A 72,089-nucleotide genomic window follows, 5' to 3' on the forward strand; every position below is an offset into this window, starting at 1 on the left:
ATGATTGTGACTAGACCTACCTGGAGTTCATTACCTTTGTAAATTGTGAGTTCATTACCTTTGTACCTAGTTCAGCTATCAAAACTTTGGGGGCCCAGTCCCTGGACCCATTACGTGCCTCTGTAATCTGTAAATACCTTTGTAACTTGTCATAATTGTGACTGGACCTACCTGGAGTTCATTACCTTTGTAAATTGTTAGTTCATTACCTTTGTAAATTGTGAGTTCATTACCTCTGTAACTTGCTCAGCTATCAAAACTTTGAGGCCCAGTCCCTGGACCAATTATGTACCTCTGTAATCTTTTGACTACCGCCCACTGGATGGGTATGGGGTGCATAATAAACATATTAAACTAACTAACTAACGTTAGTAATATAATTTTTTACTTCAGTAAGAGATTAATAAACTGGAGAGTGGAAATGTAAGTAGTTATAGGAGAAAGTTAGTGTGTGTAGTTCCCACCGCTCAAGTCCGGAAACAATGCATACATCTTCACTGACTTTACGACAAACACCACCTGTAAGACATGTCCAACAGTTAGGTATCTTTATTACAGAACGTTTTACCTACACGGTAAGCTCCTTAAGTCGAATACGGAAGAGTGAAGAATTGAGACACTACATACAATAAGTGTCAGGTGCCCGAGACTGTTCAACTGCCTCCCAGCATACATAAGGGGGATTACCAATAGACCCCTGGCAGTCTTCAAGCTGGCACTGGACAAGCAACTAAAGTCGGTACCTGACCAGCCGGGCTGTGGCTCGTACGTTGGTTTGCGTGCAGCCAGCAGTAACATCCTGGTTGATCAGGCTCTGATCCACCAGGAGGCCTGGTCACAGACCGGGCCGCGGGGGCGTTGACCCCCGGAACTCTCTCCAGGTAAACTCCAGGTATGCTGTACTTCCTACAAGAGTGATGGACTCAACACATCGATTCCAGGCTGAGGGACTCATTACCTCAAACTGGAATGGAGACCTGTACTTAGCTCAGCGAGGACGTGTCTAGTGTACTCTCCGTGGACTAAACCAAGATGCCCTCCATCGAGCAACTTTACCAGCAGCTTAAGGAAGAATTGAGGGTAGCGAAGATAGAGATACGGCAGTTGACTGAGGAAAACAAGAGGATTCATAGTAGTCCTCCTGTTGAGTCCTCAGGTCAAGAGAGGAACCTGGACAGTGGCTGGACAGCATGGAACGAAGTTGACGATCAAGAAGACGAATGGAAAGGTAGAAACGATGAAGGAGACTGCTGTGGAAACTTGTGGAAACGTCTAATGTATTCTCCGTGCTACCCAATGAATGTGAGTCGACTACTGGGAACGTCACGACGACCGACACCAAGGAAGGTAAAAAAATGTTGTTGTTGTTGTTGTTTGGAATAGCCATGTTAGATATATGGATAGGGCCTTCTGCTTGAAGGATAGGAGTAGAAAGACAGAGGGTTTGCTTTCCTGGGGCTGGGATGGAGGATATTGTTAGCCGGCTTGACAACATCATGAACGGTAATGGGATCAATCCTATTATCTGCCTCAGTGTTGGAGCCAATGATGCAGGCAAGCGTAGAAGTGAGGATTTAGTTAGAAGGTTCAGGACAGCAATAGACATAATTAGGAAGAAGGGGGGGCACCCAGTTATATGTGGCATTTTGCCAAGAAAGGGTGTTGGAAATGGTTGCCCAGAGCAACTGGTATTAATTGTTGGCTAGACAAACACTGTAAGGATAATGCAATACCATTCATCGACAACTGGGACCATTTCTGTGGCCTAAATGACATGTATGCCAGGGATGGGGTTCACTTATCCAGGGCAGGTGTGGGTTTTCTTGCTAGCTCAGTTGAGGGGGTTGTTAGAACTTCAAACTAGGATTAGTTAGAGGTATGGGTTTAGAAATGATAAATAATGAGTATGGATATATTGACTTAAGCTTTGATATTATGAATCTTAATAACAGTCATGGAGTAATGCTGGGTAATGATAATTTCAGAAATTGTGTAAAAGCAAAGATAAATAGGAAAAATGTGCAGAAGAAAAAACATATGATGGTATTTTATGCTAACAGTCGAAGTGCAAGAAATAAGATTAATGAAAAACGTTTGGTAGCATGTGCTGGGAACTTTGATGTCATTGCATTAACTGAAACGTGGTATGATTTAAAGAGTCGGGATATGATTAATCGGTGTAATATTAAAGGTTTAAAGTTGTTCCATGTGGATAGATGTAATGGAAAGGGGGAGGAGTTGCATTATATATTAGAGAAAATATTAATTGTTGCATAAAAACAGGTATAAAAATAGATGGAATAGTAACAGAATCTGTTTGGGTAGAGTTTGTAGGTCAATAAAAATTAATTCTAGGTGTAATATACCGACCTCCTGGCTTGGATCACGATAGAGGGAGATTTCTTTGGGACGAAATTGTTAGGGCTTCTAGACACAATAACACAGTGATAGTTTAATATGTTTATTATGCACCCCATACCCATCCTGTGGGCGGTAGTCACCCCATACCCATCCTGTGGGCGGTAGTCACCCCATACCCATCCTGTGGGCGGTAGTCAAAAGATTACAGAGGTACATAATTGGTCCAGGGACTGGACTCCAAAGTTTTGATAGCTGAGCAAGTTACAGATGCAATGAACTCACAATTTACAAAGGTAATGAACTCACAATTTACAAAGGTAATGAACTCCAGGTAAGTCTGGTCACAATCATGACAAGTTACAAAGGTATTTACAGTACTCGCTCCCATCTTGTTCCTCATCCTCATATCCGACATAGACAAGGATGTCAGCCACAGCACCGTGTCTTCCTTTGCAGATGACACCCGAATCTGCATGACAGTGTCTTCCATTGCAGACACTGCAAAGCTCCAGGCGGACATCAACCAAATCTTTCAGTGGGCTGCAGAAAACAATATGAAGTTCAACGATGAGAAATTTCAATTGCTCAGATATGGTAAACACAAGGAAATTAAATCTTCATCAGAGTACAAAACAAATTCTGGCCACAAAATAGAGCGTAACACCAACGTCAAAGACCTGGGAGTGATCATGTCGGAGGATCTCACCTTCAAGGACTATAACATTGTATCAATCGCATGAGCAATTCACACTTCCACACCCGGTCACAACTGTAATGAGTTATTGGTGCAAATATTGATTGTCGAGTCACACACGCACACACACACACACACACACACACACACACACACACACACACACACACACACACACACACACACACACACACACACACACTCACACACACACTCACACTCGCACTCACTCGCACTCACTCGCACTCACTCACACACTCACACACTCACACACACACACACAAACACGCACAGTGATAGTAGAGGATTTTAACTTTAGTCAAATTGACTGGAATTCTTTTACCGGTAATCTGGAGTCCAGTTATTTTATGGAAACAGTTCAGGACTGTTTTCTGAAGCAGTGTGTAACAGAGCCTACCAGGGGTAATAATTTGCTAGATCTAATCTTGTCAAGTAAGGAAACACTCGTAAATAATCTGGAGATCACTGAAGAGCTTGGAGCAAGTAATCACAAATCCATCACTTTTAGCATTAACTGGGAATACAAGAATAATGATAATACGGTAAAAAAAAAATCCCTGATTTTCGTTCTGCCTATTACAGTGGACTTAGAGAACACCTGTCTAATCTTGATTGGGGTTATCTAGTTAATGATTTTGTTGATGATCATACTTATGATTACAATGGGATCTGCATTTATGATTTTTTTCTTAATAATGTACACTGGCTCAGAGTATATACATTCCCCAGAGAGAAATTAGGTCTAATAATAACGATCCCAAATGGGTTTACAGGAGGCTAAAGCATCTATTAGGGGAGAAAAGGGGAATTTATAGGGAATTTATAGCTTAAAAGAGAAGTAAAAAGGGGGATTAGAAAGGCTAAACGTGACTATGAAATTAGAGTTGCTAATGAATCAAAGACTAATCCAAAGGGGTTCTTTCAAGTGTATAGGACGAAGGTGAAAGAAAAAGTAGGACCTCTGAAAATTGGGAATGGGCAGCTGACGGATAACGAACTGGAAATGTGTTCCTTATTTAATGACTATTTTTTGTCAGTTTTTCACACAGGAAGATGTAAATGAGATTCCAGAAATTAACAATTATTCAATTCCTGATGAATTCAAATTAACTAATATTACTGTCACGAGGGACATGGTTGTCAAACAGATAGACAAACTGAAGCAAAATAAGTCCCCGGGGCCCGACGAGTTGTTTTCCAAGGTATTTAAGGAATGCAAGATGGAACTTAGTCAGCCATTAACGAGTGTGTTTAATGCGTCCATCCTTACTGGTGTTGTGCCAGAGTTGTGGAAGATGGCCAATGTGGTTCCTATATTCAAATCTGGGAATAAGTCCGTTACTTCAAATTACCGTCCAATAAGCCTGACATATACAGTGGGCAGGTTATTAGAATCAATTATCGCTGGCATTATTAGAAGTCACCTTGAAGAGCATAGTTTGATTAATGAATCTCAGCATGGGTTCACGAGAGGTCGTTCCTGCCCGACAAATTTGCTGATGTTATTCAATAGAACATTTGAGGCAGTTGACAGTGATAAAAAAATATGATATTGTTTATTTGAATTTTAGTAAAGCCTTCGATAGATTACCTCACAAGAGACTTAAGAAAAGTGGCAGCTCATGGTATAGGAGGTAAAGTTCTAGCATGAACAGAGCCATGGCTTACCAATAGAAAGCAGATCTGGGGCCAGATCTGGATGGGGATAGTCAGTAGTGGCATTCCACAAGGATTGATGGACTGAACTCAGACTCCAGGCTGAGGGACTGATTATCTCAAACTCCTCCTCTCCTTACACCTTTCTACTTTGTATTTGACTGATGACTGGAATTTGTATTGATAAAGCCACTGGATGGCGAAACGTCTACAATAAAGATACCCAGATGTTGCAAATGTGTCTTAATTTCATCGACTGACAAAGCCTACTATGTAGGCGAAACTTTTCGGAATAAAGATGCCTAACTGTTGCATATATGTCTTAAGAACATAAGAACATAAGAACGAAGGAACACTGCAGAAGGCCTACTGGCCCATGCGAGGCAGGTCCAAGTCTCCTACCGGCTTAAGCCAATGCACCCAACCTAGTCAGGTCAGGTCACATTGACTTAAGGGAGGAACACGGCAACCGACCTGGTAGCACAAGCTATCAGGTCTAACTCACACCCACCCACATCTACTCATGTATTTATCCAACCTATTTTTAAAGCTACACAACGTTCTGGCCTCTATAACGGTACTTGGGAGTTTGTTCCACTCATCCACAACTCTATTACCAAACCAGTACTTTCCTATATCCTTCCTGAATCTGAATTTTTCCAACTTAAAACCATTGCTGCGAGTCCTGTCTAGGCTAGATATTTTCAGCACACTATTTACATCCCCTTTATTTATTCCTGTCTTCCATTTATACACCTCAATCATATCCCCCCTAATTCTACGTCTTTCTAGAGAGTGCAGATTCAGGGCCCTTAGTCTATCCTCATAGGGAAGGTTTCTGATACATGGGATCAACTTTGTCATCCTCCTTTGTACATTTTCCAGAGAATTTATATCCATTCTGTAATACGGTGACCAAAACTGTGCAGCATAATCTAAATGAGGCCTAACCAAGGATGTATAGAGTTGAAGAACAACCTGAGGACTCCTATTATTTATGCTTCTTGATATGAAGCCAAGGATTCTATTAGCTTTATTGCGAACACTTATGCACTGTTGTCTTGGTTTCAGATTACTGCTAACCAGAACTCCTAAATCTTTTTCGCAATCCGTAATATTAAGATCTACATTATTTAGTTTATATGTGGCATGGTTATTGTCCTGTCCAACATTTAGAACTTTGCATTTGTCTATATTAAACTGCATCTGCCACTTCTCCGACCACTGCATCAGTCTATTCAAATCTTCCTGGAGTGCTCGAATGTCCTCGTCAGAATGAATTCGACGGCCTATTTTGGTGTCATCGGCAAACTTGCCCATGTCGCTCTTTATGCCCTCATCTATGTCGTTTATGTAGATTGTGAACAGCAGGGGGCCCAACACTGACCCCTGTGGAACACCGCTCGTGACGCTTCCCCACTCTGATTTCTCCCCATTTATGCAAACTCTCTGCTGCCTATTAGTCAACCATGCCTCTATCCAGGAAAAAATTTCTCCTCCTATTCCATGTGCTTTAATTTTCCTCAATAGTCTCTGATGTGGGACCCTGTCAAAAGCCTTACTGAAGTCCATATACACAATATCATATTCATTACCATGATCTACCTCCTCAAATACCTTAGTGAAAAAAGTTAATAAATTCGTAAGGCAGGAACGCCCCTTTGTAAAACCATGCTGAGATTCGTTGATTAATTTATGCTTTTCAAGGTGGCTACGAACTGCCTCGGCAATTATTGATTCCATAAATTTTCCCACTATGGAGGTTAGGCTTATTGGTCTATAGTTCGAAGCTAAGGACCTGTCACCTGTTTTGAAAATAGGTATCACATTTGCCATTTTCCACTTATCTGGCACCATGCCAGTTTGTAGTGATATGTTGAAAAGATTAGCCAAAGGTGTGCTAAGCTCCTCTTTACATTCCTTTAGAACCCTTGCATACAGTTCATCAGGGCTTGGGGATTTGTTAGGTTTTAATTTATCTATTTGCCTAAGGACCATGTCACTTGTGACCCTAATCGTGCACAGTTTATTATCGTCCTGTTCTACATAATTTATCATTACTGGAATATCGCTGGTATCCTCCTGTGTAAAAACTGAGAGGAAGTATGTGTTAAAAATTCTACACATTTCCTTATCACTGTCAGTGAGCTGACCCGAGGAACTTTTGAGTGGGCCTATCTTGTCCCTGATCTTACTTCTGTATACCTGAAAGAATCCTTTTGGGTTAGTCTTCGATTCTCTTGCAACTTTAACCTCATAATCTCTTTTTGCTTTTCTAATTCCCTTTTTTATTTCTCTCTTTAACTGAATATATCGATTTCTTAATTGCCCCTCTCCTCTTTTGATTTGCCTATATATGCCTCTCTTTTGACCAATCAGATATTTTAATCTATTGTTCATCCATTTAGGATCATTTTTGTTTGATCTGATTTCCCTATTTGGAACATAATTTGACTGAGCAGCTAGAACTATGCCCTGGAAAGCATCATATCGGCAACCATCACCACCTACCTGACCCTTAGTCAGGTCATTCCAGTTCAGCCCACCTAAGTAATTTTTCAGTCCTATGAAATCAGCCAAGCGAAAGTCAGGGACGGAGACTTGATTGCCATTATTAGGGGAATTCCATGATATATTAAAACTGAGTGATTTGTGATCACTTTCCCCAAGCTCATCATTAACCTCAAGATTATTAATTAGTGTTTCCCTACTGGCAAGAACCAAGTCAAGGAGGTTATGTACGAATGGTATATAATACCGACAAGATGAGAGTAAGACACATGTGCAACATCTGGGTATCTTTATTGTAGACGTTTCGCCATCCAGTGGCTTTATCAATACAAATTCCAGGACATAACTTGAAGACAGTAGAACTATGTACAGAAGATGAGGTAATCAGTCCCTCAACCTAGGAGTAGGTGCGAACAGCACCATAGTCGTGGAGATTCTGAAGCAGAAGAAAGAATCCTGGCGCTTATATAGTAACGTCAGGTGAAGCAGACGAGGGCAAATTCACTGGTGGGCGGGATTCCCAAGTGGAAGTAGGTCCTTCCCAAAGAGATGGGTTAGTTGTAGTAGTAGTAGTTGTCGTAGTTGTGAAGGTTATGTACATGTCCTCATCTTCTGTACATAGTTCTACTGTCTTCAAGTTATGTCCTGGAATTTGTATTGATAAAGCCACTGGATGGCGAAACGTCTACAATAAAGATACCCAGATGTTGCACATGTGTCTTACTCTCATCTTGTCGGTATTATATACCATTCGTACACAACTTGTCAGACACTGCAACATCATGGAATCTTAATTCTGAGGACATGTACATAACCTTCACGACTACGACAACTACTACTACAACTAACCCATCTCTTTGGGAAGGACCTACTTCCACTGGGGAATCCCGCCCACCAGTGAATTTGCCCTCGTCTGCTTCACCTGACGTTACTATATAAGCGCCAGGATTCTTTCTTCTGCTTCAGAATCTCCACGACTTTGGTGCTGTTCGCACCTACTCCTAGGTTGAGGGACTGATTACCTCATCTTCTGTACATAGTTCTACTGTCTTCAAGTTATGTCCTGGAATTTGTATTGATAAAGCCACTGGATGGCGAAACGTCTACAATAAAGATACCCAGATGTTGCACATGTGTCTTACTCTCATCAAGGAGGTTATTTCCCCTAGTTGGCTCTGTCACAAACTGTTTTAAAAAACAATCCTGGATCGTATCAAGAAAGTCACCTGACTCTAAATTTCCTGTCAAATTGCTCCAGTCAATCTGTCTGTAGTTGAAATCTCCCATTAGCACAACATTTTCGTATGTAGATGCCTTACGAATTTCGTCCCATAGAAGTTTACTGCACTCCCTATCAAGATTTGGGGCCCTGTAAATCACACCCAAAATTAGTTTTTCTCGGCCCTCGAGAAGCTGTAACCAAACAGATTCAGTGGCTGACGCTTCTAATTTAATATCTTGTCTAACACAACAATTTAAATTGTCTCTGACATACATCGCTACTCCACCACCTTTTCTGTTGACCCTGTCAGTGTGGAATAATTTATAGCCTAACAACCTGTCGGTATTTTATACCTTTATGATATTCATAGTGTAAATTACCTGGGATACCTGGGATACCTGGATTTACTTTTTATTTTCACTGGGGTCCTTGAATTTTAAAACAGTGGAGGATGCAACATAAGAACATAAGAACGAAGGAACACTGCAGAAGGCCTACTGGCCCATGCGAGGCTTAAGCCAATGCACCCAACCTAGTCAGGTCAGGTCACATTGACTTAAGGGAGGAACACGGCAACCGACCTGGTAGCACAAGCTATCAGGTCCAACTCACACCCACCCACATCCACTCATATATTTATCCAACCTATTTTTAAAGCTACACAACGTTCTGGCCTCTATAACTGTACTTGGGAGTTTGTTCCACTCATCCACAACTGTTACCAAACCAGTACTTTCCTATATCCTTCCTGAATCTGAATTTTTCCAACTTAAAACCATTGCTGCGAGTCCTGTCTAGGCTAGATATTTTTAGCACACTATTTACATCCCCTTTATTTATTCCTGTCTTCCATTTATACACCTCAATCATATCCCCCCTAATTCTACGTCTTTCTAGAGAGTGCAGATTCAGGGCCCTTAGTCTATCCTCATAGGGAAGGTTTCTGATACATGGGATCAACTTTGTCATCCTCCTTTGTACATTTTCCAGAGAATTTATATCCATTCTGTAATACGGTGACCAAAACTGCGCAGCATAATCTAAATGAGGCCTAACCAAGGATGTATAGAGTTGAAGAACAACCTGAGGACTCCTATTATTTATGCTTCATGATATGAAGCCAAGGATTCTATTAGCTTTATTGCGAACACTTATGCACTGTTGTCTTGGTTTCAGATTACTGCTAACCAGAACTCCTAAATCTTTTTCGCAATCCGTAATATTAAGATCTACATTATTTAGTTTATATGTGGCATGGTTATTGTCCTGTCCAACATTTAGGACTTTGCATTTATCTATATTAAACTGCATCTGCCACTTCTCCGACCACTGATACAGATACTAATGCCGAAAAAAAATCCCCCCTCCCCAGTACCAACAATACCACCAGTCTGATGACATTCTTCTTTGCAAATATACAGGGTCTAAAGCCAGCAACAAACAACAAAATACCTTTCATCCGTGGACTGCTTGCAGAGGCAAAGACAATGTTCGGGGCTTTCACTGAGGCCCACATAAAGGATCACTTGGACAACGAAATATGGATCCCAGGTTACAACCTATACAGATGTGACAGAGTGAACAGGCAAAAAGGGGAGGGGGTTGGCCTGTACATTGCAGAGTCACTTGTTTGCACAGAACTGCTTAATGCCTCAAATGATGTAGTGGAAGTTTTAGCAGTAAAGGTCGCGAACCAAAACCTAGTCATTGTGGTAGTCTACAAGCCTCCGGATGCAACATCCCAGCAATTCCAGGAACAGCTGTTAAAAATTGACCACTGTCTGGAAAATCTTCCAGCTCCTGCACCCAACATCTTGCTCCTGGGGGATTTCAACTTAAGGCACCTAAAATGGAGGAATATAGCAAATAATATTGTTGCAGTAATAACACCAGGAGGCAGCCCTGATGAAAACTCACTCACACGAGCTTTTAAATCACTGCACAAAATTCAATTTAAACCAGCAAATAATAGAGCCTACTAGACTGGAGAATACACTAGACCTCATCTTCACTAACAATGATGATCTGATAAGAAATGTCACCATATCAAAAACAATATACTCAGATCACAACATAATTGAGGTTCAGACATGTATGCGCGGAGCCCCAGACCGACATAATGAGACTAGTCATGAGGGAGCATTCACCAAATTCAACTTCAATAACAAAAACATAAAGTGGGACCAAGTAAACCAAGTCCTAACCGATATAAGCTGGGAAGATATACTAAGCAACACAGACCCCCAACTTATGCCTAGAACAGATTAACTTGGTGGCACTCGATGTATGCACAAGGCTTATTCCTCTAAGAAAAAGGAGGAGTAGATGTAAAATAGAAAGAGACAGGCACTCCCTTTACAGGCGACGGAAAAGAATAACAGAGCGGCTAAAAGAGGTCAATATATCTGAAATGCGTAGGGAGACACTGGTCAGAGAAATAGCAAACATCGAACTTAAGCTAAAGGAATCTTATAGGAGTCAGGAATCGCGGGAAAAACTAAAAGCCATAAATGAAATCGAAAGAAACCCAAAGTATTTCTTCTCCTATGCCAAATCAAAGTCGAGAACAACGTCCAGTATTGGGCCCCTACTTAAACAAGATGGGTCCTACACAGATGACAGCAAGGAAATGAGTGAGCTACTCAAGTCCCAGTATGACTCAGTTTTTAGCAAGCTGCTAACCAGACTGAGAGTCGAAGATCAAAATGAATTTTTTATGAGAAAGCCACAGAATTTGGTTAACACAAGCCTATCCGATGTTATCCTGACGCCAAATGACTTCGAACAGGCGATAAATGACATGCCCATGCACTCTGCCCCAGGACCAGACTCATGGAACTCCGTGTTCATCAAGAACTGCAAGAAGCCCATATCACGAGCCTTTTCCATCCTATGGAGAGGGAGCATGGACACGGGGGTCGTCCCACATTTACTAAAAACAACAGACATAGCCCCACTCCACAAAGGGGGCAGTAAAGCAACAGCAAAGAACTACAGACCGATAGCACTAACATCCCATATCATAAAAATCTTTGAAAGGGTCCTAAGAAGCAAGATCACCACCCATCTGGAAACCCATCAGTTACACAACCCAGGGCAACATGGGTTTAGAACAGGTCGCTCCTGTCTGTCTCAACTATTGGATCACTACGACAAGGTCCTAGATGCACTAGAAGACAAAAAGAATGCAGATGTAATATATACAGACTTTGCAAAAGCCTTCGACAAATGTGACCATGGCGTAATAGCGCACAAAATGCGTGCTAAAGGAATAACAGGAAAAGTCGGTCGATGGATCTAAAATTTCCTCACTAAAAGAACACAGAGAGTAGTAGTCAACAGAGTAAAGTCCGAGGCAGCTACGGTGAAAAGCTCTGGTCCACAAGGCACAGTACTCGCTCCCATCTTGTTCCTCATCCTCATACCCGAATCTGCATGACAGTATCTTCCATTGCAGACACTGCAAGGCTCCAGGCGGACATCAACCAAATCTTTCAGTGGGCTGCAGAAAACAATATGAAGTTCAACGATGAGAAATTTCAATTACTCAGATATGGTAAACACGAGGAAATTAAATCTTCATCAGAGTACAAAACATAATTGTGGCCACAAAATAGAGCGAAACACCAACGTCAAAGACATGGGAGTGATCATGTCGGAGGATCTCACCTTCAAGGACCATAACATTGTATCAATCGCATCTGCTAGAAAAATGACAGGATGGATAATGAGAACCTTCAAAACTAGGGAGGCCAAGCCCATGATGACACTCTACAGGTCACTTGTTCTATCTAGGCTGGAATATTGCTGCACACTAACAGCACCTTTCAAGGCAGGTGAAATTGCTGACCTAGAAAATGTACAGAGAACCTTCACGGCGCGCATAACGGAGATAAAACACCTCTATTACTGGGAGCGCTTGAGGTTCCTAAACCTGTATTCCCTGGAACGCAGGTGGGAGAGATACATGATTATATACACCTGGAAAATCCTAGAGGGACTAGTACCGAACTTCCACACGAAAATCACTCACTACGAAAGCAAAAGACTTGGCAGACGATGCACCATCCCCCCAATGAAAAGCAGGGGTGTCACTAGCACGTTAAGAGACCATACAATAAGTGTCAGGGGCCCGAGACTGTTCAACTGCCTCCCAGCACACATAACTGGGATTACCAACAGACCCCTGGCAGTCTTCAAGCTGGCACTGGACAAGCACCTAAAGTCAGTTCCGGATCAGCCGGGCTGTGGCTCGTACGTTGGTTTGCGTGCAGCCAGCAGTAACAGCCTGGTTCATCAGGCTCTGATCCACCAGGAGGCCTGGTCACAGACCGGGCCGCGGGGGCGTTGACCCCCGGAACTCTCTCCAGGTAAACTCCAAGTAAACTGCATCAGTCTATTCAAATCTTCCTGGAGTGAAAGTTAAGACACTTGCGCAACATCTGGTTATCTTTATTTTAAACGTTTCGCCATTCAGTGGCTTTATTAATACAAATTCTTGGACATAATTAGAAAACAGAACTATATACAAAAGACGAGGTAATCAGTCCCTCAGCCTTGGAGGTGGTGTTTACAACACCGTGGTTGTAGAGATTCTGAAGCACAGGTACGAACGAACGAACGAAAGTTCAGGTAAGATCCCAAATGGGATGAGCGGGGAAGACGGGACAGACGAAGAACAGTGCTGGAGAGGAGTGTTCTTAGTTGTAGAAATAGAGCCAGGGCTTAACCCAGCAGCTAAGTCGATCGTGGGACAGACATTGAGAACACACATAGCAGGCTCTTCTGTTGCGACTCCGGTGGGTGAGTGGGGAAGTGTGGACAGACGATGAACAGTCGTGAGAGGAAGGTCTTGAGTTGTAGATGAAAGAGCCAGGGCTAAACCCAGCTGCGTGGCACTGCGAGGCAGTGTAGAGAGGGCATGTTGAGGACATAGAGGAGAGAGCAGACTGCAGACAGTGCTCGCCGACTGATATGCTTCAGGCTGAGGTGAAGAGCTGGTTTGGACGTCAGATGTTGGGAAGGGCGTTGTGTGTTTGGCTACACTTCGCTGGTGATGGAGCCACTCTTGAGTCTTTTGAAGTCTCTCTTGGACATGTGGAATAGTTGCATTCTGAGGTTAGAGCAGTTCAGATTCGCCACGAGGTAAGATAGTGCGTTTTCAAAAGGAATTTGGTGAGGTTTGGTGCAGGTGTACTTAACAGCTCCTTTCATTAAGTGGAGCATATCAGCTGCGCTCATTTCGGTTGGGAGGTTGGGGGTGGTGTAGAAGGTTAGAGACCCATTAAAGGCTTGGCTTAGGTAACGGTTGCCTGTGGTTTCTTCTTCGACTACTACTTCGTCGTTGTCCGAGGGTTGTTCATAATGTTCTGGTACTATTTCGTCTTCTGTGACTGTGTTGAGAGGAGGCAGGGAGTGTTGGTCGGTCGTGATTTGTTGGGCTGGTGGTGGGTGGTGAGAGGTGGCAGTAGACGGTGGTGTTGGTTCTGGAGTAGAGTCTTGGTCAGAGATACGAGTAGGACCAGGGGTTGAGGTGAAGTTAACAATATCTGGAATTAGCTTGAGGAGGTCTTGTGATGGTGGCGAGTCTGGAAAGTTGAAGTTTGGCATGTTGTTTAGGCGAAACAGTTCATTGATTGTTGTGTTGAATGAGCCAGGGTTTGCAGCATTAGTAAGGTGTGCATACATCATACAGTATAGCACCTTGGATGGAGCAGCGTCAGGAAGAGCAGAGAGGGACTGGCTGGGTGGAGACGATTGTTGTGTAGCTTGAAGGAGTTCGGTGGTATCTGATTGAATATTTGCAATGGCGGCGTATGTTGGCGATTTAGGGTTGTTCTTCTTGGTTTCTTCAATGATTTTCTTAGACAGGACTTCTTTACGTAGAGGGCATTTTGCTGCAAGGGTGTGGTGAGTACCCTTGCAGTTGAGGCAGGTAGGAGAGGTAGTGGTAGTAGAACATTCCTTGAAGTCATGGCCGTCTTTACCGCAGTTTGTGCAGTACTTTTTCCCTTTCAGAGGACAGTCAGGCGTTGAGTGGTGATAGGAGTAGCAGGTCCAGCATGGCGAGATGTGGGCGAAACGTTCGGGTTCTATGTGACTTGGATGGATATGATAGTAGGAGATAGCTAGGCCGTCAGACAGTGCTCTAGTAGCCATCTCGATGTTGGAGAAGGTTAGCTTGATCATTGTAGAGGCGTTGGGGATTTTGGTGATAAGTTCTATCGACGCCCAGGTATTTTGTTCCTCGATAGAGGTCTTGAGATCCTCAGTCGATAAAGAAGTGACGAGTTTGTCCAGCCGTTTGACGAAAACGGCTGGACAAGGGTAAGGAGACTGGCGCTTATATAGGCGTCGGTGAAGAGAGACGTGTAGCAGACGAGGGCATAGTCACTGGTAGGCGGGATTCTCCAGTGGAAGTAGGTCCTTCCCAAATTGATGAGCTAGTTGTAGAAGTCGTGAAGAAGGTCATGTAGATGTCCTCTGAATCAAGATACCATGATGTTGCAGTGCCTGACAAGTTGTGACTATGCCCTCGTCTGCTACACGTCTCTCTTCACCGACGCCTATATAAGCGCCAGTCTCCTTACCTGTGCTTCAGAATCTCTACAACCACGGTGGAAAATGTACAAAGGAGGATGACAAAGTTGATCCCATGTATCAGAAACCTTCCCTACGAGGATAGACTAAGGGCCCTGAATCTTCACTCTCTAGAAAGACGTAGAATTAGGGGGGATATGATTGAGGTGTATAAATGGAAGACAGGAATAAATAAAGGGGATGTAAATAGTGTGCTGAAAATATCTAGCCTAGACAGGACTCGCAGCAATGGTTTTAAGTTAGAAAAATTCAGATTCAGGAAGGATATAGGAAAGTACTGGTTTGATAATAGAGTTGTGGATGAGTGGAACAAACTCCCAAGTACAGTTATAGAGGCCAGAACGTTGTGTAGCTTTAAAAATAGGTTGGATAAATACATGAGTGGATGTGGGTGGGTGTGAGTTGGACCTGATTGCTTGTGCTACCAGGTCGGTTGCCGTGTTCCTCCCTTAAGTCAATGTGACCTGACCTGTGATGAATGGTTTTGAAAACCGACAAGTTGAAGAATTGAGACACTTATGCAACACATGGGAATCTTTATTGAATCTTCAATAAAGATTCCCATGTGTTGCATAAGTGTCTCAATTCTTCTGACCTGACCTGACTAGGTTGGGTGCATTGGCTTAAGCCGGTAGGAGACTTGGACCTGCCTCGTATGGGCCAGTAGGCCTGCTGCAATGTTCCTTCGTTCTTATGTTCTTATGTTCTTAACTCACACCCACCCACACCCACTTGTGTACTTATCTAACCTTGTTACTTGACTCAAGAAATCGTAATGACACGATTGCAAACAAACCATACCCCCGGCCGGGGTTGAACCCGCGGTCATAGAGTGGCTAGCTGGTCTAGTGGCTAACGTGACGGGCTGGAGTTTTGAGACTTCGTCACGGCCACGCTAGCTGGAGATTCGTCTGTAAAAACTTGCATTTGTGGTCACAGTGGTGCCTGTGCTAACCTTCCTATGGTGTAGAAATATACCTAGTTGGATGAATCTTATTGTGGCTAGCTGGTCTAGTGGCTAACGCGACGGGCTGGAGTTTTGAGACTCTCTGACCGCGGGTTCAATCCCGGCCGGGGGTATGGCTTTACCTTGTTACTATTCAGTGGGATGAACAAACCCCACTAACATGAATGAACAGAGAGTTCGACTTTAAGTGCTGTTTTCTTTGATGTCGTGAGTGCAAAACTCCATCCAGTGTTATGACCATACAGGGGGAATCATTTCCGGTTGCCCGTGGAGTTCCTCAAGAAAGTTGCTTATCACCACCGCTGTTATAACTCATACTGAGAATATTACTAAGCTCATTCCGGTTGGGGCGTCCATGTTGTGATGTCACTGTGTGAATGTCATTGATGTCATTGTGTATGTTATTTATGTTACTCGTTGTGAATGTCACTGATGCTACTCACAGTGAATGACAAGGACGAGTGCAGAGGAATGTCTGTAGTGACCACTAGCACTGCAGCAAGCCTACTGGCCCATGTAAATTAGACACATGCAACATCTGGGTATCTGGAAGAGGAGGAGAATGAGGTAATTAGTCCCTCAACCTTGAGTCGATGTGGTCAGTCCATCAATCTTGAATAGAATACGGCATATGAGCGGAGAAGCAGCTTATAAACCGTATGGCAGGAGAGGTGCAGCAGTCATAGGTGGTGTCACATTTGTTCAATGTGGAGGGAGGGATTACCTCATTCTCCTCCTGTTCTTCAAGTTTCTCCTATGTATGGACTGATGAAGCCACTGTGTGGCGAAACGTTTCCTCAATAAAGATACCCAAGAGTTGCACATGTGTATAATTTAGCAACATGTCGGTTTTTTGAACCATTCATCTACAATCTGGGCATCTTTCATGTAGACGTTTCGCCAACCGGTGGCTTTATCTTTTGTATATACTTCTACGATAGAAATAAATGATATAAAATACCGACACAATGGAAGTAAAAACACATTTCGCCCCCACAGTGGGCGAAAACGTAACACCGTGTGACGTTATATTGTAACACCGTGTAACGCTATGAGTAACACTTCCTGTGACCCATTCATTCTCAAGTCAGCAGGATCTTACATCCTGTAGCTGCAGGCTGCCGGAAGGACTTCCCCCTCCAAGCACGTCCTGCACTACAATGGAGGGACACTCCACATGACCCTTCAAGCAGGTCCTGCACTACAATGGAGGGACACTCCACATGACCCTCCAAGCAGGTCCTGCACTACAATGGAGGGACACTCCACATGACCCTCCAAGCAGGTCCTGCACTACAATGGAGGGACACTCCACATGACCCTCCAAGCAGGTCCTGCACTACAATGGAGGGACACTCCACATGACCCTCCAAGCAGGTCCTGCACTACAATGGAGGGGGACACACTCCAAGCAGGTCCTGCACATCCACATGACCCTCCAAGCAGGTCCTGCACTACAAGGGAGGGACACTCCACATGACCCTCCAAGCAGGTCCTGCACTACAACGGAGGGACACTCCACATGACCCTCCAAGCAGGTCCTGCACTACAACGGAGGGACACTCCACATGACCCTCCAAGCAGGTCCTGCACTACAACGGGGGGACACTCCACATGACCCTCCAAGCAGGTCCTGCAGGAGGGACACTCCACATGACTGCACTACAACGGAGGGACACTCCACATGACCCTCCAAGCAGGTCCTGCACTACAACCCTCCAAGGAGGGACACTCCACATGACCCTCCAAGCAGGTCCTGCACTACAATGGAGGGACACTCCACATGACCCTCCAAGCAGGTCCTGCACTACAACGGAGGGACACTCCACATGACCCTCCAAGCAGGTCCTGCACTACAACGGAGGGACACTCCACATGACCCTCCAAGCAGGTCCTGCACTACAACGAAGGGACACTCCACATGACCCTCCAAGCAGGTCCTGCACTACAACGGAGGGACACTCCACATGACCCTCCAAGCAGGTCCTGCACTACAACGGAGGGACACTCCACATGACCCTCCAAGCAGGTCCTGCACTACAACGGAGGGACACTCCACATGACCCTCCAAGCAGGTCCTGCACTACAACGGAGGGACACTCCACATGACCCTCCAAGCAGGTCCTGCACTACAACGGAGGGACACTCCACATGACCCTCCAAGCAGGTCCTGCACTACAACGGAGGGACACTCCACACGACCCTCCAAGCAGGTCCTGCACTACAACGGAGGGACACTCCACATGACCCTCCAAGCAGGTCCTGCACTACAACGGAGGGACACTCCACATGACCCTCCAAGCAGGTCCTGCACTACAACGGAGGGACACTCCACATGACCCTCCAAGCAGGACCCTCCAAGCAGGTCCTGCACTACAACGGAGGGACACTCCACATGACCCTCCAAGCAGGTCCTGCACTACAACGGAGGGACACTCCACATGACCCTCCAAGCAGGTCCTGCACTACAACGGAGGGACACTCCACATGACCCTCCAAGCAGGTCCTGCACTACAACGGAGGGACACTCCACATGACCCTCCAAGCAGGTCCTGCACTACAACGGAGGGACACTCCACATGACCCTCCAAGCAGGTCCTGCACTACAACGGAGGGACACTCCACATGACCCTCCAAGCAGGTCCTGCACTACAACGGAGGGACACTCCACATGACCCTCCAAGCAGGTCCTGCACTACAACGGAGGGACACTCCACATGACCCTCCAAGCAGGTCCTGCACTACAACGGAGGGACACTCCACATGACCCTCCAAGCAGGTCCTGCACTACAACGGAGGGACACTCCACATGACCCTCCAAGCAGGTCCTGCACTACAACGGAGGGACACTCCACATGACCCTCCAAGCAGGTCCTGCACTACAACGGAGGGACACTCCACACGACCCTCCAAGCAGGTCCTGCACTACAACGGAGGGACACTCCACATGACCCTCCAACACTCCACATGACCCTCCAAGCAGGTCCTGCACTACAACGGAGGGACACTCCACATGACCCTCCAAGCAGGTCCTGCACTACAACGGAGGGACACTCCACATGACCCTCCAAGCAGGTTCTGCACTACAACGGAGGGACACTCCACATGACCCTCCAAGCAGGTCCTGCACTACAACGGAGGGACACTCCACATGACCCTCCAAGCAGGTCCTGCACTACAACGGAGGGACACTCCACATGACCCTCCAAGCAGGTCCTGCACTACAACGGAGGGACACTCCACACGACCCTCCAAGCAGGTCCTGCACTACAACGGAGGGACACTCCACATGACCCTCCAAGCAGGTCCTGCACTACAACGGAGGGACACTCCACATGACCCTCCAAGCAGGTCCTGCACTACAACGGAGGGACACTCCACATGACCCTCCAAGCAGGTCCTGCACTACAACGGAGGGACACTCCACATGACCCTCCAAGCAGGTTCTGCACTACAACGGAGGGACACTCCACATGACCCTCCAAGCAGGTCCTGCACTACAACGGAGGGACACTCCACACGACCCTCCAACACTCTCCACGCCTGCACTACAACGGAGGGACACTCCACATGACTCCACATGCACTGCACTACAACGGAGGGACACTTCACATGACCCTCCAAGCAGGTCCTGCACTACAACGGAGGGACACTCCACATGACCCTCCAAGCAGGTCCTGCACTACAACGGAGGGACACTCCACATGACCCTCCAAGCAGGTCCTGCACTACAACGGAGGGACACTCCACATGACCCTCCAAGCAGGTCCTGCACTACAACGGAGGGACACTCCACATGACCCTCCAAGCAGGTCCTGCACTACAACGGAGGGACACTCCACATGACCCTCCAAGCAGGTCCTGCACTACAACGGAGGGACACTCCACATGACCCTCCAAGCAGGTCCTGCACTACAACGGAGGGACACTCCACATGACCCTCCAAGCAGGTCCTGCACTACAACGGAGGGACACTCCACATGACCCTCCAAGCAGGTCCTGCACTACAACGGAGGGACACTCCACACGACCCTCCAAGCAGGTCCTGCACTACAACGGAGGGACACTCCACATCCAAGCAGGTTCCACTACAACAAGCAGGTCCTGCACTACAACGGAGGGACACTCCACATGACCCTCCAAGCAGGTCCTGCACTACAACGGAGGGACACTCCACATGACCCTCCAAGCAGGTCCTGCACTACAACGGAGGGACACTCCACATGACCCTCCAAGCAGGTCCTGCACTACAACGGAGGGACACTCCACATGACCCTCCAAGCAGGTCCTGCACTACAACGGAGGGACACTCCACATGACCCTCCAAGCAGGTCCTGCACTACAACGGAGGGACACTCCACATGACCCTCCAAGCAGGTCCTGCACTACAACGGAGGGACACTCCACATGACCCTCCAAGCAGGTCCTGCACTACAACGGAGGGACACTCCACATGACCCTCCAAGCAGGTCCTGCACTACAACGGAGGGACACTCCACATGACCCTCCAAGCAGGTCCTGCACTACAACGGAGGGACACTCCACACGATCCTCCAAGCAGGTCCTGCACTACAACGGAGGGACACTCCACATGACCCTCCAAGCAGGTCCTGCACTACAACGGAGGGACACTCCACATGACCCTCCAAGCAGGTCCTGCACTACAACGGAGGGACACTCCACATGACCCTCCAAGCAGGTTCTGCACTACAACGGAGGGACACTCCACATGACCCTCCAAGCAGGTCCTGCACTACAACGGAGGGACACTCCACATGACCCTCCAAGCAGGCTCTGCACTACAACGGAGGGACACTCCACATGACCCTCCAAGCAGGCACTACCGGAGGGACACTCCACACGACCCTCCAAGCAGGTACTACAACGGAGGGACACTCCACATGACCCTCCAAGCAGGTCCTGCACTACAACGGAGGGACACTCCACATGACCCTCCAAGCAGGTCCTGCACTACAACGGAGGGACACTCCACATGACCCTCCAAGCAGGTCCTGCACTACAACGGAGGGACACTCCACATGTCCCTCCAAGCAGGTCCTGCACTACAACGGAGGGACACTCCACATGACCCTCCAAGCAGGTCCTGCACTACAACGGAGGGACACTCCACATGACCCTCCAAACAGGTCCTGCACTACAACGGAGGGACACTCCACATGACCCTCCAAGCAGGTCCTGCACTACAACGGAGGGACACTCCACATGACCCTCCAAGCAGGTCCTCACTCATGACCCTCCAAGCAGGCACAGGCTCTGCACTACGGAGGGACACTCCACATGACCCTCCAAGCAGGTCCTGCACTACAACGGAGGGACACTCCACATGACCCTCCAAGCAGGTCCTGCACAACGGAGGGACACTCCACATGACCCTCCAAGCAGGTCCTGCACTACAACGGAGGGACACTCCACATGACCCTCCAAGCACTACAACGGAGGGACACTCCACATGACCCTCCAAGCAGGTCCTACTCCACACGGACTACAACGGGGGACACTCCACATGACCCTCCAAGCAGGTCCTGCACTACAACGGAGGGACACTCCACACGACCCTCCAAGCAGGTCTGCACTACAACGCACTACATGACCCTCCAAGCAGGTCCTGCACTACAACGGAGGGACACTCCACATGACCCTCCAAGCAGGTCCTGCACTACAACGGAGGGACACTCCACATGACCCTCCAAGCAGGTCCTGCACTACAACGGAGGGACACTCCACAGGAGCCTCCAAGCAGGGGCTGCACTACAACGGAGGGGACACTCCACATGACCCTCCAAGCAGGTCCTGCACTACAACGGAGGGACACTCCACATGACCCTCCAAGCAGGTCCTGCACTACAACGGAGGGACACTCCACATGACCCTCCAAGCAGGTCCTGCACTACAACGGAGGGACACTCCACATGACCCTCCAAGCAGGTTCTGCACTACAACGGAGGGACACTCCACATGACCCTCCAAGCAGGTCCTGCACTACAACGGAGGGACACTCCACATGACCCTCCAAGCAGGTCCTGCACTACAACGGAGGGACACTCCACATGACCCTCCAAGCAGGTCCTGCACTACAACGGAGGGACACTCCACACGACCCTCCAAGCAGGTCCTGCACTACAACGGAGGGACACTCCACACGCAGGTCCTGCACTACAACGCACTCCACATGACCCTCCAAGTCCTGCACTACAACGGAGGGACACTCCACATGACCCTCCAAGCAGGTCCTGCACTACAACGGAGGGACACTCCACATGACCCTCCAAGCAGGTCCTGCACTACAACGGAGGGACACTCCACATGACCCTCCAAGCAGGTTCTGCACTACAACGGACTACAACGGAGACACTCCACATGACCCTCCAAGCACTACAACGGAGGGACACTCCTGCACTACAATGGAGGGACACTCCACATGACCCTCCAAGCAGGTCCTGCACTACAACGGAGGGACACTCCACATGACCCTCCAAGCAGGTCCTGCACTACAACGGAGGGACACTCCACACGACCCTCCAAACAGGTCCTGCACTACAACGGAGGGACACTCTACATGACCCTCCAAGCAGGTCCTGCACTACAACGGAGGGACACTCCACATGACCCTCCAAGCAGGTCCTGCACTACAACGGAGGGACACTCCACATGACCCTCCAAGCAGGTCCTGCACTACAACGGAGGGACACTCCACATGACCCTCCAAGCAGGACCTGCACTACAAGGGAGGGACACTCCACATGACCCTCCAAGCAGGTCCTGCACTAGAACGGAGGGACACTCCACATGACCCTCCAAGCAGGTCCTGCACTACAACGGAGGGACACTCTCCACGACCCTCCAAGCAGGTCCTGCACTACAACGGAGGGACACTCTACATGACCCGCCAAGCAGGTCCTGCACTACAACGGAGGGACACTCCACATGACCCTCCAAGCAGGTCCTGCACTACAACGGAGGGACACTCCACATGACCCTCCAAGCAGGTCCTGCACTACAACGGAGGGACACTCCACATGACCTTCCAAGCAGGACCTGCACTACAAGGGAGGGACACTCCACATGACCCTCCAAGCAGGTCCTGCACTAGAACGGAGGGACACTCCACATGACCCTCCAAGCAGGTCCTGCACTACAACGGAGGGACACTCTCCACGACCCTCCAAGCAGGTCCTGCACTACAACGGAGGGACACTCTCCACGACCCTCCAAGCAGGTCCTGCACTACAACGGAGGGACACTCCACATGACCCTCCAAGCAGGTTCTGCACTACAACGGACGGACACTCCACATGACCCTCCAAGCAGGTCCTGCACTACAACGGAGGGACACTCCACATGACCCTCCAAGCAGGTCCTGCACTACAACGGAGGGACACTCCACATGACCCTCCAAGCAGGTCCTGCACTACAACGGAGGGACACTCCACATGACCCTCCAAGCAGGTCCTGCACTACAACGGAGGGACACTCCACATGACCCTCCAAGCAGGTCCTGCACTACAACGGAGGGACACTCCACATGACCCTCCAAGCAGGTCCTGCACTACAACGGAGGGACACTCCACATGACCCTCCAAGCAGGTTCTGCACTACAACGGAGGGACACTCCACATGACCCTCCAAGCAGGTCCTGCACTACAACGGAGGGACACTCCACATGACCCTCCAAGCAGGTTCTGCACTACAACGGACGGACACTCCACATGACCCTCCAAGCAGGTCCTGCACTACAACGGAGGGACACTCCACATGACCCTCCAAGCAGGCTCTGCACTACAACGAAGGGACACTCCACATGACTCTCCAAGCAGGTCCTGCACTACAACGGAGGGACACTCCACACGACCCTCCAAGCAGGTTCTGCACTACAACGGAGGGACACTCCACATGACCCTCCAAGCAGGTCCTGCACTACAACGGAGTTACACTCCACATGACCCTCCAAGCAGGTCCTGCACTACAACGGAGGGACACTCCACATGACCCTCCAAGCAGGTCCTGCACTACAACGGAGTTACACTCCACAGCGTGCCTCGTTGTGCTCCGGGTTTTTCGTGTTTTCACGGTGGCTCTTACGTGCTAGAACTTTAATTTGTGTCATCAATCCTATACGATACATCCCTCTAGCGCCTGGAACAAATCTTGGGCGGAAAACATTATATACTGAGTCAAAAAAGGAGAATTAGTGTGCACTAGCAGAGTTTACTGCCAGAGGGGAATCATAGGCCTGTCCCGTGTGGAAAAAAATAATAATTGAACTTTTCATGTCAGAGGAAAGAAAGTCTCCCTGATAACATTGAGTATACATAGTGTATAGTGTATACTACAGTGGCTCCCTAGTATATTGATGATAAAGGCTAAAGTGTCATTTGAAAACAGGTAAATTTGTAAATGAAGTGATAAGCCTATAGAGGCAGGTGCCAGAAGTCGCCAGAACTTACCACAGGTCAGCTGTTTTTTAATAATCTTCCTGGCTTGCCAGTGTACTCGCATATAATCTAGTGATACCAGTGATTAGCAGAATACAGTGTTGTAGTAGCAACTAACCAGTATTATAATGGTACTTAGTGGAGTGGAGTGACTTTCATTAGTTTCTTTTTCTTGAAATACGAGACGTTACTGTGAATTTCATATAACCTGTAGTTACCAGCAGTCGCAATATACACAACGAGAAGCAATTATTACTACAGAAAAAGCGTCCTTCCTCCAAAATTTGCACCAGTCAACTATAGTGATAATATAGCATTTATTGTGGTGGAGACGGAAAAAAGAAAAAAAAAAAAAAGAGAAAAGCCAGATACAGCGATTGATAAACAAGGAGGTGACCGTTCGTCATTGTAGGAGCTGCCAGATATCACCGGCTCTTCAACACGCAAGTTATACTTTTGTATCAGTCAAATCACATATTACTCGGGTAGATAATTTCCAGTAGATCCTTCATGTGTTAGCTCAAATCACCGACCAGTATGTTTTAAATAAGTGACCCACTGATCAGAGCAGATCGACTGGCCCGAACCCTTGCCTGGTCCGAACCCTTGACTGGTCCGAACCCGGGACTGGTTTCAAACAGTTTCGTTGGACAATAAAGCAGACTGTAAACGGATGGGGTTGTAGGCGCCCTATAAACACAAACATTAAAAATCAGGAACGTGACGGTAAGCTGTCCAATATACAAAAAGAGTTAGAAACAGAAATACAAATAGCTAGAGCTTCATTTAAGGTTATTAATAGAATTTTCAAGAGGTTGCTAGTAGAATTGCAGTAAATCAACCATTCAAATCATTATGAAGCCCTGTGTAGTCTGTGGTCAGTCAAACAAACGGGCTTCCACATGGATAAATTGTCATTTTTGTGGAAATTGGTGTCACGCCCCTTGTGCAGATATCCCAGAACTAGCTACAAGCAGTATTAAAACAGAGAAGTGTTTTTGGGTATGCTCAAATGAGGAAAATCTGTGGACTAAAATCACAAGGGTATTAAAAGAGGACAACATCAAAGCTGCTTTCATAGAAAACCTGGAAGCTTTCTACAACAGATGGGAACATAAAATGTCTGGGCTGAATGGTACTGCCCTTGATACTGGCCATGTAGTCATAAACTGTAAGGCTGGAGGTGATGTCCTGGTAGTCAGTAAATGTGGGGCTGATAGTGCTGTCCTGGGAGACAGTAATGGTGAAGCTGGAGGTGCTGTCCTGGGAGACAGTAATGGTGAAGCTGGAGGTGCTGTCCTGGGAGACAGTAATGGTGAAGCTGGAGGTGCTGTCCTGGGAGACAGAAATGGTGAAGCTGGAGATACTGTCCTGGGAGACAGAAATGGTGAAGCTGGAGGTGCTGTCCTGGGAGACAGAAATGGTGAAGCTGGAGATACTGTCCTGGGAGACAGTAATGGTGAAGCTGGAGGTGCTGTCCTGGGAGACAGAAATGGTGAAGCTGGAGATACTGTCCTGGGAGACAGAAATGGTGAAGCTGGAGATATTGTCCAGGTAGTCGGGAATTATACGCAGGAAGGAATACATATAAATGACCTCATAGGGGACAGGAGCCATAGTAGGGAAACAAGTGTAGTCAAAGATAAGATAAAACCAATATTGCAAACTAGAAATACCGCAGGAAATAGCAAACAAGAGGACTCCAATAGCAATAGTGAGGATAAATTACCAAAAACAACTGGTGGGAGCTCCATTGTTGGTGCTAGGGAGGATAGAAGTAAGACAGGGAAACATGCACCAACAGGGAATACAGTCACAGAAACCCAAGGCAAGCGGAAACCAAGCCTGTGCACATACTATGCACTTGGTATCTGCTGGCATGGGAAATCTGGAAAAACAGATGGGACATGCAACTATGACCACCCTAGAAAATGCCATGCCCATATGAAAACAGGAAAATGCAAACTCCCTTCCTGTAAGCTTTTTCACCCTGAAATGTGTACCTCTTCAGTACAGGAAAGACTGTGCTATAACTTAAATTGCCAGGCATACCATCTAAAGGGGACAAAAAGATACAAAACATCCAGGCCATGGGAAAACCTGGGTAGCCACAGCCACTCAAGAGGGAGAGGTTTTTTAGTGCCAGGAAGGAAAAAAAACTGGCAGGAAATGGCAGAAATCGTACACCAAATCCAGTCATTCCTGGAGTGGAACCACAGTCGATGGCCTCCACTCCAAACCAACAGATACAGATACTAATGCCGGAAAAAAAATCCCCCCCCAGTACCAACAATACCACCAGTCCGATAACATTCTTCTTTGCAAATATACAGGGTCTAAAGCCAGCTACAAACAACAAAATACCTTTCATCCGTGGACTGCTTGCAGAGGCAAAGGCAATGTTCGCGGCTTTCACTGAGACCCACATAAAGGATCACTTGGACAACGAAGTATGGATCCCAGGTTACAACCTATACAGATGTGACAGAGTGAACAGGCAAAAGGGGGGGGTTGGCCTGTACATTGCAGAGTCACTTGTTTGCACAGAACTGCTTAATGCCTCAAATGACGTAGTGGAAGTTTTAGCAGTAAAGGTCGAGAACCAAAACCTAGTCATTGTGGTAGTCTACAAGCCTCCGGATGCAACATCCCAGCAATTCCAGGAACAGCTGTTAAAAATTGACCACTGTCTGGAAAATCTTCCAGCTCCTGCACCCAACATCTTGCTCCTGGGGGATTTCAACTTAAGGCACCTAAAATGGAGGAATATAGCAAATAATATTGTTGCAGTAATAACACCAGGAGGCAGCTCTGATGAAAACTCACACTCACACGAGCTTTTAAATCTCTGCACAAAATTCAATTTAAACCAGCAAATAATAGAGCCTACAAGACTGGAGAATACACTAGACCTCATCTTCACTAACAATGATGATCTGATAAGAAATGTCACCATATCAAAAACAATATACTCAGATCACAACATAATTGAGGTTCAGACATGTATGCATGGAGCCCCAGACCGACAAAATGAGACTAGTCACGAGGGAGCATTCACCAAATTCAACTTCAATAACAAAAACATAAAGTGGGACCAAGTAAACCAAGTCCTAACCGATATAAGCTGGGAAGATATACTAAGCAACACAGACCCAAACTTATGCCTAGAACAGATTAACTCGGTGGCACTCGATGTATGCACAAGGCTTATTCCTCTAAGAAAAAGGAGGAGTAGATGTAAAATAGAAAGAGACAGGCGCTCCCTTTACAGGCGACGGAAAAGAATAACAGAGCGGCTAAAAGAGGTCAATATATCTGAAATGCGCAGGGAGACACTGGTCAGAGAAATAGCAAGCATCGAACTTAAGCTAAAAGAATCCTTTAGGAGTCAGGAATCGCGGGAAGAACTAAAAGCCATAAATGAAATCGAAAGAAACCCAAAGTATTTCTTCTCCTATGCCAAATCAAAATCGAGAACAACGTCCAGTATTGGGCCCCTACTTAAACAAGATGGGTCCTACACAGATGACAGCAAGGAAATGAGTGAGCTACTCAAGTCCCAATATGACTCAGTTTTTAGCAAGCCGCTAACCAGACTGAGAGTCGAAGACCAAAATGAATTTTTTATGAGAGAGCCACAAAATTTGACTAACACAAGCCTATCCGATGTTATCCTGACGCCAAATGACTTCGAACAGGCGATAAATGACATGCCCATGCACTCTGCCCCAGGGCCAGACTCATGGAACTCTGTGTTCATCAAGAACTGCAAGAAGCCCCTATCACGAGCCTTTTCCATCCTATGGAGAGGGAGCATGGACACGGGGGTCGTCCCTCAGTTACTAAAAACAACAGACATAGCCCCACTCCACAAAGGGGGCAGTAAAGCAACAGCAAAGAACTACAGACCAATAGCACTAACATCCCATATCATAAAAATCTTTGAAAGGGTCCTAAGAAGCAAGATCACCACCCATCTAGAAACCCATCAGTTACACAACCCAGGGCAACATGGGTTTAGAACAGGTCGCTCCTGTCTGTCTCAACTACTGGATCACTACGACAAGGTCCTAAATGCACTAGAAGACAAAAAGAATGCAGATGTAATATATACAGACTTTGCAAAAGCCTTCGACAAGTGTGACCATGGCGTAATAGCGCACAAAATGCGCGCTAAAGGAATAACAGGAAAAGTCGGTCGATGGATCTATAATTTCCTCACTAACAGAACACAGAGAGTAGTCGTCAACAGAGTAAAGTCCGAGGCAGCTACGGTGAAAAGCTCTGTCCCACAAGGCACAGTACTAGCTCCCATCTTGTTCCTCATCCTCATATCCGACATAGACAAGGATGTCAGCCACAGCACCGTGTCTTCCTTTGCAGATGACACCCGAATCTGCATGACAGTGTCTTCCATTGCAGACACTGCAAGGCTCCAGGCGGACATCAACCAAATCTTTCAGTGGGCTGCAGAAAACAATATGAAGTTCAACGATGAGAAATTTCAATTACTCAGATATGGTAAACATGAGGAAATTAAATCTTCATCAGAGTACAAAACAAATTCTGGCCACAAAATAGAGCGAAACACCAACGTCAAAGACCTAGGAGTGATTATGTCGGAGGATCTCACCTTCAAGGACCATAACATTGTATCAATCGCATCTGCTAGAAAAATGACAGGATGGATAATGAGAACCTTCAAAACTAGGGAGGCCAAGCCCATGATGACACTCTTCAGGTCACTTGTTCTATCTAGGCTGGAATATTGCTGCACTCTAACAGCACCTTTCAAGGCAGGTGAAATTGCCGACCTAGAAAATGTACAGAGAACTTTCACGGCGCGCATAACGGAGATAAAACACCTCAATTACTGGGAGCGCTTGAGGTTTCTAAACCTGTATTCCCTGGAACGCAGGAGGGAGAGATACATGATTATATACACCTGGAAAATCCTAGAGGGACTAGTACCAAACTTGCACACGAAAATCACTCACTACGAAAGCAAAAGTCTTGGCAGACGATGCACCATCCCCCCAATGAAAAGCAGGGGTGTCACTAGCACGTTAAGAGACCATACAATAAGTGTCAGGGGCCCGAGACTGTTCAACTGCCTCCCAGCACACATAAGGGGGATTACCAACAGACCCCTGGCAGTCTTCAAGCTGGCACTGGACAAGCACCTAAAGTCAGTTCCTGATCAGCCGGGCTGTGGCTCGTACGTTGGTTTGCGTGCAGCCAGCAGCAACAGCCTGGTTGATCAGGCGCTGATCCACCAGGAGGACTGGTCACAGACCGGGCCGCGGGGGCGTTGACCCCCGAAACTCTCTCCAGGTAAACTCCAGGTAATGACCCTCCAAGCAGGTCCTGCACTACAACGAAGGGACACTCCACATGACCCTCCAAGCAGGTCCTGCACTACAACGGAGGGACACTCTCCACGACCCTCCAAGCAGGTCCTGCACTACAACGGAGGGACACTCCACACGACCCTCCAAGCAGGTCCTGCACTACAACGGAGGGACACTCCACATGACCCTCCAAGCAGGTCCTGCACTACAACGGAGGGACACTCCACATGACCCTCCAAGCAGGTCCTGCACTACAACGGAGGGACACTCCACATGACCCTCCAAGCAGGTCCTGCACTACAATGGAGGGACACTCCACATGACTCTCCAAGCAGGTCCTGCACTACAACGGAGGGACACTCCACACGACCCTCCAAGCAGGTTCTGCACTACAACGGAGGGACACTCCACATGACCCTCCAAGCAGGTCCTGCACTACAACGGAGGGACACTCCACATGACCCTCCAAGCAGGTCCTGCACTACAACGGAGGGACACTCCACACGACCCTCCAAGCAGGTCCTGCACTACAACGGAGGGACACTCCACATGACCCTCCAAGCAGGTCCTGCACTACAACGGAGGGACACTCCACATGACCCTCCAAGCAGGTCCTGCACTACAACGGAGGGACACTCCACATGACCCTCCAAGCAGGTCCTGCACTACAACGGAGGGACACTCCACATGACCCTCCAAGCAGGTCCTGCACTACAACGGAGGGACACTCCACAGGACCCTCCAAGCAGGTCCTGCACTACAACGGAGGGACACTCTCCACGACCCTCCAAGCAGGTCCTGCACTACAACGGAGCACTCTCACACGACCCTCCAAGCAGGTCCTGCACTACAACGGAGGGACACTCCACATGACCCTCCAAGCAGGTCCTGCACTACAACGGAGGGACACTGCACATGACAAGCAGGTCCTGCACTACAACGGAGGGACACTCCACATGACCCTCCAAGCAGGTCCTGCACTACAACGGAGCGACACTCCACATGACCCTCCAAGCAGGTCCTGCACTACAACGGAGGGACACTCCACATGACCCTCCAAGCAGGTCCTGCACTACAACGGAGGGACACTCCACATGACCCTCCAAGCAGGTCCTGCACTACAACGGAGGGACACTCCACAGGACCCTCCAAGCAGGTCCTGCTGCACTACAACGGAGGGGACACTCCACATGACCCTCCAAGCAGGTCCCACTACCGGAGGAACACTCCACACGACCCTCCAAGCAGGTCCTGCACTACAACGGAGGGACACTCCACACGATCCTCCAAGCAGGTCCTGCACTACAACGGAGGGACACTCCACATGACCCTCCAAGCAGGTCCTGCACTACAACGGAGGGACACTCCACATGACCCTCCAAGCAGGTCCTGCACTACAACGGAGGGACACTCCACATGACCCTCCAAGCAGGTCCTGCACTACAACGGAGGGACACTCCACATGACCCTCCAAGCAGGTCCTGCACTACAACGGAGGGACACTCCACATGACCCTCCAAGCAGGTCCTGCACTACAACGGAGGGACACTCCACATGACCCTCCAAGCAGGTCCTGCACTACAACGGAGGGACACTCCACATGACCCTCCAAGCAGGTCCTGCACTACAACGGAGGGACACTCCACATGACCCTCCAAGCAGGTCCTGCACTACAACGGAGGGACACTCCACATGACCCTCCAAGCAGGTCCTGCACTACAACGGAGGGACACTCCACATGACCCTCCAAGCAGGTCCTGCACTACAACGGAGGGACACTCCACATGACCCTCCAAGCAGGTCCTGCACTACAACGGAGGGACACTCCACACGACCCTCCAAGCAGGTCCTGCACTACAACGGAGGGACACTCTCCACGACCCTCCAAGCAGGTCCTGCACAACGGAGGGACACTCCACAACCCTCCAAGCAGGTTCTGCACTACAACGGACGGACTCTCCACATGACCCTCCAAGCAGGTCCTGCACTACAAGGGACACTCCACATGACCCTCCAAGCAGGGCACTACAACGGAGGGACACTCCACATGACCCTCCAAGCAGGTCCTGCACTACAACGGAGGGACACTCCACATGACCCTCCAAGCAGGTCCTGCACTACAACGGAGGGACACTCCACATGACCCTCCAAGCAGGTCCTGCACTACAACGGTCCACATGACCCTCCAAGCAGGTCCTGCACTACAACGGAGGGACACTCCACATGACCCTCCAAGCAGGTCCTGCACTACAACGGAGGGACACTCCACATGACCCTCCAAGCAGGTCCTGCACTACAACGGAGGGACACTCCACATGACCCTCCAAGCAGGTCCTGCACTACAACGGAGGGACACTCCACATGACCCTCCAAGCAGGTCCTGCACTACAACGGAGGGACACTCCACATGACCCTCCAAGCAGGTCCTGCACTACAACGGAGGGACACTCCACATGACCCTCCAAGCAGGTCCTGCACTACAACGGAGGGACACTCCACATGACCCTCCAAGCAGGTCCTGCACTACAACGGAGGGACACTCCACATGACCCTCCAAGCAGGTCCTGCACTACAACGGAGGGACACTCCACATGACCCTCCAAGCAGGTCCTGCACTACAACGGAGGGACACTCCACATGACCCTCCAAGCAGGTCCTGCACTACAACGGAGGGACACTCCACATGACCCTCCAAGCAGGTCCTGCACTACAACGGAGGGACACTCCACATGACCCTCCAAGCAGGTCCTGCACTACAACGGAGGGACACTCCACATGACCCTCCAAGCAGGTCCTGCACTACAACGGAGGGGGACACTCCACATGACCCTCCAAGCAGGCACTACAACGGAGGGACACTCCCACTCTACACGGAGGGACACTCCACATGACCCTCCAAGCAGGTCCTGCACTACAACGGAGGGACACTCCACATGACCCTCCAAGCAGGTCCTGCACTACAACGGAGGGACACTCCACATGACCCTCCAAGCAGGTCCTGCACTACAACGGAGGGACACTCCACATGACCCTCCAAGCAGGTCCTGCACTACAACGGAGGGACACTCCACATGACCCTCCAAGCAGGTCCTGCACTACAACGGAGGGACACTCCACATGACCCTACAAGCAGGTCCTGCACTACAACGGAGGGACACTCCACATGACCCTCCAAGCAGGTCCTGCACTACAACGGAGGGAGACTCCACGTGACCCTCCAAGCAGACCCTCCAAGTCCTGCACTACACCGCAGGGACACTCCACACGACCCTACAAGCAGGTCCTGCACTACAACGGAGGGACACTCCACATGACCCTCCAAGCAGGTCCTGCACTACAACGGAGGGACACTCCACATGACCCTCCAAGCAGGTCCTGCACTACAACGGAGGGACACTCCACATGACCCTCCAAGCAGGTCCTGCACTACAACGGAGGGACACTCCACATGACCCCAAGCAGGTCCTGCACTACAACGGAGGGACACTCCACATGACCCTCCAAGCAGGTCCTGCACTACAACGGAGGGACACTCCACATGACCCTCCAATGACCCTCCAGGTCCTGCACTACAACGGAGGGACACTCCACATGACCCTCCAAGCAGGTCACTACAACGGAGGGACACTCCACATGACCCTCCAAGCAGGTCCTGCACTACAACGGAGGGACACTCCACATGACCCTCCAAGCAGGTCCTGCACTACAACGGAGGGACACTCCACATGACCCTCCAAGCAGGTCCTGCACTACAACGGAGGGACACTCCACATGACCCTCCAAGCAGGTCCTGCACTACAACGGAGGGACACTCCACATGACCCTCCAAGCAGGTCCTGCACTACAACGGAGGGACACTCCACATGACCCTCCAAGCAGGTCCTGCACTACAACGGAGGGACACTCCACATGACCTCCAAGCAGGTCCTGCACTACAACGGAGGGACAAGCAGGTCCTGCACTACAACGGAGGGAAACTCCACATGACCCTTCAAGCAGGTCCTGCACTACAACGGAGGGACACTCCACATGACCCTCCAAGCAGGTCCTGCACTACAACGGAGGGACACTCCACAAGACACTCCAAGCAGGTCCTGCACTGCACTACATGACCCTCCAAGCAGGACTACAACGGAGGGACACTCCACATGACCCTCCAAGCAGGTCCTGCACTACAACGGAGGGACACTCCACATGACAAGCAGTCCTGCACTACAACGGAGTGACACTCCACATGTCCCTCCAAGCAGGTCCTGCACTACAACGGAGGGAAACTCCACATGACACTCCAAGCAGGTCCTGCACTACAACGGAGGGACACTCCACATGACCCTCCAAGCAGGTCCTGCACTACAACGGAGGGACACTCCACATGACCCTCCAAGCAGGTCCTGCACTACAACGGAGGGACACTCCACATGACCCTCCAAGCAGGTCCTGCACTACAACGGAGGGACACTCCACATGACCCTCCAAGCAGGTCCTGCACTACAACGGACGGACACTCCACATGACCCTCCAAGCAGGTCCTGCACTACAACGGAGGGACACTCCACATGACCCTCCAAGCAGGTCCTGCACTACAACGGAGGGACACTACACATGACCCAGGTCCAACAACGCACTCCACATGGCAGGTTGCACTGCACTACAACGGAGGGACACTCCACATGACCCTCCAAGCAGGTCCTGCTCTACAACGGAGGGACACTCCACATGACCCTCCAAGCAGGTCCTGCTGCACTACAACGGAGGGACACTCCACATCACCCTCCAAGCAGGTCCTGCACTACAACGGAGGGACACTCCACATGACCCTCCAAGCAGGTCCTGCACTACAACGGAGGGACACTCCACATGACCCTCCAAGCAGGTCCTGCACTACAACGGAGGGACACTCCACATGACCCTCCAAGCAGGTCCTGCACTACAACGGAGGGACACTCCACATGACCCTCCAAGCAGGTCCTGCACTACAACGGAGGGACACTCCACATGACCCTCCAAGCAGGTCCTGCACTACAACGGAGGGACACTCCACATGACCCTCCAAGCAGGTCCTGCACTACAACGGAGGGACACTCCACATGACCCTCCAAGCAGGTCCTGCACTACAACGGAGGGACACTCCACATGACCCTCCAAGCAGGTCCTGCACTACAACGGAGGGACACTCCACATGACCCTTCAAGCAGGTCCTGCACTACCACGGAGGGACACTCCACATGACAGGTCTGCACTACAACGGAGGGACACCTCCACATGACCCTCCAAGCAGGTCCTGCACTACAACGGAGGGACACTCCACATGAGGTCCTGCCTACCAACACTCCACATGACAGCAGTCCTGCACTACAACGGAGGGACACTCCACATGACCCTCCAAGCAGGTCCTGCACTACAACGGAGGGACACTCCACATGACCCTCCAAGCAGGTCCTGACCCTCCAAGCAGGTCCTGCACTACAACGGAGGGACACTCCACATGACCCTCCAAGCAGGTCCTGCACTACAACGGAGGGACACTCCACATGACCCTCCAAGCAGGTCCTGCACTACAACGGAGGGACACTCCACATGACCCTCCAAGCAGGTCCTGCACTACAACGGAGGGACACTCCACATGACCCTCCAAGCAGGTCCTGCACTACAACGGAGGGACACTCCACATGACCCTCCAAGCAGGTCCTGCACTACAACGGAGGGACACTCCACATGACCCTCCAAGCAGGTCCTGCACTACAACGGAGGGACACTCCACATGACCCTCCAAGCAGGTCCTGCACTACAACGGAGGGACACTCCACATGACCCTCCAAGCAGGTCCTGCACTACAACGGAGGGACACTCCACATGACCCTCCAAGCAGGTCCTGCACTACAACGGAGGGACACTCCACATGACCCTCCAAGCAGGTCCTGCACTACAACGGAGGGACACTCCACATGACCCTCCAAGCAGGTCCTGCACTACAACGGAGGGACACTCCACACGACCCTCCAAGCAGGTCCTGCACTACAACGGAGGGACACTCCACATGACCCTCCAAGCAGGTCCTGCACTACAACGGAGGGACACTCCACATGACCCTCCAAGCAGGTCCTGCACTACAACGGAGGGACACTCCACATGACCCTCCAAGCAGGTCCTGCACTACAACGGAGGGACACTCCACACCCTCCAAGCAGGTCCTGCACTACAACGGAGGGACACTCCACATGACAAGCAGGTCCTGCACTACAACGGAGGGACACTCCACATGACCCTCCAAGCAGGCTCTGCACTACAACGCACTCCACATGACCCTCCAAGCAGGTCCTGCACTACAACGGAGGGACACTGCACATGACCCTCCAAGCAGGTCCTGCACTACAACGGAGGGACACTCCACATGACCCTCCAAGCAGGTCCTGCACTACAACGGAGGGACACTCCACATGACCCTCCAAGCAGGTCCTGCACTAAAACGGAGGACCCTCCAAGCAGGTCCTGCACTACAACGACACTCCACATGACCCTCCAAGACCCTCCAAGCAGGTCCTGCACTACAACGGAGGGACACTCCTCATGACCCTCCAAGCAGGTCCTGCACTACAACGGAGGGACACTCCACATGACCCTCCAAGCAGGTCCTGCACTACAACGGAGGGACACTCCACATGACCCTCCAAGCAGGTCCTGCACTACAACGGAGGGACACTCCACATGACCCTCCAAGCAGGTCCTGCACTACAACGGAGGGACACTCCACATGACCCTCCAAGCAGGTCCTGCACTACAACGGAGGGACACTCCACATGACCCTCCAAGCAGGTCCTGCACTACAACGGAGGGACACTCCCCTCCACATGACCCTCCAAGCAGGTCCTGCACTACAACGGAGGGACACTCCACATGACCCTCCAAGCAGGTCCTGCACTACAACGGAGGGACACTCCACATGACCCTCCAAGCAGGTCCTGCACTACAACGGAGGGACACTCCACATGACCCTCCAAGCAGGTCCTGCACTACAACGGAGGGACACTCCACATGACCCTCCAAGCAGGTCCTGCACTACAACGGAGGGACACTCCACATGACCCTCCAAGCAGGTCCTGCACTACAACGGAGGGACACTCCACATGACCCTCCAAGCAGGTCCTGCACTACAACGGAGGGACACTCCACATGACCCTCCAAGCAGGTCCTGCACTACAACGGAGGGACACTCCACATGACCCTCCAAGCAGGTCCTGCACTACAACGGAGGGACACTCCACATGACCCTCCAAGCAGGTCCTGCACTACAACGGAGGGACACTCCACATGACCCTCCAAGCAGGTCCTGCACTACAACGGAGGGACACTCCACATGACCCTCCAAGCAGGTCCTGCACTACAACGGAGGGACACTCCACATGACCCTCCAAGCAGGTCCTGCACTACAATGGAGGGACACTCCACATGACCCTCCAAGCAGGTCCTGCACTACAACGGAGGGACACTCCACATGACCCTCCAAGCAGGTCCTGCACTACAACGGAGGGACACTCCACATGACCCTCCAAGCAGGTCCTGCACTACAACGGAGGGACACTCCACATGACCCTCCAAGCAGGTCCTGCACTACAACGGAGGGACACTCCACATGACCCTCCAAGCAGGTCCTGCACTACAACGGAGGGACACTCCACATGACCCTCCAAGCAGGTCCTGCACTACAACGGAGGGACACTCCACATGACCCTCCAAGCAGGTCCTGCACTACAACGGAGGGACACTCCACATGACCCTCCAAGCAGGTCCTGCACTACAACGGAGGGACACTCCACATGACCCTCCAAGCAGGTCCTGCACTACAACGGAGGGACACTCCACATGACCCTCCAAGCAGGTCCTGCACTACAACGGAGGGACACTCCACATGACCCTCCAAGCAGGTCCTGCACTACAACGGAGGGACACTCCACATGACCCTCCAAGCAGGTCCTGCACTACAACGGAGGGACACTCCACATGACCCTCCAAGCTGGTCCTGCACTACAACGGAGGGACACTCCACATGACCCTCCAAGCAGGTCCTGCACTACAACGGAGGGACACTCCACATGACCCTCCAAGCAGGTCCTGCACTACAACGGAGGGACACTCCACATGACCCTCCAAGCAGGTCCTGCACTACAACGGAGGGACACTCCACATGACCCTCCAAGCAGGTCCTGCACTACAACGGAGGGACACTCCACATGACCCTCCAAGCAGGTCCTGCACTACAACGGAGGGACACTCCACATGACCCTCCAAGCAGGTCCTGCACTACAACGGAGGGACACTCCACAAGACCCTCCAAGCAGGTCCTGCACTACAACGGAGGGACACTCCACATGACCCTCCAACCAGGTCCTGCACTACAACGGAGGGACACTCCACACGACCCTCCAAGCAGGTTCTGCACTACAACGGAGGGACACTCCACATGACCCTCCAAGCAGGTCCTGCACTACAACGGAGGGACACTCCACATGACCCTCCAAGCAGGTCCTGCACTACAACGGAGGGACACTCCACATGACCCTCCAAGCAGGTCCTGCACTACAACGGAGGGACACTCCACATGACCCTCCAAGCAGGTCCTGCACTACAACGGAGGGACACTCCACATGACCCTCCAAGCAGGTCCTGCACTACAACGGAGGGACACTCCACATGACCCTCCAAGCAGGTCCTGCACTACAACGGAGGGACACTCCACATGACCCTCCAAGCAGGTCCTGCACTACAACGGAGGGACACTCCACATGACCCTCCAAGCAGGTCCTGCACTACAACGGAGGGACACTCCACATGACCCTCCAAGCAGGTCCTGCACTACAACGGAGGGACACTCCACATGACCCTCCAAGCAGGTCCTGCACTACAACGGAGGGACACTCCACATGACCCTCCAAGCAGGTCCTGCACTACAACGGAGGGACACTCCACATGACCCTCCAAGCAGGTCCTGCACTACAACGGAGGGACACTCCACATGACCCTCCAAGCAGGTCCTGCACTACAACGGAGGGACACTCCACATGACCCTCCAAGCAGGTCCTGCACTACAACGGAGGGACACTCCACATGACCCTCCAAGCAGGTCCTGCACTACAACGGAGGGACACTCCACATGACCCTCCAAGCAGGTCCTGCACTACCACGGAGGAACACTCCACATGACCCTCCAAGCAGGTCACTACAACGGAGGGACACTCCACATGACCCTCCAAGCAGGTCCTGCACTACCACGGAGGGACACTCCACATGACCCTCCAAGCAGGTCCTGCACTACAACGGAGGGACACTCCACATGACCCTCCAAGCAGGTCCTGCACTACAACGGAGGGACACTCCACATGACCCTCCAAGCAGGTCCTGCACTACAACGGAGGGACACTCCACATGACCCTCCAAGCAGGTCCTGCACTACAACGGAGGGACACTCCACATGACCCTCCAAGCAGGTCCTGCACTACAACGGAGGGACACTCCACATGACCCTCCAAGCAGGTCCTGCACTACAACGGAGGGACACTCCACATGACCCTCCAAGCAGGTCCTGCACTACAACGGAGGGACACTCCACATGACACTCCAAGCAGGTCCTGCACTTCAACGGAGGGACACTCCACATGACCCTCCAAGCAGGTCCTGCACTACAACGGAGGGACACTCCACATGACCTCTCCTGCAAGCAGGTCCTGCACTACAACGGAGGTACACTCCACATGACGCTCCAAGCAGGTCCTGCACTACAACGGAGGGACACTCCACATGACCCTCCAAGCAGGTCCTGCACTACAACGGAGGGACACTCCACATGACCCTCCAAGCAGGTCCTGCACTACAACGGAGGGACACTCCACATGACCCTCCAAGCAGGTCCTGCACTACAACGGAGGGACACTCCACATGACCCTCCAAGCAGGTCCTGCACTACAACGGAGGGACACTCCACATGACCCTCCAAGCAGGTCCTGCACTACAACGGAGGGACACTCCACATGACTCTCCAAGCAGGTCCTGCATTACAACGGAGGGACACTTCACATGACCAAGCAGGTCCTACACTACAACGGAGGGACACTCCACATGACTCTCCAAGCAGGTCCTGCATTACAACGGAGGGACACTCCACATGACTCTCCAAGCAGGTCCTGCATTACAACGGAGGGACACTCCACATGACTCTCCAAGCAGGTCCTGCACTACAACGGAGGGACACTCCACATGACTCTCCAAGCAGGTCCTGCACTACAACGGAGGGACACTCCACATGACTCTCCAAGCAGGTCCTGCATTACAACGGAGGGACACTCCACATGACTCTCCAAGCAGGTCCTGCACTACAACGGAGGGACACTCCACATGACTCTCCAAGCAGGTCCTGCACTACAACGGAGGGACACTCCACATGACCCACCAAGCAGGACCTGCACTACAACGGAGGGACACTCCACATGACCCTCCAAGCAGGACCTGCACTACAACGGAGGGACACTCCACATGACCCTCCAAGCCGGACCTGCACTACAACGGAGGGACACTCCACATGACCCTCCAAGCAGGACCTGCACTACAACGGAGGGACACTCCACATGACCCTCCAAGCAGGACCTGCACTACAACGGAGGGACACTCCACATGACCCTCCAAGCAGGACCTGCACTACAACGGAGGGACACTCCACATGACCAAGCAGGTCCTGCATTACAACGGAGGGACACTCCACATGACCAAGCAGGTCCTGCATTACAACGGAGGGACACTCCACATGACCCTCCAAGCAGGTCCTGCATTACAACGGAGGGACACTCCACATGACCAAGCAGGTCCTGCATTACAACGGAGGGACACTCCACATGACCCTCCAAGCAGGTCCTGCACTACAACGGAGGGACACTCCACATGACCCTCCAACCAGGTCCTGCACTACAATGGAGGGACACTCTACATGACCCTCCAAGCAGGTCCTGCACTACAACGGAGGGACACTCCACATGACTCTCCAAGCAGGTCCTGCACTACAACGGAGGGACACTCCACATGACCCTCCAAGCAGGTCCTGCACTACAACGGAGGGACACTCCACATGACTGTCCAAGCAGGTCCTGCATTACAACGGAGGGACACTCCACATGACCCTCCAAGCAGGTCCTGCATTACAACGGAGGGACACTCCACATGACCCTCCAAGCAGGTCCTGCACTAGAACGGAGGGACACATCACATGACCCTCCAAGCAGGTCCTGCATTACAACGGAGGGACACTCCACATGACCCTCCAAGCAGGTCCTGCACTACAACGGAGGGACACTCCACATGACCCTCCAAGCAGGTCCTGCACTACAACGGAGGGACACTCCACATGACCCTCCAAGCAGGTCCTGCACTACAACGGAGGGACACTCCACATGACCCTCCAAGCAGGTCCTGCACTACAACGGAGGGACACTCCACATGACCCTCCAAGCAGGTCCTGCACTAGAACGGAGGGACACTCCACATGACCCTCCAAGCAGGTCCTGCATTACAACTGAGGGACACTCCACATGACCCTCCAAGCAGGTCCTGCACTACAACGGAGGGACACTCCACATGACCCTCCAAGCAGGTCCTGCACTACAACGGAGGGACACTCCACATGACCCTCCAAGCAGGTCCTGCACTACAACGGAGGGACACTCCACATGACCCTCCAAGCAGGTCCTGCACTACAACGGAGGGACACTCCACATGACCCTCCAAGCAGGTCCTGCACTACAACGGAGGGACACTCCACATGACCCTCCAAGCAGGTCCTGCACTACAACGGAGGGACACTCCACATGACCCTCCAAGCAGGTCCTGCACTACAACGGAGGGACACTCCACATGACCCTCCAAGCAGGTCCTGCACTACAACGGAGGGACACTCCACATGACCCTCCAAGCAGGTCCTGCACTACAACGGAGGGACACTCCACATGACCCTCCAAGCAGGTCCTGCATTACAACGGAGGGACACTCCACATGACCCTCCAAGCAGGTCCTGCACTACAACGGAGGGACACTCCACATGACCCTCCAAGCAGGTCCTGCACTACAACGGAGGGACACTCCACATGACCCTCCAAGCAGGTCCTGCACTACAACGGAGGGACACTCCACATGACCCTCCAAGCAGGTCCTGCACTACAACGGAGGGACACTCCACATGACCCTCCAAGCAGGTCCTGCATTACAACGGAGGGACACTCCACATGACCCTCCAAGCAGGTCCTGCACTACAACGGAGGGACACTCCACATGACCCTCCAAGCAGGTCCTGCACTAGAACGGAGGGACACTCCACATGACCCTCCAAGCAGGTCCTGCATTACAACGGAGGGACACTCCACATGACCCTCCAAGCAGGTCCTGCACTACAACGGAGGGACACTCCACATGACCCTCCAAGCAGGTCCTGCACTACAACGGAGGGACACTCCACATGACCCTCCAAGCAGGTCCTGCACTACAACGGAGGGACACTCCACATGACCCTCCAAGCAGGTCCTGCACTACAACGGAGGGACACTCCACATGACCCTCCAAGCAGGTCCTGCACTACAACGGAGGGACACTCCACATGACTCTCCAAGCAGGTCCTGCACTACAACGGAGGGACACTCCACATGACCCTCCAAGCAGGTCCTGCACTACAACGGAGGGACACTCCACATGACCCTCCAAGCAGGTCCTGCACTACAACGGAGGGACACTCCACATGACCCTCCAAGCAGGTCCTGCACTACAACGGAGGGACACTCCACATGACTCTCCAAGCAGGTCCTGCATTACAACGGAGGGACACTCCACATGACTCTCCAAGCAGGTCCTGCACTACAACGGAGGGACACTCCACATGACCCTCCAAGCAGGTCCTGCACTACAACGGAGGGACACTCCACATGACCCTCCAAGCAGGTCCTGCATTACAACGGAGGGACACTCCACATGACTCTCCAAGCAGGTCCTGCATTACAACGGAGGGACACTCCACATGACTCTCCAAGCAGGTCCTGCACTACAACGGAGGGACACTCCACATGACTCTCCAAGCAGGTCCTGCACTACAACGGAGGGACACTCCACATGACCCTCCAAGCAGGTCCTGCACTACAACGGAGGGACACTCCACATGACTCTCCAAGCAGGTCCTGCATTACAACGGAGGGACACTCCACATGACCAAGCAGGTCCTGCACTACAACGGAGGGACACTCCACATGACCCTCCAAGCAGGTCCTGCACTACAACGGAGGGACACTCCACATGACCCTCCAAGCAGGTCCTGCACTACAACGGAGGGACACTCCACATGACCCTCCAAGCAGGTCCTGCACTACAACGGAGGGACACTCCACATGACCCTCCAAGCAGGTCCTGCACTACAACGGAGGGACACTCCACATGACCCTCCAAGCAGGTCCTGCACTACAACGGAGGGACACTCCACATGACCCTCCAAGCAGGTCCTGCACTAGAACGGAGGGACACTCCACATGACCCTCCAAGCAGGTCCTGCACTACAACGGAGGGACACTCCACATGACCCTCCAAGCAGGTCCTGCACTACATCGGAGGGACACTCCACATGACCCTCCAAGCAAGTGTTGCACAAGTGCCTAATATGTCAATCCTTCACGTGTTGAGTCCATGAATCTTGAAAAGAGTACAGTAAATACGCGGAGAAATATCTTATATACAGCAAAGTGTACAAACTACTTGGTGTGACGGAAGTGTTAACGATAAGTTATCTGAACGTTAGAGAGTCCATCTATATTTAGTGTCGACATGAATGAACTCTTTGCTGAGATTACAACCCAGTGATGACCAGTGTTTCCTGAGAGGGAGTAAGACACTTAAGGTTTGTTTTTTTCTGAGATTTTATCTTCCGTCAGCCACGCTGGCGGGAGATTCATCTGTAAAATCTTCCTTGTGTGGTCACAGTGGTGGCCCATGCTAACCTCCTCATTGTGTATAAATATACCTAGCTGGATTAATTGTATTGTAGCCAGGTGGTACAGTGGTTTACGCACTGGCCTGGAGTTTACCACTCACTGGCCATGGGTTCAAACCCCACTCTTCCCGTGGTTCATGTGCATCACAGTTGAAATGATTGTCTAAATTAAAAGTTACTTGGGGTATGGAGGGGGAGAAAGGGGTAGAGGGAAGCAGCAATGACGGAGGGGAGGTAGGAAGTGGGGAGAAGATTGAAGGATGGGGAGTGGAGGTGTGGAAGTAAGATCTGGTTTCACACTCAGATGGGTCCGCCCAGCCTACCCTCACCAACCTTGTAATCCGTATACACGACAGTGCGCACACACATACACAACGTGAGTGTGTGTGTGTACTCACTCACCTGTTTGTACTCGTCTATTTGTGTTTGCAGGGGTCGATTCATAGCTCCTGGCCTCGCTTCTTCACTGTTTGCTACTAGGTCCCCTCTCTCCCTGCTCCATGAGCTTTATCAACCCTCGTCTTAAAACTATGTATGGTTCCTGCCTCCACTACATCACTTCCCAGACTATTCCACTTCATGACAACTCTATGACTGAAGAAATATTTCCTAACATCCCTTTGACTTATCTGAGTCTTCAACTTCCAATTGTGACCCCTTGTTGCTGTGTCCCATCTCTTGAACATCCTGTCTGTCCACCTTGTCTATTCCTAGTAGTATTTTATATGTAGTTACCATGTCTTCCCTGACCCTCCTGTCCTCCAGTGTCGTCAGGCCGATTTCCCTTAACCTTTCTGTGTGTGTACTCACCTATTTGTACTCACCTATTTGTGGTTGTAGGGGTCGAGTCATAGCTCCTGGCCCCGCCTCTTCACTGATTGCTACTAGGTCCTCTCTCTCCCTGCTCCATGAGCTTTATCATACCTCGCCTTAAAACTATGTATGGTTCCCGCCTCCACTACTTCACTTTCTAGGCTATTCCACGGCTTGACTACTCTATGACTGAAGAAATACTTCCTAACATCCCTTTGATTCATCTGAGTCTTCAACTTCCAATTGTGACCTCTTGTGTCTGTGTCCCATCTCTGGAACATCCCGTCTTTGTCCACCTCGTCTATTCCTCGTCCACCTCGTCTATTTCGTGTATGTGTGTGTGTGTGTGTGTGTGTGTGTGTGTGTGTGTGTGTGTGTGTGTGTGTGTGTGTGATACTCAGTTGGTTTAGTTTTATCAGGAGGCACATTACAGCTCCTGTCCCCTGGACAATGGAAATACATCATTCACTTTGTCTAACTTTTTTTTAGGGGGGGGGGTATCTTGGTGGGTAATTTACACACATGTTAATAGATGCAACAAGATCACTGTAAACAGGTGACGTCACAATATGCAAAACAACAACTTTGAAAAAATAGTGAACTTCCAAGCGCGTTTGTGATTTCTCACAGTTCCTTGACAATGTGAGAAATCCCGAAAGCGCTTGTAACTTCAATATTTTTTTTCACAGAGGTTTTGCACAGGTTACTAGGCATGACAATTGAACTTGTGTCAACCTGTATCTAAATAAACTTAAACTTATTTATGTTACAGTGTTCCTCCTGTATTAAATTCTTAGTAACAGCTGAGAGACAGAAGGCAGCTACAAGCAGTGTTAGTGTGGGCTCCATCCTCAGTATCGTATTAGCAACTTTATGTGTAAAACATTAACAGGCTCACCTCCATCATTCACAGTAACCTAACATGATTAATATCTTTGTTTCTGCAAGTATATGATACAACTTGTACAGACCATAGCTGACACCAATGACATATAACTATATAGAAAGTTGACTCACGAAATCGTAATGACACGATTGCAAACAAACCATACCACGGGCGGGATTTGAACCCGCGGTCAGAGAGTGGCTAACGCGACGGTCTGGAGTTTTGAGACTCTCTGACCGCGGGTTCAAATCCCGCCCGTGGTATGGTTTATATAGAAAGTTAGTTGTTATGCAGAGCATTTCCCACAAATTAGGTCAATTTTGTCCCAGGATGCGACCTGGAGAGGGTTCCGGGGTCAACTCCTCCGCGGCCCGGTCTGTGACCAGGCCTCATGTTGGATCAGATCCTGATTAACCAGGCTGTTACTGTTGGACGCTCTCAACCCGACGTACGAACCACAGCCCGGTTAGTCAGGTACTGACTTCAGGTGCCTGTTCAGCTCTTTAAAGACAGCCAGGGATCTATTGGTCATCCCCCTTATGTATGCTGGGAGGCAGGTGAACAGTCTCGGGCCCCTGACACTGTGTCGTCTCTTATCGTGCTAGTGGCACCCCTGCTTTTCACTGGGGGGATGTTGCATCGTCTGCCGAGGCTTTTGTTTTCATAAGGAGTGATTTTTGTGTGTAAGTTTGGTACTAGTCCCTCTAGGATTTTCCAAGTGTATATAATCATGTATCTCTCTCGCCTGAGTTCTAGGGAGTACAGGTTGAGGAACTTCAAGTGTTCCCAGTAACTGAAGTGTTTTATCGCAGTTATGTGCGCCGTGAAGGTTCTCTGTACATTTTCTAGGTCAGACTAACACCCAGGTACCCATTTCACTGATGGCTAAACATGGACAACCGATGTAAAGAAACACGTCCAATGTTTCTATCCTCGCCGGGAACCGAACCCGGACCCTCGCGAAAGGTCACAACAAGACGTAGAATTAGGAACGATGTGATTAAAGTATACAGAACGGCAAAATGGAATAAATAATGGCTTGACAAAGTCCGTGGAGAGCGAAAAGTTGCCACAGTAATATACCACATAAGAACATAAAAATGGAGGAACACTGCGGAAGGCCTACTGGCCCATACAAGGCAGCTGCATATTTGTCTTTTTACCTAAAAACATAAATACTGGAAGTATAAGTAACGTCATGAAAGTATCCATGACAGGATTCGCAACGCTGGATTTAAATCTGGACAAAATTTAGATTTACAGATTTAGAAAGGATTTAGAAAAGCTTCCCCCTTTTTGTTTTCAGAAGAGTTGCAGATGTGTGTGAAACTCGGGATTAGAGAGGTTGGGTGTTAGTTGAACCTGCCTAGTATGGGCCAGTAGGCCTGCTGCAGTCTTCACACCGCCCCTTTATTAAACCAAATAAACCATCTTTTACTGACGTTTTATTGTGTACGACGGCGACCCATTATATATGATGGTTTACTACTAGCACGGTAGTATATTACTACTAGCACGGTAGTATATTACTACTAGCACGGTAGTATATTACTACTAGCACGGTAGTATATTACTACTAGCATGGTAGTATATTACTACTAGCACGGTAGTATATTACTACTAGCACGGTAGTATATTACTACTAGCACGGTAGTATATTACTACTAGCATGGTAGTATATTACTACTAGCATGGTAGTATATTACTACTAGCATGGTAGTATATTACTACTAGCATGGTAGTATATTACTACTAGCATGGTAGTATATTACTACTAGCACGGTAGTATATCACTACTAGAACGGTAGTATATCACTACTAGCATGGTAGTATATTACTACTAGCATGGTAGAATATTACTACTAGCATGGTAGTATATCACTACTAGCACGGTAGTATATCACTACTAGCATGGTAGTATATTACTACTAGCACGGTAGTATATTACTACTAGCATGATAGTATATCACTACTAGCACGGAAGTATATCACTACTAGCATGGTAGTATATTACTACTAGCATGATAGTATATCACTACTAGCACGGTAGTATATCACTACTAGCATGATAGTATATTACTACTAGCACGGTAGTATATTACTACTAGCATGGTAGTATATCACTACTAGCACGGTAGTATATCACTACTAGCATGGTAGTATATTACTACTAGCACGGTAGTATATTACTACTAGCACGGTAGTATATTACTACTAGCATGATAGTATATTACTACTAGCACGGTAGTATATTACTACTAGCATGATAGTATATTACTACTAGCATGGTAGTATATTACTACTAGCACGGTAGTATATTACTACTAGCATGATAGTATATCACTACTAGCACGGTAGTATATCACTACTAGCACGGTAGTATATTACTACTAGCACGGTAGTATATTACTACTAGCACGGTAGTATATCACTACTAGCATGGTAGTATATCACTACTAGCACGGTAGTATATCACTACTAGCACGGTAGTATATTACTACTAGCACGGTAGTATATTACTACTAGCACGGTAGTATATTACTACTAGCATGATAGTATATTACTACTAGCATGGTAGTATATTACTACTAGCACGGTAGTATATTACTACTAGCATGATAGTATATCACTACTAGCATGATAGTATATCACTACTAGCACGGTAGTATATCACTACTAGCATGGTAGTATATTACTACTAGCACGGTAGTATATTACTACTAGCATGGTAGTATATTACTACTAGCATGGTAGTATATTACTACTAGCATGGTAGTATATTACTACTAGCATGGTAGTATATTACTACTAGCATGGTAGTATATTACTACTAGCACGGTAGTATATTACTACTAGCATGATAGTATATTACTACTAGCACGGTAGTATATTACTACTAGCATGATAGTATATTACTACTAGCATGGTAGTATATTACTACTAGCACGGTAGTATATTACTACTAGCATGATAGTATATTACTACTAGCACGGTAGTATATTACTACTAGCATGATAGTATATTACTACTAGCATGGTAGTATATTACTACTAGCACGGTAGTATATTACTACTAGCACAGTAGTATATTACTACTAGCACGGTAGTATATCACTACTAGCATGGTAGTATATTACTACTAGCATGGTAGTATATTACTACTAGCATGGTAGTATATTACCACTAGCATGGTAGTATATTACTACTAGCATGGTAGTATATTACTACTAGCACGGTAGTATATTACTACTAGCACGGTAGTATATTACTACTAGCATGGTAGTATATTACTACTAGCACGGTAGTATATTACTACTAGCACGGTAGTATATCACTACTAGCATGGTAGTATATCACTACTAGCATGGTAGTATATTACTACTAGCATGGTAGTATATTACTACTAGCATGGTAGTATATTACTAATAGCATGGTAGTATATTACTACTAGCATGGTAGTATATTACTACTAGCATGGTAGTATATCACTACTAGCATGGTAGTATATCACTACTAGCATGGTAGTATATCACTACTAGCATGGTAGTATATTACTACTAGCACGGTAGTATATTACTGCTAGCACGGTAGTATATTACTACTAGCATGGTAGTATATTACTACTAGCACGGTAGTATATTACTACTAGCATGGTAGTATATTACTACTAGCACGGTAGTATATTACTACTAGCACGGTAGTATATCACTACTAGCATGGTAGTATATCACTACTAGCATGGTAGTATATTACTACTAGCATGGTAGTATATTACTACTAGCATGGTAGTATATTACTACTAGCATGGTAGTATATTACTACTAGCATGGTAGTATATTACTACTAGCACGGTAGTATATTACTACTAGCACGGTAGTATATTACTACTAGCATGGTAGTATATTACTACTAGCACGGTAGTATATTACTACTAGCATGGTAGTATATTACTACTAGCATGGTAGTATATTACTACTAGCATGGTAGTATATTACTACTAGCATGGTAGTAAATCACTACTAGCATGGTAGTATATTACTACTAGCACGGTAGTATATTACTACTAGCATGGTAGTACATCACTACTAGCATGGTAGTATATTACTACTAGCATGGTAGTATATTACTACTAGCATGGTAGTACATCACTACTAGCATGGTAGTATATTACTACTAGCACGGTAGTATATTACTACTAGCATGGTAGTATATTACTACTAGCATGGTAGTATATTACTACTAGCATGGTAGTACATCACTACAAGCATGGTAGTATATTACTACTAGCACGGTAGTATATTACTACTAGCATGGTAGTACATCACTACTAGCACGGTAGTATATTACTACTAGCACGGTAGTATATTACTACTAGCACGGTAGTATATTACTACTAGCATGGTAGTATATTACTACTAGCATGGTAGTACATCACTACTAGCATGGTAGTATATTACTACTAGCACGGTAGTATATTACTACTAGCATGGTAGTACATCACTACTAGCATGGTAGTATATTACTACTAGCATGGTAGTATATTACTACTAGCATGGTAGTATATTACTACTAGCACGGTAGTATATTACTACTAGCATGGTAGTATATTACTACTAGCATGGTAGTATATTACTACTAGCACGGTATTATATTACTACTAGCATGGTAGTATATTACTACTAGCATGGTAGTATATTACTACTAGCACGGTAGTATATTACTACTAGCATGGTAGTATATTACTACTAGCATGGTAGTATATTACTACTAGCATGGTAGTATATTACTACTAGCATGGTAGTATATTACTACTAGCATGGTAGTATATTACTACTAGCATGGTAGTATATTACTACTAGCACGGTAGTATATTACTACTAGCATGGTAGTATATTACTACTAGCACGGTAGTATATTACTACTAGCACGGTAGTATATTACTACTAGCACGGTAGTATATTACTACTAGCATGGTAGTATATTACTACTAGCATGGTAGTATATTACTACTAGCACGGTAGTATATTACTACTAGCATGGTAGTATATTACTACTAGCATGGTAGTATATTACTACTAGCATGGTAGTATATTACTACTAGCATGGTAGTATATTACTACTAGCATGGTAGTATATTACTACTAGCACGGTAGTATATTACTACTAGCATGGTAGTATATTACTACTAGCACGGTAGTATATTACTACTGGCATGGTAGTATTTTACTACTAGCACGATAGTATATTACTACTAGCATGGTAGTATATTACTACTAGCACGGTAGTATATTACTACTAGCACGGTAGTATATTACTACTAGCACGGTAGTATATTACTACTAGCATGGTAGTATATTACTACTAGCATGGTAGTATATTACTACTAGCATGGTAGTATATTACTACTAGCATTGTAGTATATTACTACTAGCACGGTAGTATATTACTACTAGCACGGTAGTATATTACTACTAGCATGGTAGTATATTACTACTAGCACGGTAGTATATTACTACTAGCATGGTAGTATATTACTACTAGCACGGTAGTATATTACTACTAGCACGGTAGTATATTACTACTAGCACGGTAGTATATTACTACTAGCATGGTAGTATATTACTACTAGCATGGTAGTATATTACTACTAGCATGGTAGTATCTTACTACTAGCATGGTAGTATATTACTACTAGCACGGTAGTATATTACTACTAGCATGGTAGTATATTACTACTAGCACGGTAGTATATTACTACTAGCATGGTAGTATATTACTACTAGCACGGTAGTATATTACTACTAGCATGGTAGTATATTACTACTAGCACGGTAGTATATTACTACTAGCATGGTAGTATATTACTACTAGCACGGTAGTATATTACTACTAGCATGGTAGTATATTACTACTAGCATGGTAGATTATTACTACTAGCACGGTAGTATATTACTACTAGCATGGTAGTATATTACTACTAGCATGGTAGTATGTTACTACTAGCATGGTAGTATATTACTACTAGCATGGTAGTATATTACTACTAGCACGGTAGTATATTACTACTAGCATGGTAGTATATTACTACTAGCACTGTAGTATATCACTACTAGCACGGTAGTATATTACTACTAGCATGGTAGTATATTACTACTAGCACGGTAGTATATCACTACTAGCACGGTAGTATATTACTACTAGCATGGTAGTATATTACTACTAGCATGGTAGTATATTACTACTAGCATGGTAGTATATTACTACTAGCATGGTAGTATATTACTACTAGCATGGTAGTATATTACTACTAGCATGGTAGTATATCACTACTAGCATGGTAGTATATTACTACTAGCATGGTAGTATATTACTACTAGCATGGTAGTATATTACTACTAGCATGATAGTATATTACTACTAGCATGGTAGTATATCACTACTAGCATGGTAGTATATTACTACTAGCATGGTAGTATATTACTACTAGCATGGTAGTATGTCACTACTAGCATGGTAGTATATCACTACTAGCATGGTAGTATATTACTACTAGCATGGTAGTATATTACTACTAGCATGGTAGTATATCACTACTAGCATGGTAGTATATTACTACTAGCATGGTAGTATATTACTACTAGCACGGTAGTATATTACTACTAGCATGGTAGTATATCACTACTAGCATGGTAGTATATCACTACTAGCATGGTAGTATATTACTACTAGCATGGTAGTATATCACTACTAGCATGGTAGTATATTACTACTAGCATGGTAGTATATTACTACTAGCATGGTAGTATATTACTACTAGCATGGTAGTATATTACTACTAGCATGGTAGTATATTACTACTAGCATGGTAGTATATTACTACTAGCATGGTAGTATATTACTACTAGCATGGTAGTATATCACTACTAGCATGGAAGTATTACTACTAGCATGGTAGTATATTACTACTAGCATGGTAGTATATCACTACTAGCACGGTAGTATATTACTACTAGCACGGTAGTATATTACTACTAGCATGGTAGTATATTACTACTAGCATGGTAGTATATTACTACTAGCATGGTAGTATATTACTACTAGCATGGTAGTATATTACTACTAGCATGGTAGTATATCACTACTAGCATGGTAGTATATTACTACTAGCATGGTAGTATATTACTACTAGCATGGTAGTATATCACTACTACCACGGTAGTATATTACTACTAGCATGGTAGTATATTACTACTAGCATGGTTGTATATTACTACTAGCATGGTAGTATATTACTACTAGCATGGTAGTATATTACTACTAGCATGGTAGTATATCACTACTAGCATGGTAGTATATTACTACTAGCATGGTAGTATATTACTACTAGCATGGTAGTATATTACTACTAGCATGGTAGTATATTACTACTAGCATGGTAGTATATCACTACTAGCATGGTAGTATATTACTACTAGCATGGTAGTATATCACTACTAGCATGGTAGTATATTACTACTAGCATGGTAGTATATTACTACTAGCATGGTAGTATATCACTACTAGCACGGTAGTATATTACTACTAGCATGGTAGTATATTACTACTAGCATGGTAGTATATTACTACCAGCATGGTAGTATATCACTACTAGCATGGTAGTATATTACTACTAGCATGGTAGTGTATCACTACTAGCATGGTAGTATATTACTACTAGCATGGTAGTATATCACTACTAGCATGGTAGTATATTACTACTAGCATGGTAGTATATTACTACTAGCATGGTAGTATATCACTACTAGCATGGTAGTATATTACTACTAGCATGGTAGTATATTACTACTAGCATGGTAGTATATCACTACTAGCATGGTAGTATATTACTACTAGCATGGTAGTATATTACTACTAGCACGGTAGTGTATTACTACTAGCATGGTAGTACATCACTACTAGCATGGTAGTATATCACTACTAGCATGGTAGTATATCACTACTAGCATGGTAGTATATCACTACTAGCATGGTAGTATATCACTACTAGCATGGTAGTATATCACTACTAGCATGGTAGTATATCACTACTAGCATGGTAGTATATCACTACTAGCATGGTAGTATATCACTACTTGCACGGTAGTATATCACTACTAGCATGATAGTATATCACTACTAGCACGGTAGTATATCACTACTAGCACGGTAGTATATCACTACTAGCATGGTAGTATATCACTACTAGCATGGAAGTATATCACTACTAGCATGGTAGTATATCACTACTAGCATGGTAGTATATCACTACTAGCATGGTAGTATATCACTACTAGCACGGTAGTATATCACTACTAGCATGATAGTATATCACTACTAGCACGGTAGTATATCACTACTAGCATGGTAGTATATCAATACTAGCATGGTAGTATATCACTACTAGCATGGTAGTATATCACTACTAGCATGGTAGTATATCACTACTAGCATGGTAGTATATCACTACTAGCATGATAGTATATCACTACTAGCACGGTAGTATATCACTACTAGCACGGTAGTATATCACTACTAGCATGATAGTATATCACTACTAGAATGGAAGTATATCTCTACTAGCACGGTAGTATATCACTACTAGCACGGTACTATATCACTACTAGCACGGTAGTATATCACTATTAGCATGGTAGTATATCACTACTAGCACGGTAGTATATCACTACTAGCACGGTAGTATATCACTACTAGCATGATAGTATATCACTACTAGCATGGTAGTATATCACTACTAGCATGATAGTATATCACTACTAGCATGATAGTATATCACTACTAGCATGATAGTATATCACTACTAGCATGATAGTATATCACTACTAGCACGATAGTATATCACTACTAGCATGATAGTATATCACTACTAGCACGGTAGTATATCACTACTAGCATGATAGTATATCACTACTAGCATGATAGTATATCACTACTAGCACGGTAGGATATCACTACTAGCATGGTAGTATATCACTACTAGCATGGTAGTATATCACTACTAGCATGGTAGTATATCACTACTAGCATGGTAGTATATCACTACTAGCACGGTAGTATATCACTACTAGCATGGTAGTATATCACTACTAGCATGGTAGTATATCACTACTAGCACGGTAGTATATCACTACTAGCATGATAGTATATCACTACTAGCACGGTAGTATATCACTACTAGCATGATAGTATATCACTCACTACTAGCATGATAGTATATCACTACTAGCACGGTAGTATATCACTACTAGCATGGTAGTATATCACTACTAGCATGATAGTATATCACTACTAGCATGATAGTATATCACTACTAGCATGATAGTATATCACTACTAGCATGATAGTATATCACTACTAGCATGATAGTATATCACTACTAGCATGATAGTATATCACTACTAGCACGATAGTATATCACTACTAGCATGATAGTATATCACTGCTAGCACGATAGTATATCACTACTAGCATGATAGTATATCACTTCTAGCATGATAGTATAATTGCTACTAGCATGATAGTATATCACTACTAGCATGATAGTATAACTGCTACTAGCATGATAGTATATCATTACTAGCATGATAGTATATCACTACTAGCATGATAGTATATCACTGCTAGCACGATAGTATATCAGTACTAGCATGATAGTATATCACTACTAGCATGATAGTATAACTGCTACTAGCATGATAGTATATCAGTACTAGCATGATAGTATATCACTACTAGCATGATAGTATAACTGCTACTAGCATGATAGTATATCACTACTAGCATGATAGTATATCACTACTAGCATGATAGTATATCACTACTAGCATGATAGTATATCTCTACTAGCATGGTGGTATATCACTAGCATGATAGTATATCACTACTAGCGTGACATTATATCACTACTAGCATGATAGTATAACTGCTACTAGCATGATAGTATATCACTACTAGCATGATAGTATATCACTACTAGCATGATAGTATAACTGCTACTAGCATGATAGTATATCACTACTAGCATGATAGTATATCACTACTAGCATGATAGTATATCACTGCTAGCATGATAGTATATCACTACTAGCATGGTAGTATATCACTAGCATGATAGTATATCACTACTAGCATGATAGCATATGACTACTAGCATGGTAGTATATCACTAGCATGATAGTATATCACTACTAGCATGATAGTATATCACTACTAGCATGATAGTATATCACTACTAGCATGATAGTATATCACTACTGGCATGGTAGTATATTACTACTAGCATGATAGTATATCACTACTAGCATGATAGTATATCACTGCTAGCATGATAGTATATCACTACTAGCATGATAGTATATCACTACTAGCACGATAGTATATCACTACTAGCATGATAGTATATCACTACTAGCATGGTAGTATATCACTACTAGCATGATAGTATATCATTGCTAGCATGATAGTATATCACTACTAGCATGATAGTATATCACTACTAGCACGATAGTATATCATTACTAGCATGATAGTATATCACTACTAGCATGGTAGTATATCACTACTAGCATGATAGTATATCACTACTAGCATGATAGTATATCACTACTAGCATAATAGTATATCACTACTAGCATGATAGTATATCACTACTAGCATAATAGTATATCACTACTAGCACGATAGTATATCACTACTAGCATGATAGTATATCACTACTAGCATGATAGTATATCACTACTAGCATGATAGTATATCACTACTAGCACGATAGTATATCACTACTAGCATGATAGTATATAACTACTAGCACGATAGTATATCGCTACTAGCATGATAGTATATCACTACTAGCATGACAGTATATCACTACTAGCATGATAGTATATCACTACTAGCATGATAGTATATCACTACAAGCATAATAGTATATAACTACTAGCACGATAGTATATCACTACTAGCACGATAGTATATCACTACTAGCACGATAGTATATCACTACTAGCACGATAGTATATCACTACTAGCACGATAGTATATCACTACTAGCATGATAGTATATCACTACTAGCATGATAGTATATCACTACTAGCACGATAGTATATCACTACTAGCACGATAGTATATCACTACTAGCACGATAGTATATCACTACTAGCATGATAGTATATCACTACTAGCATGATAGTATATCACTACTAGCATGATAGTATATCACTACTAGCATGATAGTATATCACTACTAGCACGATAGTATATCACTACTAGCATGATAGTATATCACTACTAGCACGATAGTATATCACTACTAGCACGATAGTATATCACTACTAGCATGATAGTATATCACTACTAGCATGATAGTATATCACTACTAGCATGATAGTATATCACTACTAGCATGATAGTATATCACTACTAGCATGATAGTATGTCACTACTAGCATGATAGTATATCACTACTAGCATGATAGTATAACTGCTACTAGCATGATAGTATAACTGCTACTAGCATGATAGTATAACTGCTACTAGCATGACAGTATAACTGCTACTAGCATGATAGTATAACTGCTACTAGCATGATAGTATAACTGCTACCAGCATGATAATATAACTGCTACTAGCATGATAGTATAACTGCTACTAGCATGACAGTATAACTGCTACTAGCATGATAGTATAACTGCTACTAGCATGACAGTATATCACTACTACTAGCATGACAGTATAACTGCTACCAGCATGATAGTATAACTGCTACTAGCATGATAGTATAACTGCTACCAGCATGATAATATAACTGCTACCAGCATGATAGTATAACTGCTACTAGCATGATAGTATAACTGCTACTAGCATGATAGTATAACTGCTACCAGCATGATAATATAACTGCTACTAGCATGATAGTATAACTGCTACTAGCATGACAGTATATCACTACTACTAGCATGACAGTATAACTGCTACCAGCATGATAGTATAACTGCTGCCAGCATGATAGTATAACTGCTACCAGCATGATAGTATAACTGCTACTAGCATGATAGTATAACTGCTACTAGCATGATAGTATAACTGCTACCAGCATTATAGTATAACTGCTACTAGCATGATAGTATAACTGCTACTAGCATGACAGTATAACTGCTACTAGCATGACAGTATAACTGCTACCAGCATGATAGTATAACTACTACTAGCATGACAGTATAACTGCTACTAGCATGGTAGTATAACTGCTACCAGCATGATAGTATAACTACTACCAGCATGATAGTATAACTGCTACTAGCATGATAATATATCACTACTAGCATGATAGTATAACTACTACTAGCATGATAGTATAACTACTACTAGCATGATAGTATAACTACTACTAGCATGATAGTATAACTACTACTAGCATGATAGTATAAATACTAGCATGATAGTGTAACTACTACTAGCATGATAGTATAAATACTAGCATGATAGTATAAATACTAGCATGATAGTATAACTACTACTAGCATGATAGTATAACTACTACTAGCATGATAGTATAACTACTACTAGCATGATAGTATAAATACTAGCATGATATTATAACTACTACTAGCATAATAGTATAAATACTAGCATGATAGTATAACTACTACTAGCATGATAATATAACTACTACCAGCATGATAGTACAATTACTAGCATGATAGCATTACTACTACTAGCATGATAGTATAACTACTACTAGCATGATAGTATAACTACTACTAGCATGATAGTATAACTACTACTAGCATGATAGTATAACTACTACTAGCATGATAGCATTACTACTACTAGCATGATAGTATAACTACTACTAGCATGATAGTATAACTACTACTAGCATGATAGTATAACTACTACCAGCATGATAGTATAACTACTACCAGCATGATAGTATTACTACTAGAATGATAGCATTACTACTACTAGCATGATAGTATAACTACTACTAGCCTGATAGTATAACTACTACTAGCATGATAGTATAACTACTAGCATGATAGTGTAACTACTACTAGCATGATAGTATAACTACTACTAGCATGATAGTATAACTACTACTAGCATGATAGTATAACTACTACTAGCATGATAGTATAAATACTAGCATGATAGTATAAATACTAGCATGATAGTATAACTACTACTAGCATGATAGTATAACTACTACTAGCATGATAGTATAAATACTAGCATGATAGTATAAATACTAGCATGATAGTATAACTACTACTAGCATGATAGTATAACTACTACTAGCATGATAGTATAACTACTACTAGATATAGTATAAATACTAGCATGATATTATAACTACTAGCATAATAGATAGTATAGTATAACTACTACCAGCATGATAGTATAACTACTACTAGCCTGATAGTATAACTACTACTAGCATGATAGTATTACTACTACTAGCATGATAGTATAACTACTACTAGCCTGATAGTATAACTACTACCAGCATGATAGTATAACTACTAGAATGATAGCATTACTACTACTAGCATGATAGTATAACTACTACTAGCCTGATAGTATAACTACTACTAGCATGATAGTATTACTACTACTAGCATGATAGTATAACTACTACTAGCCTGATAGTATAACTACTACCAGATATAGTATAACTACTACTACTAGCATGATAGTATAACTACTACTAGTATAGTACTACTAGCATGGTAGTATAACTACTACTAGCATGATAGTATAACTACTACTATCATGATAGTATAACTACTACTATCATGATAGTATAACTACTACTATCATGATAGTATAACTACTACTGTCATGATAGTATAACTACTACTAGCATGATAGTATAACTACTACGAGCATGATAGTATAACTACTACCAGCATGATAGTATAACTACTAGCATGGTAGCATTACTACTAGCATGGTAGTATAACTACTAGCATGATAGTATAACTTCCAGCATGATAGTATAACTACTACCATGGTAGTATTACTACTACTAGCATGATAGTATAACTACTAGCATGGTAGTATTACTACTACCAGCATGGTAGTATTACTGCTACTAGCATGGTAGTATTACTACTACTAGTATGATAGTATAACTACTAGCATGGTAGTATTACTACTACTAGCATGGTAGTATTACTACTACTAGCATGGTAGTATTACTACTACTAGCATGGTAGTATTACTACTACTAGCATGATAGTATAACTACTAGCATGGTAGTATTACTACTACTAGCATGGTAGTATTACTACTACTAGCATGGTAGTATTACTACTACTAGCATGATAGTATAACTACTAGCATGGTAGTATTACTACTACTAGCATGGTAGTATTACTACTAGCATGATAGTACTACTACTACTAGCATGATAGTACTACTACTACTAGCATGATAGTATAACTACTAGCATGGTAGTATTACTACTACTAGCATGGTAGTATTACTACTACTAGCATGATAGTATAACTACTAGCATGGTAGTATTACTACTACTAGCATGATAGTACTACTACTACTAGCATGATAGTACTACTACTACTAGCATGATAGTATAACTAGCATGATACCAGGAATATGATAAGCGTCTTGATAATATAAAATATCGAGTATCTTTATTAATTAAACGTTCCACACACACAGGAGGTTTCTTCTGTCAAATACAGGGAGAGTACACGAGGTGGTCAGTCCCTGAGCCTGGAGGAGAGTTGAGCTCCAGGGTCTGGAACTCCAGGCTGAGGGACTGATTACCTTTAATACTGTGTCTCCAAGGTTAATGGACTGATTACGTCTTTAGGAATTAAAGTAATTTTGTATGGTAATTACAAGGTGATGTGCAGCCTTAATGACCCTAGTGTAGTAGAGAGGCTTCAAACTCCCTACCATGAGGCTTCACCATACTGGTGGGTTGACGTGGTGGTGACAGGAAGCATCAGCTGGTGTATGAGGCTTCTTGTTGCTTCCTGTCACCACACACTGTCTTCCTGCACACACAGTCTTCTTGATCCACACTCCCACGCTCGCCGGGGTAACTTGTACTGCTGCCTAGTGACTGCCTGTGACGCTACACTGTGACGCTACCCTGTGATGCTACCCTGTGACGCTACCCTGTGATGCTACCCTGTGATGCTACCCTGTGACGCTACCCTGTGATGCTACCCTGTGACGCTACCCTGTGATGCTACCCTGTGATGCTACCCTGTGATGCTACCCTGTGATGCTACCCTGTGACGCTACCCTGTGATGCTACCCTGTGACGCTACCCTGTGACGCTACCCTGTGATGCTACCCTGTGACGCTACCCTGTGATGCTACCCTGTGATGCTACCCTGTGATGCTACCCTGTGATGCTACCCTGTGATGCTGATGCTACCCTGTGACGCTACCCTGTGATGCTACCCTGTGATGCTACCCTGTGATGCTACCCTGTGATGCTACCCTGTGATGCTACCCTGTGATGCTACCCTGTGATGCTACCCTGTGACGCTACCCTGTGACGCTACCCTGTGACGCTACCCTGTGACGCTACCCTGTGACGCTACCCTGTGATGCTACCCTGTGACGCTACCCTGTGACGCTACCCTGTGACGCTACCCTGTGACGCTACCCTGTGACGCTACCCTGTGACGCTACCCTGTGACGCTACCCTGTGACGCTACCCTGTGATGCTACCCTGTGACGCTGCCCTGTGACGCTACCCTGTGACGCTACCCTGTGACGCTACCCTGTGATGCTACCCTGTGACGCTACCCTGTGACGCTACCCTGTGACGCTACCCTGTGATGCTACCCTGTGACGCTGCCCTGTGACGCTACCCTGTGACGCTACCCTGTGATGCTACCCTGTGACGCTACCCTGTGACGCTACCCTGTGACGCTACCCTGTGATGCTACCCTGTGACGCTGCCCTGTGACGCTACCCTGTGACGCTACCCTGTGACGCTACCCTGTGATGCTACCTTGTGACGCTACCCTGTGACGCTACCCTGTGACGCTACCCTGTGACGCTACCCTGTGACGCTCCCTTTTATGCTACCCTGTGACGCTGCCCTGTGACGCTACCCTGTGACGCTACGCTGTGATGCTACCCTGTGACGCTACCCTTTGACGCTACCCTGTGATGCTACCCTGTGACGCTACCCTGTGACGCTACCCTGTGACGCTACCCTGTGATGCTATGCTGTGATGCTGCGCTGTGACGCTACGCTGTGACGCTACCCTGTGGCGCTACCCTGTGATGCTACCCTGTGACGCTACCCTGTGACGCTACCCTGTGATGCTACCCTGTGACGTTACCCTGTGACGCTACCCTGTGATGCTACCCTGTAACGCTACCCTGTGACGGTACCCTGTGACGCTACCCTGTGACGCTACCCTGTGATGCTACCCTGTGACGCAACCCTGTGACGTTACCCTGTGATGCTGCGCTGTGACGCTACCCTGTGACGTTACTCTGTAATGCTACGCTGTGACGTTACCCTGTGACGCTGCCCTGTGATGCTGCGCTGTGACGCTACGCTGTGACGCTACCCTGTGACGCTACCCTGTGACGCTACCCTGAGATGCTGCGCTGTGATGCTACCGTGTGACGCTACCCTGTGATGCTACCCTGTGACGCTACCCTGTGACGCTACCCAGTGATGCTGCGCTTTGACGCTACGCTGTGACGCTACCCTGTGACGCTACCCTGTGATGCTACGCTGTGACGCTACTCTGTGACGCTACCCTGTGACGCTACCATGTGACGCTACTCTGTGACGCTACCCTGTGATGCTACGCTGTGACGCTACTCTGTGACGCTACCCTGTGACGCTACCATGTGACGCTACTCTGTGACGCTACCCTGTGATGCTACGCTGTGACGCTACTCTGTGACGCTACCCTGTGACGCTACCCTGTGACGCTACTCTGTGACGCTACTCTGTGACGCTACTCTGTGACGCTACTCTGTGACGCTACCCTGTGACGCTACCCTGTGACGCTACTCTGTGACGCTACTCTGTGACGCTACTCTGTGACGCTACTCTGTGACGCTACCCTGTGACGCTACCCTGTGACGCTACTCTGTGACGCTACCCTATGACGCTGCTCTGTGACGCTACTCTGTGATGCTACTCTGTGACGCTACTCTGTGACTCTACTCTGTAACGCTATCCTGTGACGCTACTCTGTGACGCTACTCTGTGACGCTACCCTGTGACGCTACCCTGTGACGCTACTCTGTGACGCTACCCTGTGACGCTACCCTGTGACGCTACTCTGTGACGCTACTCTGTGACGCTACTCTGTGATGCTACCCTGTGACGCTACTCTGTGACGCTACTCTTTGACGCTACCCTGTGACGCTACTCTGTAACGCTACCCTGTGACGCTACCCTGTGACGCTACTCTGTGACGCTGCTCTGTGACGCTACCCTGTGACGCTACCCTGTGACGCTACTCTAACGGTACCCTGTGACGCTGCTCTGTGACGCTACTCTGTGATGCTACCCTGTGACGCTACTCTGTGACGCTGCTCTGTGACGCTGCTCTGTGACGCTACCCTGTGACGCTACCCTGTGACGCTACCCTGTGACGCTACCCAGGAGGTAATAATGAAGTGTGTGTGTATATATAGTCATCTATATGTGGTCACAGGGGTCGGTTCATAGCTCCTGGCCCAGCCTCTTCGCTGGTCTCTACTAGGTCCAGTCCCTGTCCCAAGAGTTTTATCGTACCTCTTCTTAAAGCTACGTGTGTGTACTCACCTATTTGTACTCACCTATTTGTGGTTGCAGGGGTCGAGTCACAGCTCCTGGCCCCGCCTCTTCGCTGATTGCTACTAGGTCCTCTCTCTCCCTGCTCCATGAGCTCTATCATACCTCGCCTTAAAACTATGTATGGTTCCTGCCTCCACTACTTCACTTTCTAGGCTATTCCACGGCCTGACTACTCTATGACTGAAGAAATACTTCCTAACATCCCTTTGATTCATCTGAGTCTTCAACTTCCAATTGTGACCTCTTGTGTCTGTGTCCCATCTCTGGAACATCCTGTCTTTGTCCACCTTGTCTATTCCGCGCAGTATTTTATATGTCGTTATCATGTCTCCCCTGACCCTCCTGGCCTCCAGTGTCGCCAGGCCGATTTCCCTCAACCTTTCTTCGTAGGACAATCCCAGTAGCTCTGGGACTAGTCTTGTTGCAAACCTTTGCACTTTCTCTAATTTCTTGACGTGCTTGACTAGGTGTGGATTCCAAACTGGTGCTGCATACTCCAGTATGGGCCTGACGTAGATGGTGTACAGAGTCTTAAACGAATCCTTACTGAGGTATCGGAACGCTATCCGTAGGTTTGCCAGGCGCCCGTATGCTGCAGCAGTTATCTGATTGATGTGCGCCTCAGGAGATATGCTCTGTGTTATACTCACCCCCAGATCTTTTTCCTTGAGTGAGGTTTGCAGTATTTGGCCATCTAAACTATATTGTGTCTGCGGTCTTCTTTGCCCTTCCCCAATCTTCATGACTTTGCATTTGGCAGGGTTAAATTCAAGGAGCCAGTTGCTGGACCAGGCTTGTAGCCTGTCCAGGTCTCTTTGTAGTCCTGCCTGATCCTCATCCGATTTGATTATTCTCATTAACTTCACATCATCTGCAAACAAGGACACTTCTGAGTCTATCCCTTCCGTTATGTCGTTCACATATACCAAGAACAGCACAGGTCCTAGGACTGACCCCTGTGGAACCCCGCTTGTCACAGGCGCCCACTCTGACACCTCGTCGCGTACCATGACTCGTTGTTGCCTCCCTGTCAGATATTCTCTGATCCATTGCAGTGCCTTTCTTGTTATGTGTGCCTGGTCCTCTAGCTTTTGCAGTAACCTCTTGTGAGGAACTGTGTCGAAGGCCTTCTTGCAGTCCAAAAATATGCAGTCGATCCACCCCTCTCTCTCTTGTCTTACTTCTGTCACCTTGTCATAAAACTCTAGTAGGTTTGTGACACAGGATTTTCCTTCCCTGAAACCGTGCTGGTTGTCAATTATACACTTGTTTCTTTCCAGGTGCCCCACCACTCTCCTCCTGATGATCTTCTCCATGACCTTGCATACTATACACGTTAGTGATACAGGTCTGTAGTTTAGTGCCTCATGTCTGTCTCCCTTTTTAAAAATTGGGACTACATTTGCCATTTTCCATACCTCAGGGAGTTGCCCAGTTTCAAATGATGTGTTGAAGATCTTTGTTAATGGCTCACACAATATCTCTGCTCCCTCTTCAAGGACCCATGGAGAGATGTTGTCTGGTCCCACCGCCTTTGAGGTGTCAAGTTCGCATAGCAGCTTCTTCACCTCCTCCTTGGTTATATGTACCTCATCCAGCAGTTGCTGGTGTGCCCCCCTGTTCTGATTTCCTGGAGTCCTACTGGTTTCCACTGAAAATACCTCTTTAAATCTTGTGTTGAGCTCCTGACAAACCTCTCGGTCGTTTCTTGTGAATTCCCCATCACCCTTCCTCAGTCTGATTACCTGGTCCTTGACTGTTGTTTTCCTCCTGATGTGGCTGTACAACAGCTTCGGGTCAGTCTTTACTTTTGATGCTGTCATTTTCATATTGTCTCTGAGCCTCCCTTCTTATCTGTGCATATTCGTTTCTGGCTCTTCGGCTGATTTCTTTATTTTCCTGAGTTCTCTGTCTTCTGTACCTTTTCCATTCTCTAGTACACCTAGTTTTTGCCTCCCTACACCTTTGGGTGAACCAAGGACTCGTTCTGTTCTTCCCATTATTTCTGTTTCCCTTGGGAACAAACCTCTCCTCTGCCTCCTTGCATTTTGTTGCCACATAGTCCATCATTTCTTGTACTGGTTTTCCTGTCAGTTTCCTCTCCCACTGAATGTCTTGAAGGAAGTTCCTCATGCCTGAGTAGTTCCCCCTTTTGTAGTTTGGTTCTTCCCAGCCTATTCCTGCTACTCTCTCCACTTGGAGCTCAACTATGTAGTCGAAGCACAGAACCACATGATCACTAGCTCCCAGGGGCCTTCATACATGATACCCTCGATGTCCGATCTACTCATGGTGAATACAAGGTCCAACCTTGCTGGTTCATCCTCTCCTCTCTCTCTGGTAGTGTCTCTAACATGTTGATGCATGAGGTTTTCCAGTACCACATCCATCATCTTGGCTCTCCATGTTTCGAGACCCCCATGGGGCTCCAGGTTTTCCCAGTTTGTGTACTCACCTAGTTGTACTCACCTAGTTGAGGTTGCGGGGGTCGAGTCCGAGCTCCTGGCCCCGCCTCTTCACTGATCGCTACTAGGTCACTCTCCCTGAGCCGTGAGCTTTATCATACCTCTCTGTGTGTGTGTGTGTGTGTGTGTGTGTGTGTGTGTGTGTGTGTGTGTGTGTGTACTCACCTATTTGTACTCACCTATTTGTACTCACCTATTTGTGGTTGCAGGGGTCGAGTCCTAGCTCCTGGCCCCGCCTCTTCACCGGTTGCTACTAGGCCCTCTCTCTCCCCGCTCCATGAGCTTTATCAAACCTCGTCTTAAAACTGTGTATGGTTCCTGCCTCCACTACGTCATTTTCTAGGCTATTCCACTGCCTTAGAACTCTATGACTGAAGAAATACTTCCTACTATCTCTCTGACTCATTTGTGTCTTCAACTTCCAATTGTGGCCTCTTGTTTCTGTGTCCCCTCCCTGGAACATCCTGTCTTTGTCCACCTTGTCTATTCCACGCAGTATTTTATATGTCGTTATCATGTCTCCCCTGACCCTCCTGTCCTCCAGTGTCGTCAGGCCGATTTCCCTTAATCTTTCTTCATAGGACATTCCCCTTAGCTCTGGAACTAACCTTGTCGCAAACCTTTGTACTTTCTCTAGTTTCTTGACGTGCTTTATCAAGTGCGGGTTCCAAACAGGTGCTGCATACTCCAGTATGGGCCTGACATACACGGTGTACAGTGTCTTGAATGATTCCTTACTAAGGTATCGGAATGCTGTTCTCAGGTTTGCCAGGCGCCCATATGCTGCAGCAGTTATCTGATTGATGTGTGCTTCCGGAGACATGCTCGGTGTTATACTCACCCCAAGATCTTTCTCCTTGAGTGAGGTTTGCAGTCTTTGGCCACCTGGCCTATACTCTGTCTGTGGTCTTCTGTGCCCTTCCCCTATCTTCATGACTTTGCATTTGGCAGGATTAAATTCGAGAAGCCATTTGCTGGACCAGGTGTCCAGTCTGTCCAGGTCTCTTTGAAGTCCTGCCTGGTCCTCATCAGATTTAATTCTCCTCATTAACTTCACATCATCTGCAAACAGGGACACTTCTGAGTCTAACCCTTCCGTCATGTCGTTCACATATACCAAAAATAGCACTGGTCCTAGGACCGACCCCTGTGGGACCCCGCTCGTCACAGGTGCCCACTGTGATACATCATTACGTACCATGACTCGTTGTTGCCTCCCTGTCAGGTATTCTCTGATCCATTGCAGTGCCCTTCCTGTTATATGCGCCTGATGTTCTAGCTTCTGCACTAATCTCTTGTGAGGAACTGTGTCAAAGGCCTTCTTGCAGTCCAAGAAGATGCAATCAACCCACCCCTCTCTCTCTTGTCTTACTTCTGTTATTTTATCATAAAACTCCAGAAGGTTTGTGACACAGGATTTGCCTTCCGTGAATCCGTGCTGGTTGGCATTTATACTCCTGTTCAGTTCCAGGTGCTCCACCACCTGTGTGTGTGTGTGTGTGTGTGTATGTGTGTGTGTGTGTGTGTGTGTGTGTGTGTGTGTGTGTGTGTGTGTGTGTGTGTGTGTGTGTGTGTGTGTGTGTGAGTGTGCGTGTGTGTGTGTGTCCGGGTCTACCTACATGGAGTGTACCTGAAGAGTGTTCGGGGGGCTAGCGCCCCCCTCGGTCCAGTGACTGGTCACCTGGGGTCCAGTGACTGGTCACCTGGGGTCCAGTGACTGGTCACCTGGGGTCCAGTGACTGGTCACCTGGGGTCCAGTGACTGGTCACCTGGGGTCCAGTGACTGGTCACCTGGGGTCCAGTGACTGGTCACCTGGGACCCAGTGACTGGTCACCTGGGGTCCAGTGACTGGTCACCTGGGACCCAGTGACTGGTCACCTGGGGTCCAGTGACTGGTCACCTGGGGTCCAGCAACTGGTCACCTGGGGTCCAGTGACTGGTCACCTGGGGTCCAGTGACTGGTCACCTGGGGTCCAGTGACTGGTCACCTGGGGTCCAGTGACTGGTCACCTGGGGTCCAGTGACTGGTCACCTGGGGTCCAGTGACTGGTCACCTGGGGTCCAGTGACTGGTCACCTGGGACCCAGTGACTGGTCACCTGGGACCCAGTGACTGATCACCTGGGGTCCAGTGACTGGTCACCTGGGGTCCAGTGACTGGTCACCTGGGGTCCAGTGACTGGTCACCTGGGACCCAGTGACTGGTCACCTGGGGTCCAGTGGTCACCTGGGACCCAGTGACTGGTCACCTGGGGTCCAGTGACTGGTCACCTGGGGTCCAGTGACTGGTCACCTGGGGTCCAGTGACTGGTCACCTGGGACCCAGTAACTGGTCACCTGGGGTCCAGTAACTGGTCACCTGGGGTCCAGTGACTGGTCACCTGGGGTCCAGTGACTGGCCACCTGGGGTCCAGTGACTGGTCACCTGGGACCCAGTAACTGGTCACCTGGGGTCCAGTAACTGGTCACATTAAACATGACTGTCACTGTTGCAGACAGTCACTACTACAGCTAACAGCTGTCACCGTTAAAAAGCATTACCCGTATCCCGTTAACGGTCCTTAACGACGTCTTAACGGATGGGGAAGAGGGAAGAGGAAGTGTGAGGGGAGAAGGGAGGGGTTTGGGAGAGTTGAATGACAGCTCTAGGCCTTTCGTGTTGCAATCAACACATCATCAGGAGCTTGCGATGTTGCAGAAAAGAGGTCCAGGAAATATGATGATAGGAAACGCCGTTACTGGAACACAGACATTTCCTGTGATCAGATCAAGAAGACTGTGTGTGCAGGAAGACAGTGTGTGGTGACAGGAAGCAACAAGAAGCCTCATACACCAGCTGATGCTTCCTGTCACCACCACGTCAACCCACCAGTATGGTGAAGCCTCATGGTAGGGAGTTTGAAGCCTCTCTACTACACTAGGGTCATTAAGGCTGCACATCACCTTGTAATTACCATACAAAATTACTTTAATTCCTAAAGACGTAATCAGTCCATTAACCTTGGAGACACAGTATTAAAGGTAATCAGTCCCTCAGCCTGGAGTTCCAGACCCTGGAGCTCAACTCTCCTCCAGGCTCAGGGACTGATTTCTTCCAATAGTACCCTCAATAATAATAATAATAATAATAATAATAATAATAATAATAATAATAATAATAATAATAATAATAATAATAATAATAATAATAATAATAATAATAACTTTATTTACAAGTACATGTACAACTTATACAGACCATAGCTCAAACCAATGACATACTACTATATAGAAAGTCCCTTGTTATGCTGAGCATTTGGGGAAAATTAGGTCAGTTTTGTCCCAGGATGCGACCCACACCAGTCCACTAACACCCAGGTACCCATTTTGCTGATGGGTGAACATGGACAACCGGTGTAAGGAAACACGTCCGATGTTTCCACACCTTCGCCGGGAATCGAACCCGGACCCTCACCGAGTGAAGTTAGTTTAATATGTTTATTATGCACCCCATACCCATCCTGTGGGCGGTAGTCAAATGATTACAGAGGTACATAATTGGTCCAGGGACTGGACTCCAAAGTTTTGATAGCTGAGCAAGTTACAGAGGTAATGAACTCACAATTTACAAAGGTAATGAACTCACAATTTACAAAGGTAATGAACTCCAGGTAGGTCTAGTCACAATTATGACAAGTTACAAAGGTATTTACAGATTACAGAGGTACGTAATGGGTCCAGGGACTGGGCCCCCAAAGTTTGGATGGCTGAACTAGGTACAAAGGTAATGAACTCACAAGTTACAAAGGTAATGAATACTGTAAGAATGGTTACTTACGTTTATACATGGCTACAATCATGAACAAATTATAGTGTAATGAGCAATTCACACTTCCACACCCGGTCACAACTGTAGTGAGTTATTGGTGCAAATATTGATTGTTGAGTCACACACACACACAACAACAACAACAAGACTAGTCCCAGAGCTAAGAGGTATGTCCTATGAGGAGAGGTTAAGGGAAATCAACCTGACGACACTGGAGGACAGGAGAGATAGGGGGGACATGATAACGACTTACAAAATACTGAGAGGAATTGACAAGGTGGACAAAGACAGGATGTTCCAGAGACTGGACACAGTAACAAGGGGACACAGTTGGAAATTGAAGACACAGATGAATCAAAGGGATGTTAGGAAGTATTTCTTCAGCCACAGAGTAGTCAGGAAGTGGAATAGTTTGGGAAGCGATGTAGTGGAGTCAGGATCCATACATAGCTTTAAGCAGAGGTACGATAAAGCTCATGGTTCAGGGAGAGTGACCTAGTAGCGACCAGTGAAGAGGCGGGGCCAGGAGTTTGGACTCGACCCCTGCAACCTCAACTAGGTGAGTACAACTAGGTGAGTACACACACACACACACACACACACACACACACATACTCACACACACACACACACACACACACACACACACACACACACACACACACACAGACACACACACACACACACACACACACACACACACACACACACACACACACACACACATACACACACACACACACACACACACACACACACACACACACACACACACACACACACACACACACACACATACTCACACACACACACACACACACACACACACACACACACACACACACACACACACACACACACACACACACACACACACACACACACCCGTGTGAAGAGAGAGCATTTGCCACCAGGCCACGGGACACCTGGCAAATGAGTGAGGTCAAATTACTATGAGATAGGTACATTAAAAATTGGGGTCCCAATGTGGTAACGATAATATACAACCCACCACTGAATAGCAAGAGTCCTACACAAGATTATAACAAAACAAAGCCATGGTGGAGTTCTTAGTGAAAGTTGAACATGTAATTGTTTTATACAATGGTAGGACTGCCGGTGTCTTTCCGTCTCAGGAACTTGCAAAGTAACAGGTACGTCTTACTACTTGTAATTACACTTGGGTCAAACCACACATGAATGAATATGTGTATGTATACCGGGTAGCGGCCAGGTGAAGAGGCGGGGCCAGGAGCTGTGATTCGACCTCCGTAACCAGATCTAGATGAGTACAACTGGGCGAGTACATCCAGCTGACACATTACATATGCATGTATGTACATGTGTGTGTATGCACACTCCCCGTTGTGTTTTGTGTTCTTATTAGTTTTTCCCTAAGAGGATCTTTCCTGTCATCCGTCCTGTCATCCACCCTGTCATCATCCACCCTGTCATCATCCACCCTGTCATCATCCATTCTGTCATCATCCACCCTGTCATCATCCACCCTGTCATCATCCGTCCTGTCATCATCCACCCTGTCATCATCCACCCTGTCATCATCCACCCTGTCATCATCCGTCCTGTCATCATCCACCCTGTCATCATCCACCCTGTCATCATCCACCCTGTCATCATCCACCCTGTCATCATCCGTCCTGTCATCATCCACCCTGTCATCATCCACCCTGTCATCATCCACCCTGTCATCATCCGTCCTGTCATCATCCACCCTGTCATCATCCACCCTGTCACCATCCACCCTGTCATTCATACTGTCATCCACCTTGTCGTTCATACTATCATCCACCCTGCCATCATCCATCCTGTCATCATCCATCCTTTCATCATCCATCCTGTCATCCACCCTGTCATCATCCATCCTGTCATCATCCACCCTGTCATCATCCATCCTGTCATCATCCACCCTGTCATCATCCACCCTGTCATCATCCATCCTGTCATCATCCACCCTGTCATCATCCACCCTGTCATCATCCACCCTGTCATCATCCATCCTGTCATCATCCACCTTGTCATCATCCACCCTGTCATCATCCACCCTGTCATCATCCACCCTGTCATCATCCACCCTGTCATCATCCACCCTGTCATCATCCATCCTGTCATCATCCACCCTGTCATCATCCACCCTGTCATCATCCACCCTGTCATCATCCACCCTGTCATCATCCACCCTGTCATCATCCACCCTGTCATCATCCACCCTGTCATCATCCATCCTGTCATCATCCACCCTGTCATCATCCATCCTTTCATCATCCACCCTGTCATCATCCACCCTGTCACCATCCACCCTGTCATTCATACTGTCATCCACCTTGTCGTTCATACTATCATCCACCCTGCCATCATCCATCCTGTCATCATCCACCCTGTCATCATCCACCCAGTCACCATCCAC

The sequence above is a fragment of the Cherax quadricarinatus genome, chromosome 72 (genome assembly GCF_038502225.1).
Source record: "Cherax quadricarinatus isolate ZL_2023a chromosome 72, ASM3850222v1, whole genome shotgun sequence".
Lineage (NCBI taxonomy): Eukaryota > Metazoa > Arthropoda > Malacostraca > Decapoda > Parastacidae > Cherax > Cherax quadricarinatus.